At 37.2% G+C, this 72,089-nt stretch overlaps 2 protein-coding genes and 1 pseudogene across 3 annotated transcripts; all 3 read left to right on the forward strand.

The window, feature by feature from the left end:
* The first annotated feature begins 7,425 nt into the window (after positions 1–7,425).
* LOC148574286 (uncharacterized) lies at positions 7,426–11,303 on the forward strand (annotated as a pseudogene).
* Positions 11,304–11,503: 200 nt separating this feature from the next.
* On the forward strand, positions 11,504–15,271 carry LOC148574287 (uncharacterized). The gene is made up of 7 exons (XM_088505236.1): positions 11,504–11,978; positions 12,467–12,708; positions 12,801–13,013; positions 13,209–13,301; positions 13,831–13,932; positions 14,036–14,386; positions 15,191–15,271. The coding sequence occupies exons 1-7, from the start codon at positions 11,504–11,506 to the stop codon at positions 15,269–15,271; spliced, it is 1,557 nt and encodes a 518-aa protein (XP_088361362.1).
* A 16,857-nt stretch (positions 15,272–32,128) lies between these two features.
* On the forward strand, positions 32,129–44,187 carry LOC107625295 (uncharacterized). Of its 2 annotated transcripts, XM_021115819.2 has the most exons (10): positions 32,129–33,092; positions 34,826–34,953; positions 35,521–35,661; positions 36,538–36,624; positions 37,305–37,458; positions 40,499–40,558; positions 41,511–41,939; positions 42,609–42,904; positions 43,084–43,213; positions 43,547–44,187. In XM_021115819.2, exons 1-10 carry the CDS (start codon positions 32,205–32,207, stop codon positions 44,081–44,083), a joined length of 2,850 nt encoding a protein of 949 aa, XP_020971478.1. In that variant the 5' UTR covers positions 32,129–32,204; the 3' UTR covers positions 44,084–44,187. The 2 variants fall into 2 exon arrangements, with proteins under 2 accessions (XP_020971478.1, XP_020971479.1); XM_021115820.2 differs by lacking the exon at positions 40,499–40,558.
* Positions 44,188–72,089: the final 27,902 nt, after the last annotated feature.

Raw genomic sequence — 72,089 nt, forward strand, 5'->3', positions numbered from 1 at the left:
GACTCTCTGTTCGTTTTTATTTTCTCTTCTCTCCTTGCGATGCGGACGCGTCGCTGATGCGGTCGCGTCGCGTGCTCGCTTTTTTTTTTATCTGAAAAGAAAATGCAGAATGCAGTGTTAATATGAATGTGATGCAAAACTCCAGGTTCAATATAATAAAATAAAATTTCAAAAATAAATAAAAATAAAAAAGGATGATCATACCATGGTGGGTTGTCTCCCACCTAGCACTTTTAGTTATAATCCTTAAGTTGGACATTTGATGAGATTCCTGCTATGGTGGCTTTTGCTTGTACTGATCCAGGAATCCCCACCAATGTTTGTATTTTCAGTAGCCTCCGGGGTCCCAAACTAAGCATGTAAAGCCCTTAAGGAGCTTCAAACAGATTCTTAGGCTCCCGGGGTGACAAATGTCAGAGCAGATTCCAGGATCCCAAACTTTACTTTTACACCCGTTTTTGTCTCGATCTGCATTTTTCCAGCCGGCTGAAAGGTGATCTGAATTCTCACTGCAGCGACCAAACAGCTTCCTAGACCTATTCAGTTGAGTTTTATACCAACCTTTGCGTTTGAACTTAAAGCTTTCAACCATGATGAACCTTGCAGGACAATTTTTACCACTGGCCATCTTTCTCTTACTCTTAATGCCGCAAAGAGCTCTAAGTTGACCATCCGTCTCCAGTAGCCCATATTCAAGTGGAATTAGAAAGCTATGGGATATGAATTTTACCCACTGGAATGTTGTGAAGGATGATGGTAACTTAGGGGGAGGTATTTCTAATGAAATTGCAAGCTCCACTCCCTTGTGCTCTTCTCTGACAACTTCCACCTCCTTGTAAGTTTCTTCAATTTCAACCTCTTCCAAGTCTTCAACCAGGGTATGCCTTGGAGGTTGTACACCCTCCTCAACATCAAATGCAACCGTCTTGGAAGGAGGCTCTATGTCTTGACTTTCCCATGGAGGTTCAGCATCTCGCAAGTCTTCAACCACTTTTTCCTCTTTAATAATTACTGCTTTGTCCAGTAGTTTTAATATAAAATCGTACTCATCCTTGATGATTTGCTTTCCATGACAACTCCTTTCAATTGTTCTTTCATCTTCAAGGGTATTTACTACCTTCACCTTTAGGGCCTCCTCTAGCTCCTTATGAAGTATGGATTCGCGAAGATGATTCCTTCTTTCCTGTTCCATATCAATAGCATAATTGGGATCATCTTGCTCTTGGATTGATGGATGTGGGTGCTCTTCCATGGAGGGTGGTGATGGGATAAAAAGATCATTATGTGGTTGAAAAAGAAGTGCACTAGAGCTTGAGGGTTGATTGTTGAAGGTCTTTGGTGGTCTGATTTGGGCGACGAGAGCTTGTATAGTAGAGTTTAGATTGGCAAGTGCTTTCTCCATGGAGGTTTGGGGTGGATCTATGTATGGTTCATTTGGTTCATAAGGTGGTTGGTATGGTAGATGTGGGTTAGGGTCATATGGAGGTGAATGGTGGAAAGGGGCTTGTGAGTGTGGTGGTCGAAAGTTATGTTGAGGAAAGGGTTCATAGGCATATGGTGGTGGTTGTTGATAGTCCATTGGAGGTGGTTGTTGCCATGAGGGTTGATCAAATCCTTGTGGCTCCTCCCATCTTTGATTGTTCCAACCTTGATGCCTGTTCTCATTGTAATTTCTTCTTCCTGCAACATTATTGTAACCAGACTCATAGCGAAAGGGGTGAGAGTTCATAGTAGTAAATAGAAATAAAAAATTAAAAATAAAAATAAAAAAAATAAATTTAAATTAAAAGGTTATTTAAATTTTGAATTTGAAAATTAAATTTTTGAAATTTTAAATTTTAAATTTTGAAAATTTTTAAATTTGAATTTTGAAATTTGATTTTTGAAACAAGATAAGATAAGATACAAATTTTAAAAATAAAAATCTGAAATTTTTTTTTTCCGAAAAAAATTAATTAAAAAAATATTTTTAAAGAGAAAAACAATAAAATGACACCAAATTTCAAATTTTTAGATCAAAACGAAGAAAACAACTAAGAACAGCTTGAAGGTCAAGATGAACGCGAAGAACAACTCGAAGATCAAGATGAACACTAAGAACAAATTTTTGAAAAAATTTGTAATAAAAACCAATAACCTCTTAATTTATGAAAAAGAAAAAATAAAAATAAAAATAAAAACAAATAAACAAGCAAAAATAAAAAAAATATTTACAATAACCAATAATAAGGCATACGTTTGCAATTCCCCGGCAACGGCGCCATTTTGATGAGAAAACTTTTGCGTGGTCTAGAAATTTGCGGATAAATCCTCGTTGCAAGTATAGTTTCTAAACCTTCAAAAGTCCTTTCATACAAACGTTTTGGTTGTCACAAGTAACAAACCCCTTTTAAAATTGATAACCGAGTATTTAAACCTCGGGTCGTCTTCTCAAGGAATTGCAGGGAGGTATGTTCTTATTATTGGTTATGGAGATTGTAAATTTGGGGGTTTGAAAGTAAGGAAGCAGTATGTTGAATGACAAGAAAAATAAATAATAATAATAAAATAAACTCTTGGCAAGGTATTAGAAATTGGAATTCCAAATTAATTATCCTTATCAATAGTAATGAAAATTGAATCTTAATTTCACTTAGTTAACCCTTACTTAAAGCAGAGGAAGGTCAAGTGACTAATTAATTTGATCTTCAAATCCTAGTTAATTCCTAAGAAAAGATTGGGATTATTGAAGTTCGATTCTATTGGCAAGATAATAATTAACAATTATGCTATTAAGTTGGATAACTCCTGAGTTACTGATTTCTTAACCAAGACCAAAAGGAGAAGAAGTAAATCTACTGGAATAAAAATGCCTTCAGATGGGAAGCAATAATCATGTAAATAAAAGAAAGCAATATTAAACTGAAATACCTCAAATTGCATTAACAAAAGAACTTAAATCTGACATAGACATGCATGGAAAAATAAATAAAATAAAGAACCTGGGATTGAGAGTCACTCATAAAACTAAGAGAAGTCCTAAATCCTAATCCTAAGAGAGAGGAGAGAACCTCTCTCTCTAAAAACTACATCTACTCCTAAAATTGTGAATTGTGAGAGCCTCTTCATGAATGGATGCATTCCCCTACTTTATAGCCTCTAATCTGTATTTTCTGGGCCGCAAACTGGGTCAGAAATAGCCTACACTACAAAAAAAAAGGGTTAAAATGGCATTGATATTAAGGCGGTTTTAAAGAACCGCCATAATATCAAGACATTATGGCAATTGTTGCTACTGCCGTAATTGGCTTTATATATTTTGGCGGTTCTGGTGATTATGGCGGTTTGAACCGCCGTTTTCTCACACATATAAAATGAAAAAAATTGTAATCCTGGCTCATTCAACGCCATTCTTCGTTCTAGCTAGGGCTTCTCCTCTCTGGTTACGATCTGGTTACACCAACAAACAACGTAAAGGTAAGAAACAACGTTCATCATCTCCTCTCTGAACAACGCTCTGGTTACAATCTCATCTCTAAACAAACAACGTTCATCATCTCCTCCGTGTAAAGAAGCTCTCCAACAACGCCATTCTTCCTTCTAGGACTTCTCCTCTCTCCGCCGGTTACGATCTCTCCAGGTACCTCTCCCTCTCAAGTTAAATTGAAATGCTGTTTTATTTTGTTTTTTCTTTTGTGCTGTGGAGACGAAGATTCCGGCAAGAGGCAAGATTCTGGTGGCTACTGACCTCAGCATTTTGATTCCAGAAGGCACCGGTTTCTTTGTTTTTGTTTGGGTTAGGGTTTCAAAATTGCTTTTGGTGCTGATTTTTGGGGGTTTTTGTTTCTCTGCAGCTCTGTTAGGGATTTTTGGGTCTTCCTTGAAGCATTGGATTGACGTTGGTGCAGGGGTGATTGACGACGATCTCAGGTCTTCTTTCTTAACTTTACTCCCTCCTCTCTCTCTCTCTCTGAACTCAGATCTTCTATTGCTTACTTCTATTAAGGTGTTTCTCTAATCTCCGATCTCAGATCTTAGATCTCAGAAAAAACTGCTCCAATCTCAAACATGTAGTGCATCTCATTATTTGATTAACTTGTCCTTGCACTTAGATTTGATTAACATGCTGTAGTCCTTGTTTCATTTCATTCCTTCTGCTTCTTTTAGGCTGGCTGTCTTGGGCTTCCTTTTGTTTATATTTATTTTTGAACAATTTTAGTGGAATGGCTGTTGTTAGGTTATGGGGGTGTTGGTTTTGTTTCGGCCAAAAATCAATTACAGAGGATTGGGATGTGCGATTTTTACTTCCAACCCGTGACTCTTAATCATCTTTCATAAGTTTTTTTGTTGAAATTGATTGATAGTCTATTGAAATTTAAGGCTAAACTATTATTCAATGTTTTCTTTGTTGTATTCAATATATATGGTCCACACTACATTTTGTACAAGCATTTACCTTTTATGTGTATGATTATTCTTGTTTTGTAAATATCTTCATGGTTCTTGACTAGTAACTTATCATTTCATTTCGCTACTTACCGCAGGCACTATAACTTTGTGTTCCATTTCGTGAACAATTACTAGAGTATTATGGAAATAAAAAAAGCATTGGGGAGTTGGAAGAAAATCTTTTAACTTGCTTAGCTGACTTATTTTCACAGGTAATTAGCCTCTAGTTTGGTCGATTTTGGGCTTCACATGCATCATGCCCCAGCTTGTTTCATCTTTGATAAACTCAACCATGATATTTGTTCTTTGAATGCCTTTGAATTTGTAGCCTTTTTATTTTTTTTATTTAATAACAATATTACTAGACTTTATTTATTTATTTATATGCTGATTCATTTATTTATTTATTTTGGTAGAAGAAAATTCATCAGAGATAAGACATTATTTGTTGTGGCAAGTAAATGGAAGTGGAGATTCTGAGCATGTTTCAGTACCCAGTTTTAGTTTCACTTCTTGTTCATTGTTATTAGTGGAGAAACCTTGTTTCATTGTTCGCGTTGTTGCAGCTCGTTTATTAGGTAAGCTTCTCTGCATTAGTTTCAGTATTTATTTTTTCTTCTGATATTTAGTGCGATTCTCATTTGTTCTGATATTTTTCTCTGCATCGTGTACTAGTCATTCTTCCTGGTGATTTTTGCTGTGCTCAATAAGTTTGTTGATGATTAAGTTATGAAACCATAGTAGTTATTGTTATTAGCTTGTTCTTCTGAAATCAATAACTATAATTGTTGTGTTGAATTCTCTTTGGTCAATATCTTTAAAATAGCATCTTATGTGACTAAGCATCAAATTGCTTTCCATGTTTTAATTCTTCTAAACTAAGTTTTTTATCTCTGAAAATTGGTAAAATTGATTTTTTTTCATGCTAGAATGTTTGACTTTGATGAACTTGCAATAGATGCTTTTTCTTATGATATAACTACATGAATTTATATGATCCTATTGAATTACTTCAGCCTCAGTGGTTAATAATGCAAATTTGGTAACTAATGCCAAGTTGTGCCTTATGTATTTCACATCATTAGTTCACTAAAAGGAGGATGGGGTCTTTATTACTTCAATTGCTTTGCATCATATTCCTTGGGGTTCAAAGTTCAAACTAAAACTTCAATTGCTTTGCATCAAACACTCCCATTCCAAAATGCTAACATTCCCTACTAACTATGCATTTTCTATATTATTGTTTTATTTATACTTTTTCCCCTAATAATCATATCATTGATTTTTTTGGTTGAAACTGTGGCAATGGCCAGCTGGCTGGGCAGTGGATATACATATGCTATTAAGAAAAAAGTGAAACATAAAACATTTAATCTAGAATTCATATACTCTGCTTTTGTCTTTTCCTTCTTTTACTAATGCTAACCATTTGGAAAACTATTTTCTTAAAATAGTCAAAACAATTTTAAACGAAAATGTTTACTGTTGCTTATTATTAACTATTGTTTAGTTGTATTAAGGCCATTGTATTAAGAAGGACATTGTATCTCACAATCGCCACATATATCTTCTCATGTTATTAATTAATTAATTGTTAAGCATTACTTTTGGTTTTGGATACACATACTTAGTAAACTTTAAACTAAAGTGCTTTAGTTTGAGAATTTTATTTCTAATTTGGTATGTCCACAACTCGTGCCTCTCTCTAAGCTTACAAGTCAATGCTGTAAATTTAAAGAGTATAGGGGAAAGAGTGCATTCAAAGACACATGCACAAAGATATAGATGATGCTAGGAAAGGGGTCTCAAACTGAGGACAAAATAAAAAAATAGAAAGAAAAAATAGAAAAGAAAAGATAAACAAAAAATCAGTGGGAAGCATGTGCTTAGGCAGTGTAGTTTTACATTCCAAGGGAAAGCTAATTAGACTCTTTCTTTAATGTTAATGCCTTTTTCTTTCTTTTTTCTTTTTTTAATTCCTTCCTAGAATTTGATCATACTACCATTGCATCTTTTTCACCAATGAGCTTGCATTTACGATTTTACTTGGTTGCCAATTAAATTATCGCATTGTCATCATCGCTATTTTTGTGTAATTAACAAATACCGTCACACAATTTTGGATTCGAATCTTATAAATTAATAAGAATTATTAGAAAATGAATATATTTTCAATTCAAATACAATTACCTCATATAGTAAAAGATATATGTATCTAAAAGAAAAGAATTAAGAGATTAAAGTGGCATGCGCTGACATACATAAACCTCAAGGAATTGATGCAAAGCAATTGAAGCAATTTGTGAAGACTTACTGAATTATAGTTGTTTGATTATTGACCAAGAGATTGTGTTTGCTTATACAGGTTGGAAAGAGAAAAGCCTTGTGATTTGATTACTAGGAAGTTGTTGTGCATAGGTATGGATCTGCTGTATATGAGTTAGAATGACATGTAATTATGAAACAATTGACACAGTGTTTTGTGCATTACCGAAACTACAGTGACCACAGAATTTTGTACTACTTTTTTACAATAAATTGACTATAGACTTTCCTCTATAAGTAGAGAGGCTGTTTTGATATTTGAACTTGTGATCTAGCAAAAATTTTACCATTCCACCCAGGATTATAGGAAAGTATTAGGAATATATAAATCTTCAAGAAAAAAGAAAAAAAATTGCATTTAACTTGTTTAGTCCTTTGCAACTTTCATCTGCACTTCTAAAATTTCTTATTTACCTCATAGATGTCAGACCTGCAAGTAGTTTTTCCATTTCTATTGTAGGCTGCACACTATTTTGAGTTTATACATTTTTTATTATTTTGAGTTGAAAATTTTGGTTATATATATATATATATATATATATATATATATATATATATATATATATATATATATATATATATAAAGATTATATATCAATATGTCATTCTAGTTGACCACATGCATGCTGATTATTTGAAACAGGTTTTAGATCTTCTTCAACTTTTGCTGCTAGCTACTTTACTTTGAAAGCTTCAAGTTTTAATATTTGCTGGGAAAGAAAAAAGAAGGGAAATTATCATTTGAAAGAGGTAATTATAATTTTCTTATATTTTTTTTAAATACTATTTAAGTAAGTTTTTAATATCTAATTTGCATATAAAAGAATAAATTTCTCGCCTTTAGAATATATATAGAATTTTATTGAATAGATTTTTTAAAATCCCTATTTGTAGTCCCTCTTAGTCATGTCAATCGATAAGTCATGGATTGGAAAACCACGAACCACGCATGAGTATAAAGATGGTTTAAACAAGTTTTTGGATTTTGCTTTTGAGCATCGATCTCTCGCGGGTCGTCAGATTAAATGCCCTTGTCCGGTGTGTGGTTTTGGCAAGTGGCAAACAAGGGAGAAAGTTTTTGAACATTTAATAGTCAAGCCATTTCCAGAAAACTACAAAGTTTGGTATTGGCATGGTGAAGAAGTAGTTGGAGTTGGGTCACAAGTTCATCAAACTAGTCATATTGTACAAGATGATTCGACATCTCAGCATCCAATGGTAACAATGCTCAATGACGCGTTTGGAGCTGCTGGACCTGACTTGAATGAAGATGGAGATGGAGATGAAGACAACATAGAAGATGGAGGAGATGGAGACAATGCAGCAAATAAAGAGCACAATGGAGAAAATGTAGAATTTTACAAGTTGTTAGAAGATGGCAATGAACAATTGTATGAAGGGTGCACAAAGTATTCAAAACTGTCTTTCTTAATTAGTCTGTATCACATAAAGTGCTTATATAGAATAAGCGACAAAGCCATGACCGAAATCCTCAAGTTATTAAAAGATGCTTTTGGAAATGCAAAGATTTCAAATATATTCTATGAGGCCAAGAAAACCATAAATAAACTAGGGCTTAATTATACCAAGATACCTGCTTGCCCTAATGACTGCATGTTATATTGGGGGGAGGATGAAGATTTGCAAGAATGCAAAAGATGCAAGACATCTAAATGGAGCGATTCTAAAAAGAAGAAACCAGCAAAGATCTTGCGATACTTTCCACTAAAACCGAGACTTCAACGATTATTCATGTGTTCTAAGACTGCTCAATCAATGCAATGGCATGCTTCGGCAGAAAAGAAAGATTCGAAGATGAGGCATCCGCGGGATTCTGAAGCTTGGAAGACATTTGATTTACTTCATGATAGGTTTGCCGAGGATCCTCGAAATGTACGTCTTGGTCTTGCAGCTGATGGATTCAACCCTTTTGGAGCTATGCGTACAAACTATAGCGTTTGGCCAGTGGTGCTTATTCCATACAATCGGCCTCCATGGGAGTGCATGAAGCCAACATCACTTATCTTGTCAATGATTATTCCTGGAGAGAAAATGCCGGGGAACAACATAGACGTATACTTACAACCTCTTATTAAAGAGTTAAAAGAGTTGTGGTATGATGGTGTTCAAACATTAGATAGGTTCAAGAATGAAATGTTTACATTGCGAGCAGCATTAATGTGGACAATTAGTGATTTTCCAGGCCTTAGTAACTTATCTGGGTGGAATGTACACAGTAAATATGCTTGTCCTACATGTAACTTCAACACTGATTCATATAGATTAAAGCATGGTGGAAAATGGTGTTTTTTGGGGCATCGCCGTTTCTTAGAAAGGGGTCATAAGTTTAGGCTAAGTCGTGCAAAATTTAATGGAAAAGTTGAGTTGAGGGATCCCCCAGCAGTACTAACAGGGTCAGAAATATTAGAACAACTTGAAGGAATCAATGTTTCATTTGGGAAGGAACTACAAGAAAGTAAAGGTAAGAGGATTCGACGAAAAGTTGTTGAAGAAGATGATGAATCGGGGATGTGGAGGAAGAAAAGCATATTTTTTTATCTTCCTTATTGGGAGTCTAACTTATTGCGCCATAATCTAGATGTTATGCACATTGAAAAGAATGTTTGCGACAATGTGTTATACACTTTGCTCAATGAGACTGGAAGGTCAAAGGATAATCTCAAAGCTCGTAAGGATCTTAAAGAAATGGGTATAAGGAAAGATTTATGGCCAGATGAAAATGGGAGATATCATCCATCTTTGTTCACAATGTCAAATTCCATGAAAGATATATTCTTGCGTACTATAAAGAATATTAGAGTACCAGATGGTCTCTCGAGTAATATTTCACGGTGTGTTGACCTGAAGCAAAGAAAGCTTTCTGGATTGAAGAGCCATGATTGCCACGTTCTTATGCAGCAACTATTACCCATTGCCATACGTAATGTGCTACCAGATAAAGTTACTGCAGTGCTAATAGAGTTGTCTTCATTCTTTCAACAGTTGTGCTCTAAAAGCTTAAGTCTTACAGAACTTGAGAAGCTCCAACCTCGAATAATCCTTACCCTTTGTCATTTAGAAATGTTGTTCCCTCCTTCTTTCTTTACAATCATGGTTCATTTAACCTGTCATCTAGTTGATGAAGCAAAACTCGGAGGACCAGTACACTATAGGTGGATGTATCCTATTGAGAGGTAAATATCACTTTTCAATCATTATTCATTTAACTTATCACTTAGTTATATCTTGCTTAGGTATTTAACCTGTCACTTAATTATACAAACTAGGTATTTAGGTCATTTGAAGTCCTATGTACGAAACAAAGCTAAATCAGAAGGTTCTATAGCTGAGGGATACGTGGCTGAAGAAGCTCTTACATTTTGCTCTCGATACTTAGAAGGGATTGAGACAAGATTTAATAGGCCACCACGTGTTGATGATCGTCCGGATGATAATTGCAGTACACATGTGGATTCTCTTTTTCCACAAATGGGGAACTCAAAGGGAGCTTTCACAGTATTTGAGTTGTCACCTATGGAAAAAAAACAAGCACATCGATATGTGGTTTTAAATTGTCCATATGTCAAACCGTTCATTGAGTAAGTGCTTAAGGATTTTCGTACATGTTTTTTATTTACTTGAAAATAGTTGTTTAGTTAGAGTTAAACTTTCATATCTGACAGTGACTTCAAAGATTTTGTACGAAGACGATCTAAGGGTAGAAGGCCTTTAAATGTAGAGATAGAAAAAAAAGTCAATAAAGATTTTGTTACTTGACTTCCTGCGCAGGTAAATAGAGAAGTGATAATTTTTGGCTAATATTGAGCTAGTATTTGTGGATATAATAACTAATATCTCTATCATAATAGCTTATGAACTCAGATATTATGAATACTGTGCATGAGGATTTGAGATACTTAGCAAGGGGTCCATCACGATATGCCAAGAGGTTTTCTACATTTAGTATTAATGGGTTCTCCTTTCGAACTACCAATCGAGACAAAGGGTTAAAGACCCAGAATAGTGGAGTTTTTTTAATGTCTTCAACTCCTTGTGTTGCTAGCGCTAGTGATGCTGATGTTAGGAATGCTGATTTGTCATATTATGGCAAACTAGAAGATATTATAGAACTAAACTACAATGGCCGATTTCGGGTTACTTTATTCAAATGTAAATGGGCTGACACCACTAGAGAACGGGGCTGTAGAAAGGATAATTGGGGTTTTACTTCTGTTAATTTTTCACGAGTAATACACAGTGGTGACCGAGAGGAGGATGATCCATATATTGAAGCCTCACAAGCTCGAATGGTGTATTTTGTCAATGATGAAGTGAATAAAGATTGGAGTGTTGTCATGCATTTGAAGCCAAGAGATTCATATGATATGGGCGGAAATGAAGATGATGAAGCATGCGAGAATGAGCCATGGTTAGAGCAAAACTTAGATTCTTTATTTGAAAATGGTGATAATCTATCATTGTTAAGAGAAGAGGTAGATGATGAACTACTAGATAATGACATTGGAGAAGACGAACACATGTCAGAATAATAGGTGAGTTTTATTAATAAGTGGTTTATTATAGAAAAATAATTTTTGTCTACATTTCTTCTTTTTCAATTTAACTTTTGTTTGTAAATTTTACATAAATATGTTGTTTAGATTCATTAATTGATTTAATGGAACTATTAAACCTTGATGCACATTTTATTCTATATTTATTAATTATTTATTTGATCTATTATATAGATATGCCAAAGCAAAAGAAGTACAAGAATCTACTTAAAGCAGCAGCTGCAAATTCTTCACAAGACAAGTCAATAGCAGCTGCAAATTCATCCCGAGACAAGTCGGCAGCTTCAAATGCATCACAAGTCAAGTCCGTAGTAGCTGCAAATTCCTCCCGAGACAAGTCGGCAGCAGCTACAAATTCCTCCCGAGACAAGTCGGCAGAAGCTGCAAATTCCTCCCGGAACAAGTCAGCAGCAGCTGCAAATTCCTCCCGGGACAAGTCAGCAGCTTCAAATTCCTCCCGGGACAAGTCAGCAGCTTCAAATTTCTCCCGAGACAAGTCGACAGCAGTTGCAAGTTCCTCCCGAGACAAGTCGGCAGCTTCAAATTCTTCTGAGCCATCATCAGTTGCTCCAACTATATCTGAGCATCCATCCGAACCTAAACGTAAACGTGGGCGTGAATCTAGGCATTACTGGACTGTTGATGCCATAGGTATGTAATATTCTCAACTGTAATATTCTCCAGCCACCTATCACACCATTTCTTTCACTCCTCTTCCTTTCCAAATTTCACTATCTTCCAATTTACATGTCCTTGTTCAGATTTTTCCCCAAATTAAATCACTTAGTAGGTTAATAGGGGGAACAATTTATCCTTGTGTTACAGTAGCTCATAGGAAAAATATGAATACATGATTGTAATTACTCTAATGTATCCTTTACTGAAATTATGTTACGAGTATATATAGTACATTATTTTCTTGTTTAAATAATGATATTTATCTTGCAGTGGATATTACTAATATTAGCCTATTTTCACCTTGATTCGGAATTCTGATGTATAATATATAGTATTATATATGTAGCTGTTACATTATACCCTGCACAAGAATAATCTTTTATAATATATATCTATCATCATATGTTTTATTCTTTAGTTGCTCAATTACTCATTTATTTATATTTATTTATCTATTTTAGATGAATATGAAAATAGTACACGCCTTCATTTATTAGTGAAGGATGTGCATAATTTGCCAGAAGGTTTGCGCATAGTTGTCAATTTTGATAGACAACATGCAGCAATAGGAGAAGCAGCCGGACTCCTTGCAGGAGTTTGTGGGCAATTGGCCACTGATTGTGTAGCATTTCCAATCAGTTTTGATAAGTGGTCAGACATTCCAGAGAGCTTTTTTGAAAATCAATGGAATATTTTTTTCCAAGTAAGAAGATTACTTAAACTCTAAAGCTTATTTCTTTGTCATTATTTAGTTATATTTGTTAGTTAATATATATTCTTTGTTCCATATTAAAGGCTCGATTTTACTTCAAAGTGTGTGATAGCTTGGCCAAACGATTTCTGCTCCAATCGCTTGGCAAAAAATGGAGGGAACATAGGATAAAGCTTTGGAATGAGTTTTATGATCCGAGGTTGAGTAAAACCGAGATCATAAATAATACACCAGAAGATATTGCTCTTGATCAATGGGCTTTATTCGTAGAATATCGTTTGAAGCCTGAAACTCAGGTAAGTAATTAAGATTGTTAGTGAGTTCTATCACTGTTAGTGAGTAATTAAGACTGTTGGATTCACTGAGAGTTAATTATTTTGAAGCTGAACTTATTCAATGGTTTAAGTTGGCTGATAGGAAATTAAGTATTATATGGAATGTTGTGAATGCATGTTTAACTCTATTTAATTTTGTCCAAACTAATCTTGCAGAATCTTTGTAAGAGGAATCAAGAAATTCGGCAAAAACAAATAATTCCTCATACTTCAGGTGCTAAATCAATTGCAAGAAGAAGGGCTGAATTGGTAATCAAAAACATAAAATAATTATATATATATATATATATATATATATATATATATATTTGTTGATGTATTTGTGCTTCTATTTTTTTGGTGCTGAATAATTATTTGTTAGTTAGGTAGTATCTAGTAGGCATTCTGCATTCATTCATGCACATTTTCGTTCAACCTTGACAATAGTGCATCCAAAAGAATAGAAGCTGGCAGCATTTAGAAAAAGAAAGTAACAATAAATATTTAATCTTGCTTGCCACTTGGGTTAACTTAATGGCTTAAAACCTTCACTGAAAAACAGGGCTTTCAAACCAACTGAATCCATTCTTGAGAAAGGGATTGTAGAAGATTTTTCCCTATATAGTACATGAATCAAAAATATAAAATAATTTTTCCTAGCTTCCTTTTCTGCTTCTCTAAATTCCTTTTCTGCTTCTCAAATAGAACATATTGTTGCTGTTAGTTACTTAATTTTATGCATATCTTTTCTTGGATGATATATTTCTTGATTGAGTCTTTCTACTTTTCTTGAATTTAGACGGAAGAGACGGGAAAAGAAGTTAGTAGGGTTCAAATGTGGGATATCACTCACAAGAAAATAGATGGAAGTTATGTTAATGAAAAGGCTAAAGAAATAGCGGTAAGACTAAAGTGAAATAAGTAACTTGTTTGTATTTATTTTTCTTTCTTTTTTATAAGATAATATTATGTTTGATTCTTTCCCTTTCTTTTTATATATGTAGGAGAAGATTGAAGCATATAGTAGTCAACAAGCGGTGGAATCAACCGTTAATTCTCCTCTTGATGCTCTTGGAGTAGTTCTTGGGAAAGAGCACCCTGGTCGTGTTCGAGGTTTAGGCATGGGAGCTGTTCCAACAGTTGCTTTCAAGAACAACACTACAAGAATTAGTCAAATGAATTTAGGTTCTTCAAATGATGCTGGCACATCAACTACTTGTGGTCCAAATGTGCAAGAAGAGTTGGATACTGTTAAAGCGCAATTGCAAGCACTAGTATCCTATATTGCTTCTAAGGAAGGAGGAAAAATTCCAGTGGAATTGGCTAGAATGTTCCCTACTCAACAAATTTCACAGGTACAAAATACAATTTATGTTCTTAATACCTTATTCCATGTGTTATATTTGGACTCTTAAGGGAATCTGGGTCAATTTTAAAATTTGACTTTTGAAGCTAGCTTTAACTTTGTTAATTAAAAGCCCACCAACAATTGATTCCTATGAAAAGGTGCAAGCAAGAATGCTAAGAAACATTTTAAAGAAGCTAAGTTAATATTATAATAACCAAAATTAGATTGAAGTAGTAGCTAGCTAATGATGAATTAGATCCTTGTGGAGGCTCAAGCCCTAATCTTAGTTCAAGGTCTAATTCTGAAGATGATGAGGGACCTTGTTGACCAGAAATTTGATCCTCTTGCTGTTGAAGATGATGATGAGGAGGAGGTGATGATGATGATTCTGAAAAGAGTGGTAACTGCCTCATCATCACAATATTATTATTATTGGTTTCATCGTCCATAAGTGGTTGATGAGGCACATTCAAAAGCTCTTTATTATTATTATCATTGTTACTACCAAGATTCCCCTCCAATAAAAATTGTTGATGATGAGTAGTTTGATTTGAAGAAGAAGAAAATTGTTGCTGTTCTTTGATCTTTGCTTTGTCCTTCCTATGAAGGTTCATGTGACCTCCAAGTACTTGTGCATTAGAGAAGCCTCTCTTGCAGAAGTTGCTTTGTTGGATTATATATTAATAGTTTCAGATTCAATTTTATGTGATCTTTGATCTTTTCATTTTTGATTGAATAATTTTATATTAATAGTTTCAGATTCAGTTTTATATCCTTTTTTATTGTGCTCATAATTATATTTTTGTTGTAGGGATTAGATCAAGAGAGTGAGATTCCATCACCAAGAGAGTTAAGAAGTAGGTCTTCTGGAGCGAGCAACAAAGAAGCATGATCTTATATGATAAAGATTTCATGTATTAAGTATTATAGATATATGTTAAGACAAATTATTGAAAAATGTTATCTTAGATACTTTGTTTTTGGATTATGATTTTTTATTTTCGGAGACTGTGTATGAATTAAAAATCTTGTTATGATATTTGATTCAAGGTTATGCTTTTTAGTTATTGAGATTTTAAAATTTGAGTTCTAAAAATGTCACTTTAAATACATAGTTTCAATCTCATTTTAAAAAGTATAAAATTGCAATTAGGTAAAAATGACGGCTAAAAATGCCATTTTAAACAAAAATGGTGCCATTATATCCTGGTAAAAATGGCAGTTAAAAAATGCAATTTTAAACAAAAATGATGCCATTAAATACTGGTAAAAACGGCGGTTATAAATGTCATTTTTAATGAGAAGGATGCCATTAAACCCAGGTAAAAACGGCGGTTAGAAACGCCATTTTAAACGAGAAGATGCCATTAAACCCAGGTAAAAACGGCGGTTATAAACTGCCATTTTAAACGAGAATATGCCATTAAATTCAGGTAAAAACGGCGGTTACAAACCGTCATTTTAAATAACCACAAAACCGCCGTATTATCCACTGGTTATTACGGCGGTTTTCAGAAAACCGCCGTAATAACCAGAATGGCGCCCAGAATTCCGGCGTTTCTTGGGGACGCCATTTTCGGTAATAATGGCGGTTGTAACCGCCGTAATTACCTTAAAAAACCGACATTTTAACCCTTTTTTTTTGTAGTGCTAGAATTCGCTGGTTGCGAATTCAAATGCGCTGGTTTCCGTCACTTGCGACGCGGCCGCATGGATCACGCGGTCGCGTTGCCTAGCGTCAGGGAAACTATATCATATTATATATCAAATCGAAGCCCCGGACGTTAGCTTTCCAACGCAACTGGAACCGCGTCGTTTGGACCTCTATAGCTAAAGTTATAGCCGTTTGAGTGCAGAGAGGTCAGGCTGGACAACTTAGCAGTTTCTCCAACTTCTTGTATTCCTTCCATTTTTGCATGCTTCCTTTCCATCCTCCAAGCCATTCCTGCCATATAATATCTGAAAACACTTAACACACATATCAAGGCATCTAATGGTAATAAGAGAGGATTAATAATAAGCAAATATAAGATCAAAGAAGCATGTTTTCAATCAAAGCACATAATTAGGAAGGAAATATAAAACCATGCAAATAGTATGAATAAGTGGGTAAAGAGTAGATAAAAACCACTCAATTGAGCACAAGATAAACCATAAAATAGTGATTTATCACCCCAGAACATCTTTTTTTTAAGTTACAACACATCTTCGTGCTTCCGGGATGAACAGAAAATCCACTGTAGCGAGCCCCCGACAACAAGTCTTGTCTCAAACTTCCAAAATCCTGTGTGCAAACTCTCCCCTTATCTCTCCTCAAACTTTCACCCTCCTTAGCGAATTCTTCACGCCTCTTATCACCAACTGGTTGCAACAATTTCTGAAGCTTTAGCTCATCTTGCTGAGCCCTCTGAATCTCCGTCTTAATCGTGTTTGAAATCTGCAACTGGTTCAAACAAGATCTTCTGGCAACCTCACCAAGGTCCAGCTTGAAATCCACAAACTTATCCACTAGCTCCTCTTCCTTGATTCTCATCCAAGCAATTGTTAAAGACGTCCGACTCAAAGCGTCTGATACCACATTTACCTTTCCAGGGGGATAACTCAGTTCAAAATCGTTGTTCTTAAGCAACTTCATCCAACTTCTCTAACATGTACTAAGCTCTTTCTGATCAAAGACATACTTGAGACTCTCATGATCAGGAAAGACGCTAAACCCCACTCCGCACAGGTGGTGCCTCCAAATATCCGGTACAAACACAATCGCCGCTAATTCCAAATCATGAGTTGAATAGTTCACCTTATGCGGTCCCAGATGACGTGATGCGTAAGCCACCAACTCCGGTGTTGCATCAACACGCAACTTAAACCCTTCAGAGAAGCGTTATAGTATACTTAGAATGGTTCATGCGGTTTCAACAAGATTAAAACAGGTGTTGGAGTTAACTTCTGCTTCAAAGTCTGAAAACTCCCTACATACTCTAACATTCAAACAAAGGCACTTCCTTTCTCGTCAGCTTTGTCATCGGTCGTGCAATTCGAGAAAACCCTTCTTTGATCCCCCGGTAATATCCGGCTAAACCCAAGGAGCTTCCAACTTTCGCCATCGTTATAGATCCTTCCCATTCCATCACCGATTCTATCTTAGAAGGATCTACGGCTATTCCTCTCTTGCTCACTACATGACCTAAGAGCTTCACTTCTTCCTTCACGAACTCACACTTCGATAACTTAACGTACAACTTCCGCTGTGTCACTCTGATTATCGTCATTAGAATCCGAAAATCCTTTCTTTTAAACCAAAATACCAAATTTGTAATACTTTTCAAAACCTTTAAAACAAGTCCAATCTAAATGAGTCCATTGTTAAAACCTTATCAAAAGAGTCAAAATCATTCACTAGTAAGTCAAACACTTGAACTCACATTTTTCTTAAATGCAAACTTTTCAATTTGAAATCCCTTCGATAAGATAATTTGGAAACCAAATTCACAAATGAACATAATCGGAGAACTCACTTTTCTTTTTAAATAATATCTTCCAAACCAAGAATTTCGGACGTAGTTTCAAAACCAAGGACTGCTTTTGTAATATTTCGCAAAGCTGTGAAAACAAGTTCAATCTAGACCAGTTCATTATGAAAGATTTTTCAAAAGACTCCAAAGATTCATTTATTCTTAAATCAAAACCTTTCAATTTGAATCCCTTTTTATAAATAAAATTACAAACCCAAAATCACAAGTTAACAAGATCATACAACTCACTTTCCTTTTTAAAATCGTACCAATTGATCAAAAGTTCCAGTCCTAGTGTCAAAACCAAATCATTCAAACCAGCGTTCCTAAACCAAGTGTAAAAATCAATCTAAGCTTTAAAACTTTTTCAACGCGAACGACGATAATCTATACTGTGAAGATAAATCGAGATTTGGCCATCGGCTTCATAATTACCTCAACCCTGTTGTTGTGATCTATCCGCCCCACGTGCTCCTCGGTGTGGACAATCTCTAACCAAATGTCCCAGTGCGCCACACTTGTAACACAGTTTCTTACCCAACTGGCACGGCCTATTCGGATGGTAGCTCCCACACTCCTGACACTTCATATCAGAGGAGTAAGCTCTTGACTGCTTTCCTTTACCATATCTCTTGAAATTCTATCCCCTTGGCCCAAGGTAATCGTCGCGTTCTCTACTAGTGTCTCCTCCACGAGTGTCCCTTGACGAGGCTACCGTCTTTGTGCATTCCTAAACCACTCTTGCCTTGTTCACCAGATCGGAGAAAATCCGAATCTCCATAGGAGCCACAGCAGTCATGATGTCGCCCTTCAAACCACCTTGATACTTGACACACTTCCAACTTTCATAGTTCCTCAAACTTGCTTGTGTAGTCTGCCACAGATAGAGAACCTTGCTTCAGCTGCATCAGTTCCATCTCCTTCACTTCCCTTGCAGACTCAGAAAAGTACTTCTTGTAGAAGGCCATTCGGAATACATCCCAAGGAACGTCGGCATTTTGAAGTTAGAGCAAGCGGCATTCCGCCTGCCATCAATGTTGGGCCTCTTCCAGAAGGTGATAAGTAGCAAACTCCACGTATTGATTGTGTGGGACATGCTGTGCCTGCAGCGCGCATTTCATAGCTTGGAACCAGTTGTCCGCTTCTGTGGGATTTGTCGATCTTCTGAAAGTCGGTGGGTGAACTTTCAGGAACGTAGCTAGGGTCATCAAAACACTTCCCAAGTCATTGCCATTTCCATCTCCATTCCCAGCCGGTTGGCCTAATGATACGAAAGAAATCATTGTCGGCCTAGATTTTCTTCTTAAAGAAAGGAATTACTTCATTGTAAGCATAGCTCCAAACCAACAAACAACTCTCACATCAAATTAAAATATGGTTTTGTCACAAGTAAAAACCCCAATAAGAATTAACCGAAGTATTTAGACTCCGGGTCGTCTCACAAGGAATTGCAATGAAGTGCTCAATTATTGGCTATGAAAATGCAAGGGGGTTTGATTTTTATATTTTTGCAAGAAAGTAAATGACAAGGAAAGTAAAGAGAGCAAATAACTAAAGAAGGCAATTAATAAAGAGAAACATTCATGGCAAGGGTTTGAGATCATAGGCTTTCTATCCTAGTCATACAATGATTAATTCATCTTATTTAGTCAACTCCAACAAATAGAAGAAGGTATCATGTTATCTTCACATAGGGAGAATGTCAAACAAGACTAATCAATCATATCACAATAATAACAAGAATCTATCTCATTTCGTCATCCCCAACATTGGAAGAAGGTGTAAGTTATCTTCCATGAGAGAAAGTCAAACAAGACTAGTTAATCTCAAATCAAAAGTCCTAATCAACTCACTAATTGAATTAGAAAAAGATTGGCATCATTGAAAATCATATTAACTAACAACTCTAGATCACCAACATAAGTTGGGTTTTCATGACTCAAGATTGCCTAGTTACTCTTTCCAAGCCAAGAATGCTCAAAAATCTACTTTAAAGACCAACCAAGCATTTTGTCAAACACTTGGAAGGCATAAAAGGAAAGCATAGTAAAAATGCAAGAATAATAAAACTACCAACTACCAATTACAAGAAAAGTAAATTCACAACTCAAATCAACAATTAAAAGAACATCAAACATTAAATTTCATCAAATGTAGATAAGATCCAACATGAATATTCATAAACATAAAAGAGACATAAAAGTAAAATTGACAAGAGAACTAAGAAGAATAGAGTAGTAAAAACAACAAATTGTAAAGGAAACAAGATGAATTCAAGAAATCATGCCTAGATCTAGAAGAGATTAACCTAACCTAATTCTAGAGAGAAGAGAGAGCTTCTCTCTCTAGAAACTAACCTACATGATGCTAAACTACTAAAACAAATTGCTCCCCTCTTGTCTAAGCTTGAATTCTGCATGAAATAGCATCAGAAATGAGTTGGGTTGGGCCCAAAGTGCTTCAGAAATTGCTGGGGGCGATTTCACTTTAGTGGGTCACGAGCAGCATCGGTGTGCACGCGTACATGGCGCATGCGCTCCCTTATACGCGAACAAACATATAGCAAATTTTATATCATTTCAAAACCCCAGATGTTAGCTTTCCAACGCAACTAAAACCGCCTCATTTGGATCTCTGTAGCTCAAGTTATGGTCGATTGAGTGCGAAGAGGTCAGGCTTGACAGCTTTACGGTTCCTTCATTTCTTCATGAGTTCTCCCACTTCGCATGCTTTTCTCCTCACTTCTTCCATCCAATACTTGCCTTATGAACCTGAAATTACTTAACAAACATATCAAGGCATCGAATAGAATTAAAGTGAATTAAAATCACCAATTTTAGGGCCTAAAAAGCATGTTTTCGCATTTAAGCACAAATCAAGGGAGAATTGCAAAACCATGCTATTTCATTGAATAAATGTGAGAAAAGGTGGTAAAATCCCCCAAATTAAGCACAAGATCAACCACAAAATCGGGGTTTATCAAATCTCCCCACACTTAAACCAAGCATGTCCTCATGCTAAGAATAAAGAAGGACAAGAAAAGGGTATGAACATTTATTCAATGCGAATAAACTATATAAACCTATCTACATGCATGCAACTAAATGCAAAATGATTCTACCTACTTGGTCAAAAGCAAATCAATCTCCAAGAGCATGTATGAACAAGTGGGGTAAAGGTCATATAACGACTCACAAACTCTACCAATTCAAATATCAAAATGAAGTTCAAATAGACTTGCAAGAAGAAAGCTCATGAAAGCTGGGAACAAGGAATTGAGCATCAAACCCTCACCGGAAGTGTATCCGCTCTAGTCACTCAAGTTTATAGGGTCGATTCACTCAATTCTCTTCTAATCATGCTTTCCATGATTTGTTTTTCATCTAACAATCAACAATTATTCAATGCATGCATACATTCATCATGAGGACTTGTTTTTAGGTTGTAATGGGGCTAGGGTCAAGGTAGGGATGTATATGGTCAAGTGAGCTTGAAATTTGAATCTTTGATTAACCTAAACTTTTACCAAACACATATAACAACCTATATAATTCTAATACAATACCTAGCTACCCATGATTCCCACTTTTTCACATACTCGTGCATTCTATTTAATTAACATTCCATATGCATTAATTTTTATTGAACTTTACTTTGGGGCATTTTTTTCCCCTTTTTATTTCTTTTTCTCTTTTTTTCTTTTTCTATATTTTTTTTCTTTTATATATATATATATATATATATATATATATATATATATATATATATGTGTGTGTGTGTTCTTTTTCTTTTTCTTTATCATTTTTTTAAAGTATATACAAACGCATCAATGCATATGGTTTTACATATAGTGCATGAATATGTACCCAATTCCCAATATTTTTAACAAAAATAAAAATTACACTTTTACCTCAACCAATGTCCCAAGTTTTCCATATCCAAATGATACACACCCTCACCAACCTAAGTGAATCAAATATCCAAATTAAGGACATTTATTATTTTTCGCTTATGGGTAGTGATGTGCTACAATTAAGAACAAAAGGGATTAAATAGGCTCAAACAACCAATTTAATTCAATCCTATCCTATGGGTCAACTAGCCTAGGTTTCCAGAAATATTACATATTACATAAAGAAAATCGAAACCATACCTTGACTGATTCCTAAACGCTCCAAACACTAAAACGAAACCACCAAACTTGATCCAAAGCCTCAACCAACTCCAACAAACACCAAAACTCAAACTAACAACACATATATCACCAAAATCAAAATCTAAGATACATAAAATAACTAAACACAAGGGTTTAGTGAAACCTTACCTTATCCAACGTGAGTAGGGGTAAAATCCAACAATTACCCGCTACTAAAGGTCACCTAAACAACCAAAACCACAAAATCTACTCATAAACTATACATGAAAATGCGCAGAATTTAGGACTGAAAACTGGGACGTGAAGAGATCTTACCATATTTGCTTAGATAGAAACGTAGAGCTCAACGAGAGCTTCGCGTGGTTGTAAACGGCTCGTCAATCAGAGCTCCGGATCAAAAGTTATGGCTCCCGTAAGGTGGAGGTAAATAGTAACCAACCCTCACCTCTCCTCTCTTCTCAATCTGCGCCCCTCTCTCTTTGTGGGGAGGAAAATGAGTTCAAAGCTCATTAAATAAGCTTATATATGTTGGACCTTGCGCCCGGTTTGGGCCCGGTCCAATCTGTTAGCATTTTTGGTCCGTTTGGCCCACTTTGGGCCAAAACCTTTAAGATTAGTGTCCGGTTTTTGATTCTAAAATTATTTTTTGTCCTTTCAAAACAACAAATCAATTTTCTAAATATTATTTTTCAAAATACACGGTACTGAACAGTCTAGAGCCGGTACTGCCAGTTTAAGCGCCAGTACGCATTTTTACAAAAGTCTTTTCGAAAAGGTACATTTTCCAACTCAGAAAAATTCACTGAAATCAAATTTTGCATTTATATTTTCAAATTTAAACTTCTAAATTTTGAATCTATTCCGAGAACTAAAATTACTTTATAAAAAAGTTTTGCATAAAAGCGCGGATTCTTACAAAAAGAGTCAAAAACCGTTTAGCTGTAAATCAAACATTTCAAGGCATGATTTTCCTAAATTCATTGAATCTCATAAATCAAGACCTTTCCATTTGAATCCTTTTTGGATAAGTTAAATTTTGGAAACCAAAATCACAAGTTAACAAAATCTTAGAACTCGTTTTCCTTTTTAAATTGTATCATTTGATCAAAAGTTCCAATCCTAGTCTCAAAATCAAATCATTCAAAATAGTTTATTCTAGACCAAATTACTATTGAGTTTTGAAATGAGTCAAAATAGTTTACTCGAAAGTTGCCTACTTCAAATGATGGTTTTCTTACATTAAAACTTTTCAAATTGAATCCCTTTCGATCGGAGAAATTGGAAACCATTTTCACAATTGAACAAAATCAGAGAACCCACTGTTCTTTTAAACTATATCTCTTAAATCAAGAGTTCTGACAAATTCTCAAAATCGAATCATTTAAACCAAAGTTTCAAACCGGATTAGAAATCATTCTAAACCTTAAAACCGTAAAAATCATAGTTAAAAACCGCAAAGGCATTAGTCGATACTTCTGTTGCCACTAGCGCTGAACCGCACCCATCGCCTATACAAGGAACTGCCAATACTTCTAACCATACTTGGTGACCATTCCGGCACGTCCGCTCTGATCATTCGTCATTACCAGTTCGACGCCTTCGGCTACCACCAAAAGAATCTTTCTTTCTCACGGTTTACTCCCAACAAAATGTTAAGCCCTCGTAACCCTAACGACGACTTTGCAAAAGATAGGACCAAGCTATCCTCAGGTCCAGGCACTATAATACTTAAAGCATACTCTTACCTCTCGTCGAAGGATCCGACCCCGTCACCTCACGTGTCTCCAAAGCAAACACATGGCCTGACTATTGATTCTGGTTCTCATCTTGGTTCCTCCCATGGCGACAATACTTAGATATATACCCAGGTTTTCCACGACGTGATTGAAACTAGGTTATCAATTTTATCGTTACCTCAAGTTGGAGATCCTTAATCCCATTACTGGGACCAGTCTACACCTTGATCCTTTTTGTAAGGACAACGTCTAGAGATATGCCCTGACAATCCACAGCGGTAACATCCACCGAACCCCGCCATGCACGACTTTTCCAGATGGTATCTTCTACATCTCGGGTACTTTAACTCCTCTTGTCGATCCCATGCCTGCTTACCTACTCCTCTCACCCGGTGGTACTGGTCATGGTTGATACCTCCAATATGTCCCTGAACTTGGGATTACTGAGGGGAATGCCTACCCTTCTTGGAGTTTTGGCCTCTTGATGGAATATATTTCCCACGACCTCTGCTACTAATACCGCCATGTTCATCTCTCCCCAGAGCCACCTCCTTGGCATATTCTTCAACAATCGTTGCCTTGTCCACCAATTCAGAGAATCCCCTAATCTCCAATGGAGCCACAACACGCTTGATATCTTTCCTCAGTCCTACTTCGTATTTGACGCATTTCCATCCCTCATAAGACTCAGGAGTACCCTGACTTATCCTCGAGAACCTACAGAGTTCCTCGAACTTACTGGTGTATTCTGCTATAGTCATGGACCCTTACTTCAGTTGCAACAGTTCCAATTCTCTGGCCTCCTTTATTGACTCAAGAAGGTACTTCTTGTAGAAGGCTTCCTCGAATAAAGCCCAGGAAATGTTCACGTTCTGTTGGTGTAGTAGTCGGCATTCTCCTTGCCACCATTGCTGAGTTTTTCTCACAAGTTGATAAGCCGCATGTTCCACGAACTGGTTATATGGTACGTGTTGAGTTAGCGATGCACGCTCCATAGCTCGGAACCAGTTGTTTGCTTCAATATGGTTTGCCAAACCATTGAAAACCGGCGGGTCAGCTTTCTGAAAAGCAGCTAAAGTTCTCGGAACACCTCTCAAGCTGTCCTCAACACCTTCTCCGTAGTCGTTTCCACTTCTGGTCGGTTGGGCTAACCTCTGCACAACTTGCAGAGTTGCAGTAGTATTTGCTGCCATGGTGTTCGCCAAATTCACCATCACCTCCATGAACTCAGCATGGTTATCAGCCGCTTGCTCATTCCTGCTCTCTCGTGAACATGCTCGACCTTGTCCGCGAGTGACCATTGGGTTTCCTGTCTACACCAAACAATCGATATTGAGGTTATCAGTCCCAATATCAAAAGCCTAGTGTTTCAATTATCCTAAACAGCCACTCACAAACAAGCATGCTATAAAATATCAAGTAGATAACCTAATAGCATCAAAGAAAAGACACACAGAGTATGCAATGAAGCACAATCGGTCCATCCCTTAGGCTCACGAGGACGAACCGCTCTGATACCACTAAATGTAACACCCTAATTAGCCTAAGCCTTACCTCGTGTCGTAAAGCAAAGGCTAATTAGAGGTCACGACAGTTCTAAGCTCATACGTAGAATATATAAAAGAATAATGTAATATCTAGAAGTCCGATGAAAGATATAGCTCAAAGATTGGACTTGAAAAGCGCAAAACGTACTAACGAAGCTACTAACTCGAGACACAAGAAGCAAACAAGATATATCAAAATATAAGTACATAATATCATAGGAAACTAGCCACAACTCGCGGAGTTTATGCCGGCTAGCCATATACAAGTATACAGAACCATATGGAACCTGACAGTTTAAAAAAAATAGCTTATACAAGTTTTTTTCTCATAATACAAGCCTCTAGGCTAAACAATATACAAAAGAGAGATGTATAAACAGATAACCAAAACGACTCCAAAATAATCCAGGATCCTCTGCTTCTGTCACCATCCAACGCAACTCACCGACGTGGGTTGCGACCTGCATCTGAAAAACACAACAAAGATATGGTATGAGAACCGGAGGTTCTCAGTATGGTAACGGTGCCCAATGATGTAGGATATAAGACCCCGGGACGCCAAAGGCAATCCTAAGCTCCATATCCATCACAAGATTCAAGCTTAAGGCATTCTAAAAACAAATAAGCATAATATAAACCTTATCATAAAAAAACTGGGTAATCTATCTTAAGGGATTTCTATTCTAACCAAACATTGCTGTCCCACAACCTTCACCAACCTATCCTCCATGCGATCCCATCGCCATCGCCTTCCGAACCTCATCAATCCCAATAGAAAGCACAAGTAATATACAATGCAAGTAAAGCACAAGTAGAAGCATATAAGGCATTTAATTCAGATAGCAAGTAAGCATGTTATTCAATTAGGCAAGCTATTACAAGTAAACAAAGCATACAAGCAGATAGAAAATGCATATGATGAATGCCTATCCTACTGGCTGTGATATCACATTGTCGGTTCAACTGTCAACCTGACATATCTCCATGGAGACGTCACCCTTCAGATTTCTCATATGGGAACTCCCGAAATATAGTGCCCGGATCACTGTCTAGGTACCGGCGCTTGCACGCTCTATAGGTCCGAAGGGATACGAGCGGGATCTATTGCCACCGACCTCACATCTAAGCGCAAGCGGGACGAACCACCGCCCTTACGCCGCCGCCGCTACCTCGAACAGGCGAGATCCAACCTCAGCCCCTGTCCGGGCGCATAGCGTCTCATAATCTCAGAAAATCATTAGTTCAGTGGTTTTCAAAAAGCATTTTCAGTATACAGAGATCCATCACCTCAATCCAAGTCCCTGACTCATCTCAACCACTGTCCATTCATAACTTAGTTTCCAAGTATCAACAATTCATCATTCCCCATCTCATATATCATTCATCCTTCACCTAACGTCAAACCCTTTATCAGCATACTAGAAACCTAGGTCTCTGTTTTCTAATTTATCTTAAAATTAAGTACTTGAACCCTTAAGTTATATCCCATGTTATAATACTCAAAACTAGTCCCAAAAGTCTTAAAATGGTGTTTTAGGAGCTCATAACCTTGTTGGGAAGGTAGAATAGTTGAAAAACGAGCAAAATTTGAGAAACAGGACGTGTGCGGCCGCACAAGGGTGTGTGCGTGTGCACGTCCAAGAAGTTTTTAAGAGTGTGCGTAGGCACAAGGGTGTGCGTACGCACAGGTGTCAAAACTCAAATTGGTCTGTTCACTCGCACGACCTGTGCCAGCGCCCCTAACAAACTGACCTTCCCGACGTGTGCGTCCGCACAAGTTGAAGTTTTTCCTTGGATATGTGCGCGCACAAGCTGTGCTAGCGCTGCGAACAGAACGCATTTCTCTACCTGTGTGCGCGCACAGGTGTGTGCGTCTGCACAGGTTGAAATATTTGCAGGGTGTGCGTCCGCACGAGGGTGTGCACCCGCACATAACAGAAATCATGAAATTCTGCAACTTTGCAGAATTTCAGATTTTTAACACCAACTTTGAGTGATCATAACTTCCTCTATAAAATTTCAATATTTACAAACTTTATATCGATTTAAAGGGTTTTCAAATATCTTTAATTCTAAAAAAATTTCAATCAATTTCGAAAACCAAGGCAAAAGTTATGATCAAACAAAGTTTACCAAAAACCCAATTTTACCAAATTTTACAATTACCACCATATCTTACCATACCCATACCAAATCATACCAAACCATCCAAAACCCCATATTCATCAAATGTACCTGTCGTATCATAATACACCAACCTTGCCACATTCTCCTTCTCATTGCATTACTCTCAATTCTAACATCAACTATATAACACTTATGATCAAAATCACCATTTCATAAATTATAACACTACAATTATCATAAGAAACCAACTTCCAATCTATACAATCATTCAACATCATCTCATCATTATAATTCATCATAAATCAACCCAACATTCATCAATTCATCAACATTTAACACACCAACCATCATTTTAGTTCAACCTATCTTATTGGTCACTAGCCTATGTGTCCATGAATATTATATACTACATAGAAAAAACCGGAACCATACCTTGGCTGATTTTCAATATGCACCAAACCCTAAATTGAGCCCAAGATAAGCTTTCAAGCACAATCTAAGCCACCAAGAATCTCCAACAAGCATCAACAAGCTCCAAACATCACCATAAACAAGCTATATGTACATAAACCATCATAAATCAACCTACGGCTCATTAAAATTGAATTTCACAAGAGTTTCAATGTCTCTTACCTTGCCCAACAGTTTTAGAAGCCAAAACTAACATCAATCAAAGGCTAGAGTGTACCTAAACACCCAAAAATCACAAAACCTCACTTAGCCAAAACTCTAAAAACTCGAAACTTTGAAGAGAAGAACTGGGAAGATTTCGTGATTACCTCAAAAGTTTCTTGGATGAATTTTGTAGAGCTCTTCATAAGGAACGTGTAGCCGCAAACGGTGCGGCGATCGGAGCTCTGTAGCTCAAGACATGAGCTTGAGAAGCTCTACGTGAATAGTGTTAATGGAGTCTCACTTCTCCTTCTCTTCTCAGCTGGTGGTGTGTGTTAGTGAGTGTGTTGTGGATGATGGGTTCACTTAATGAACCCTTTTATATGTTGGACTTGGGTCCAACTTGGGCCCGGTCCAACTCGTTAGCGTTCTTAGCCCGTTTGGCCCAACTTCGGGCAAAACCTTTAAAATTAACGCCCGGTTTTCAACTTCTAATATTTTTCTAATGTCTTGGAATGTTTTCACTTTTTCTCGCGTAGCGCCAGGTAGACTTGAACCGGTTCAACCAGTTCAACTGTCGGTTCGTAATTTTTCACGGTTTTTCGCAGAAAACACATTTTCTGACTCAGAAAAACCTACTGAATCCAAAAATTATATTTAAATCCCCAAATTCTCATTCTAACTTTCTGGAATTTAATTTGGGCATTTAAATGATTTTATCCGTGAAAAATCCAGTTCTTACATAATTGCTCTTGATATGAGCGTGCCTCCTCTTCGTATTTTTACTCTAATGTTCCAATATATATCTCGGTGCTAATTTATCTACTCGCTCAAAGCTTAACGCACTCAAACAATCATGGCACAATATACCTCTTGACTCAAATAATAAGCACTGATATTTTACTTTACATGATATCAAGCCATATGTAACCACAAACTTATTGAATGTGGAGTTTGAAATCTGTTCTAAAACATCATATGCCGTAAAACCTAGAGCGGACTCCATCAATCTTGCGGTACAAACTTTCATCTAAATTGTATTTGAACTTTCTTGAACTTTTCATGAGTATAAATATGTTAAAATTGAGCTTTTATTAATAATTGTTGCACAAGGTATAACAATATGAAAATCTGCAGCATCAGATTCTCTCTTATTTTGCTCTCTACTTTCTTAGCAATTATCATATTATTTCACAAATTGAATCAATGAGCTATTGGCATAATAAACTTATTAGAAAAAACGTGTATGCTCTCACTCTTTATGTACTTCTCATCTCAGTCCAAAAATGGTGATCAAGATATACTAGATTCATAAATGACGATCTTAAAAAAGTTTAAAAATAGAGCATTGAAAAAGTAAATCAAAAACCACAATATCGAAAAGTATATTGTTTTGCACCATTATTAAAAAGCAAAAACACATAAATTTTTAAATACTAAAAATAACAAACATGAATTAATTCTAATAAAACCATGTTTATCTAAAAGCCACTTGTTATCTCCAAAATTATACTTCATAACAAAATTATTTTAATTTCTATCAAATGTATATTTTGTGAAAGAGTTCTAAACAACAATTTCTTCATGTCTCTTATAGCCATTTAATTTTTGTGGAATCTTATTCATAATATGCCAAATACATCACCTATGAATTGTTGTTGACATAAAAATCTCAATAGCCCTTTACATCGATGTACATTGTTCGGTAAAAATGTCTTTTGGAGCCTTTTTTCTCATGCAACGAAGCCAACATTCTAACTATTTGAATGATTGAATATCTTTATTTTTTATCAAAGCACATCCAAGAAGTGTAGACTGACCATGGTGATTCACACTAACAAAAGAACTAAAAACCAAATTATACTTAAAGTCAACAATACAACAAAATCAGATATGCACCGAAATATATTTCAAAAAGCGCAGAAATGATTTTCAACTGACAACGAAAATGTTTCACACCAGCACAACAAATTACTTATTTGTATGATAAATAGTATCAAATGAAACATCTCTAAAATACTTAAAAATAGCCCAACTTCTTGCATCAGCCTAAAAAGTATTTTTAATTGAGTAATCAGCCTCAAGTTCAACATCATAAAGAAGTTCTGATTCTTCTCTTTTATTCTCAATATGTATTTTCCAAAATTTTTGGCATCATCTTATTCAAAAACATTACGAACTTCTCTCGTAATGTAGTTTCTAACATCTTTTTTAATAAATCTTAATTCGTGATGACCCCCTACTACTGCAACAAATGATTGATATGTCTTACTTCAGTTCCTTGGCCTAATAATAACTTCATCATCAGTTTCAATTGTGTAACATATAAACATACTTAGCTGCCTATGTTGTTTAAGCATCTTTGCTTGATTTGGACAACATTGATGTAAATGATTCAAAACTACCTTGAGATGTCCTTCAATATATATAGATAAATTTTTGCAGGACAATTTAATTCAGATGAGGAATTTGTCTTCTGAGTAGGAGATTTGTTGGATTTCAATTTTCCTTCTCAATTGCATGTACTCAATTGATTCTTAACTTGATTTTTCTTTTTATTTGTGTTTTGTATTTTGATACAAAAACCTGCAAGTTTAGAATAATCTTTGTAGAATTTTTTAACTTTTTCAAGTGTGTTGAAAGTCATCCCAATCTTCGGCACAAACTATTTATCAACATCACACAAAAACTGTAAAAGCACAGAAAAGTAATAGGCACGATACCATTGTAAATTAATAACATCACCGAAGTTGTTCGTATTCATAATTAAAGAATTTCATAAGCTCATTGCTAAATATAAATTACATAAAAATAAAAAATACAATAACTAATTTCATTAAGTACCGAATGAACCAAAATATTCTACCTTTACCACAACAAAATAAACAACACCAACAATTATTTTACCTTACGCCAAATGATGTTTTAAACAATACCAAAACTACCATTAAACGTAATAAAAATAGATTGATCGAAAAAAGATTTTAAGACTCCTAGATTCCATTCAAATTCAAATTCTTAATCATGAACATTGATTTGCACAAAGAAAAATAAAATTATCCAACTCGTATATAAAACAACTACACGAGCATCAACTAAACTAGATTAATTAAAAGAATAAATCAAACCTCGTCGACTTTATTCGATTCAGAACAATAATTTAATTCTCCTGTGTTCAACTGATCTAAATTTGTATTATACATTATTTTTGAAAATGAAAAAGTTATACGATTCTGATTTTACTGCTTGAATGGAAAAGAAAATAAAACAACTAAAAGTTGAATGAAAAACGAATTCAAATCGAACAACATTGATTGTAAAAAAAAATTCATAGAAAAAAGGAAAAATTTATAGAGAACAAAGAGAAATCATGAAGATAATGAAACCATGACGAAAGAATAAGTTTATATTAAAAGGTGCAGAACGAAAAATAAATTATAATAATTTAGTTGAATTTAATTAAGTAATTTATTTGTTTGTAGAATATTATTGATTCTAAAATCTAAAGTTATGATTTGAACCTTAGTCATAAAGGAAAGAACACTTAGCTTGCCCACAAAGCTAAGTGGCTGCCTTTTCTAGTGGGTTATATATATTATATAAAATATAAATGTTTAATAACTAAAGAAAATTAGTTAAAATCATTTATAATTTTATTAGTTGTTGCGACAATTTTTTTGAGTTTTTAACTTATAGAAAATAGTAATATTAATGTCTAGTACAATTTTTAAAACCAGATTGCAGCTTTCTAAAAAACTATTTTGAAATTTATAGAAAAGTTAAAAAAAATTACTTCTCTTATAATACTATTATTTTTTATCATATTTCTATAAAATAAATATTTTTAAAGCTAAAAATTCAAATATAAAATAATTTATTTATAAATTATTTTTAATATAATAATTTATTATTTAAATTATTTTATAAAAAATAACTTAATTACACTGTTTAGGTAAAGTGAAGACAAATACTGACCGTTTTTTCTTTTGGTTCGTTTCTCTACTATTACCGTTTTCAATTAAATTATTTATATTTGCAAGTTAAGAAAAAGAAAAAAAATATCTCTTTAATCACAACATATTTTCCGCAGTTAAACTGAAGATACTTCACGGGGTTAGCAGAGAGATCGATCTCAATGCCATATACGATAATGGAAGCTTTCTCACTCTCCACCTCACACTTCGTTCCTCCTCCCTTCTCCTCCTCCACCCTTCTCGCCGGCAACTACCACCCTTCCTCCGCTATATCCTTCTCCGTCAAACCCCCGCCGGACTCAAACAATTCTGCTACTTCAATCTCCGGCAACTTCCGCCGCCCTTCCAAACCCCTTAAAACATCCAAACCTTCCTCAAACCATAAATCCCCATCAAATTCAAACCCTCTCAAGAACAAGAACCCCTTCAGTACCCCCTCCCGTTCCCTTACAGACAAGCTCTGGCTAACAAGCAAACTCTCTCCTCCTCCACCTCCTCCTCCGCCCCCTCCTCCGCCGCCCGACGATGAAGAACAAGTCGAGGACTCGGAAATGGAGGAGGATTGCAGAGAAAGTCATGACTCGCCTGCCACGGCGGGGACTCCGTTTCGGGAGCCGGGGAAAATTTTCATCGGGAACTTGCCCGGTTGGGTCAAGAAACAAGAAATTGCGGAGTTTTTTCGGCAATTCGGGGCGATAAAGAGCGTGATATTGATCAAGGGTCACAACGACACGGAGCGGAATGCGGGATTTGCGTTTGTGAATTATGAGGGCGTGGTAGAGAAGGCTGAGAATTCGGCGATGAAAGCAGTGGAATTCGATGGTGTGGAGTTCCACGGGAGGGTCTTGACGGTGAAATTGGATGATGGGAGGAGGATGAGGGACAAGACTCGAGAGAGGGCGAGATGGTTGGAAGGGAGTGATGATAAGGATTATCGGTCCGAGTGGCACGAAGACAGGGACGGCTCGAGGAAGGAGTTCAGGAAGGTTCTGGAGACCGAGCCGGAGAATTGGCAGGCGGTTGTTCGGGCTTTCGAGAGAATCAAGAAGGTAGAACATTTTGTTATGCATAGTGCTGTCCATTTGCTTCTGTTTGATCGAAATGGATAATTTCATGTGGAATCTCCTAAAGTTTGTCATTGATTAGTTACTCCTGCAGTCTTGGAGGTATAAATTAGGTCTCAAATTCTTCACATGACCATTTCCTCTCTGATTGATCCTTCTTTTACTTTTCTGTTGATAGTTGAGTTGAATTGCTACCAGCGCAATTGAGTCTCTCTCTCTCTTTCTTTTTTTTTTTTTTTTTTTTTTTTTTTTTTTTGGGTAGGAAGAGTTACTTGCTGTTTGTATGATGGAAAGTGTTAATTCGCAACCTTCAATGTGTTTGGGGTTTGAAAAGTTCATGGGAAATTTGGCTGGAGTGCAATTTGCACACACTCAGTGGCAGATTTTCTAACAAACAAGTTATATAGGATAGGCTTAGACGTTTGGGATCTATTTGGTGTGAAGCTCATGATTTTTTTAGAGGATGTTCCTTGTCAAACATGTGAAGAGATTGGATACTGATGCTTTATAGTTAATAGCTCTTCTTTTGACTGATTTTTGATCTTATACTCCTTCAGTTATATTCTTCTTTATAAAAGAGAAGAAGACAGGAAAATAAAGCAAGAAGGCATTGGAAACTATGCCAAACTAGACATAATGATGGGGATATACAGGGTCTTGGTAGTTTGAATTCGAGAAATATTTTCTCTTTACACATTTATCCAGTCCAAATTTTTTAGTGTTTGATATTCCATTCCACATATTAATTGAGATTTCCACTTTCTCTCTCTTTTTTTTTTCAAAACAGTATTTGAAATCTAAGCAACAGAGAGTCCTTGGAATTGATTGTCTTTTTGGGTCTTTTTATCGTCTAGCCCATTTGTCTCTTGGATAAAATTAGGTGTTTGGCCTCCTTTGGTGTAAAGGTTATGCTTCTTTTAAGAGTGTTTTTCTCTCAAATATGTTAAGGGAGTAGAAGGCCTTGCTTTATTGATTTTTCCCCTTTTTTGTTAATTCTTGTTCTTGTAAAGAGAACTTTTTGTTCTAATCATTGTATTCTTCCATTCACTATCTTAGTACAGTTCTTCTAATATGAATAAATTTGTATGTAAGAGAATAAGATATGTTTTGAATCAAAGTTGGTATTCTGGTATTGGATTTATATTAATCTGTATTCGACTTCTATTCTTTGTTCATTGTTATTTATAAAAGAATCATTTTCTGCCTTGAATTAAAAGTAGGAGATTTTAACTTCTTCTAACAGGTGAAGTTTCCTTTTATCTATATTTGGTGCACTGCTGTTCATTCCTCTGTTTTAGTAATGTATGTATTTGCTTATTCTCCCTTAAATATGACTAATGATGATGCATGTAGACATGTAGTTTATCTCAGCATCTAATGCTGACTAATGTGGTTGGTCAAGCATGGGCTTTTATAAGTAAAAGACTTCTATGTGTTAAATTTCTTGGTTTGGATATTTTATTAGCATTATCTGATGATATATTTGAATAAATTAGACTTTCTCACCCTCTCCCCATTCTATATTTTCTATTTGCTAATACCATCTCTAGGAAATAAAAAAGATCAAGATAGTATTATGTTGTTTGTCATATATATAGATAGTTGCAATTAAAAATATTTAATGTGTATCTACGAGTATCATTTTTATCTGTTAAATATCTTTTTTACGTGAAGAGCAATTGTTCTTGGTTTCATTTTATTGCCCTTAATTATTTCAGCCAGCTAGAAAAGAATATGGCTTGATGGTTAAATTTTATGCGAGGCGAGGGGACATGCATCATGCACGTCAAACATTTGAGAGTATGCGAGCCAGAGGAATTGAACCATCTTCTCATGTATATAGTAGGTAAATTCTTTTATATAAGATCTAGTGTACTAGGGCTCTTGTAATTTTATTCATCTACTTCTATTTTTGTTTTTGAACTTTAAGTTGATGCAAAATTTTGTTTATTGACGTGTTATCTTTTTGGGAATGAGCATGCTGATTCTAGGAAGAGTTAAACGTTTCAGAAATATTACCAGTTTTACTGTCGAGAGTCTGTTATATTAGCTGCAAAGCTTTTCAAATCTGCTGGGATCCCCCCCCCCCCTTTCTTCTTTTCCTTTTTCTCTGTTCCCCCTATGCAGATATGATGCTGTTTTACAACGTGATTATACTCTCTTCGGTATTCACCATATGGGTCCTTTTAGGGCATTTAGTTGTTATTCGTGCAAGATTTTTTCTTTTCTCATCCCACTTTTTTTGTGTGTAGTATAATTCATTTCCATGTTTTGTCAATTTGGTTGGTTTTAGGTGGATATCTTTGCCCTTGCGAAATCCCTGTTTCCTTTAAATAAAATTCCTTCTATGTTACAAATGAAAATTCACTCTGATTATTTTCCTTCTGACTTACAATGTGTTAAATCTTTGCAGTCTTATTCATGCATATGCAGTTGGAAGAGACATGGAAGAGGCTTTACTTTGTGTAAGAAAGATGAAGGAAGAGGGCATTGAAATGAGCTTAGTGACATACAGTATAATTGTGGGGGGATTTGCTAAAGTAGGCAATGCTGAGTAAGTAAACCAGATAACGCTTCCTTGTTACTCTATCTTTTATCAAAAAGTAACTCCTTTGTTGATGGTTGTTATTTATTTATTTGCCTAAGGACAGCTTTCTTAAAGTTTATGTTTTCGGGTGAAATAACATGTTTTCTTTTCCCCTCTAACACTCACCTTGTCCCTTATTCACAAATCTTTTATCTTGATGCATGGACACCTCACATGCCAAGGTTGTATTGTTTTGAAGTCTAATTTAATAACTTGGTCTGGCAAGTGTAGCTAAAATTAAGGTCACACTTTATTACTATTTCGCCAATACTTTTTAATTTGAAAACATAAATGAAAATTGAAAAGTGAGATCAAATTAATAAGTTTTGCCCTAGTAAAAAAGTGTGACATTATTTTAGCTACACTTTTTAAGTGTTGCCAAAGTTTCATAGCCACATTAGAATTTACCAATGCTACATCACGTATTAACATAATTTTTAATGTCAAATATAATATGAAGCGAAAGTAGTTGTTTTTCTGTTGAAGCAAGTCGTAGTTCACTAGCTATATGGACAAAAACACCCATTTTCCATCAGTTATTGGAGCTGGTATTCCCACTTGCCAACCCTACGTAGTATATTGCATTGGATGGTTTTGGTATGTTTCTACATTTATATAACTGGTTTAACTTAGGTGAGCTTGATTATTTGTTCTTTATGATTCATATTTAAATAGCTTTTCTGTTTTTTTGGCTTATTTTTTTTTGTCTCTTTCTTTGAGGTAGTGGTATAGTTTAGTTTCATTTGGGTCTGGGAAAATTTTACAGGCTTTTCTTACCTGAGTGAATAAAGAGCAATTGATTTTGTTTTGTACAAATAATACTATTTGATGTTGTTTTGGAAGTGCTGCAGATCACTGGTTTAAGGAGGCCAAAGAGAGGCTTTCATCTTTAAATGCCATCATTTATGGGAACATAATTTATGCACACTGGTGAGCATTTTGATTAATTTTATGGGCTGACTCTTATATGCATGGCTGTATAACATTCTCACATGTAGAGTGCTACATCAGCATAGAGAATTATACATCATAAGTAGATTTCGTCAATCTAACCATTGAATTACTTTATATTATCCTAATAATCATGAATAGAAAATTTTGTAAAATTTGGGCAGTAATAGGTATGTAATCTAATACTTGACATTCACTTACATTTTTTAAAGTATTGTATTTCAAAATAGTGGTATAATGAAATAGCAATTCACTTCCAAATGTTATGAATTATACATTTGATCTATATGTTGAAATGTTTTAACTCAATGGTTGGATTGACGAAATTCAAAATTTATAAGAAGTTATTCAATGGTGTAAGTGTAATGTGACTTGTACCTGTTGTCAATGGATCCCCATATATATAAAGTTTGCACCTCTTAAATACAAAATAAAATTTTAATTTAATTTTAATTTTGGCAAGATTGAAACATTTAAGTCAAGTGGTTAACTAAATCAGTATATGGTTAACCATACCAGTTATAAACTGATGAATTAATCTATTGTGCAGTTATTGCTATGTTTCGGTCTTGGTAATTATTGTTGCATAGATTTCATGTTTGAAAGTTTACTAATATACTTTATGGCTAATGATGGTCATTTTTATTTAATTTCTTCAGTCAAAGTGGCAATATGGATCGAGCTGAAGACTTCGTGAGGGAAATGGAAGAACAGGGCATTGATGCTCGCATCGACATATATCATACCATGATGGATGGGTATACAATGGTTGGCAATGAAAAAAAATGCTTGGTCGTGTTTGACAGACTAAAGGTATAGCTTATTATTGGCCATTGGTATCTTTATGATGATAGGATGTGAGACTTGGTACTTCACCTATGCTATGTGCCTTCAACATTGATACTTCTTGAAAAGACAATGTGCCACTCATGAATATCATATCCAAATGATATGATTGGTATAATTATCCGAGTAAATACCCATAGTCGTCCCTGAGATTCGCGCAAATACTCAATGTAATCCTCAAAATCCCGATTTCCCCATTTTAGTCCTTCAGATAGAACTCCGAGCACTCAAAGTGGTCCCTGGGCATATTTCTGGTGATGAATCATCACCGGAGCGCTGACGTGGCCTCTGTTTACCACGCTGGAGGGGTTCAATGGCTATCTGAGCTAGCTAATTTCCAATTTGTACCCATGTTGGTCCCTCCCTTTATATCTAACCCTAAATTCCCAAATTTTCGTAAACTTCATCTCTTCTTCTTGGTCATCGATCTCTTCATCGCATGCTCCAGCTTCTTGCTGATATCATATTCTTGCAAGATGTCAATAATCCCAAAATATAGAACAACATCGCTAGTCTCTCCATTGCGATAAGGGGTCAAATGGCGGATTCCGACGGTTGTGTATTAATCGAAATCACTCCGCCGGGCCATGCGCTCTGCTCTTGCAGGCATATTGGTACCCAACCTAATCAATGGTTTCCTGAAACAAGTGAAACAAAAATTGATACATCAAGTTGCAGGGTGAAAATTCTACAAAAGCAGAAAGAACATACATGAAGAGGTACTACAGAAATAATTATCTCGAGACAATCACCATTGAGATAGGGAAGCCAAGCTAAAGGTAAAATAATAATAACTCTTTAAGTTCTTTCTAAGAAAATCAGGACCACAACCTGTGCCCGCAACCTGCCACACTATCCCACCCACTTGCCTAAGATAATTCAAGCTACTCTCAATTATTACCATGGAAATCATCAATTCAACAATACCATAGGAAATAATAGGCTTCTAGAATGCCATTAAAAAGTCACAGCTCAAACATAGCATGCATAATTGCATATACAAGCCTATACAACATCTTAGGCTTTTTAAGAGATAGCAACAACCATGCACCCTTTCTTTGGTCTTTGTGGGAACTAAAAACTGGTTGAGGGAATTCATAGTGCCATCTACTTTGTATGGATGCAGGAGTTACGAATTAAAACAAGCCGCAAAATTTCTATCTAACTTTAGAAGCTCTTTAGCAGTATATGTGGTTAAATCCACATTCCAGTGGGCTCTGCAAGCATAAAGCAGAGTCCTCCATGCTACAACATCTGGCTCACAATTCATCTCCTGAATTAGCTTAACCATGTCATCAAGCTTCCCAGCTCTTCCAAGTAGATCAAGCATGCAACTATAGTGCTCTGTTTCAAGATCTATCTCATAAAGATTCTTCATAGACCGAAAGTAGTTTCAGCCTTCATTTACCAGCCCTGCATGACTACATGCAAATAGAACCCCAAGCATTGTTATATAGTTTGGTTTTGGACCCATAACTTTCATGGAGTCAAACAAATCGAGAGCTTCTAAGCAGATATCAAAGTCATCCATGAAACAACAGTTTGTTCGGGCATTTCGTCGAATAGCTTGTGTGCCTCTTCCATGAACAAATTTAACCTCCATAGTCTTTGTTTTTAACATCTATATACGAGTCTGGCAGCACCCAAAGAACACCAGGCAACCCTACAAGAGGAACAATCATAAATTAGACCAAGAAGATCCAAAAACGTTTTACCAAGTAACGACACAAGGCCACAAAGACAACTGCACGAATTGTAAAACATTACCCTTGAATTTCTCAGATGTTGCTTCGTTAACAGTGCACTGGAATCCTGTGTAGGTGGTGGTGCTAAAGGCATACATGTTCTTCTTTGCCTCTTCCATGCTGACGAAGTGACAATACACAAAGCAAAAGCATCAGAAGCAAAACACCAGAAGAACAAAGTTCCTCCCATATCACACACACAATACACCACTACCAATGTACCATAATCCACAAGGCACAAGTAGTGATTATGCACAGGTGAGCATGGTTGAGCCTGAGCCTGAAGATCTGGGCATTCTTCTAGTCGAAATCAAGCTTGTCCTTATTCTTGGGGCGCTTTCTGAGGTCGGGAGCAGGGCCTTTGGGGGCGCTAGGGTGGCGAATGGCAGCAAGAAGGCCGTTGGAGGTGGAGGGTTGGGCATCGGGGTGGATGTAGGTTTGGAGAGCGTAAAGGAAGAGAATTGGGAGCCTGAAGAATGCGATGAAGAACGCGAGGAAGAGGGAGAGCGAAGCGTGCAGGAGCGGGGCTTTGTACAATAACACCAACTGCGAGGGACCAATGTGGGTATAAATTAAAAATGAGCCAGCTCAGCTCCAGTCTGGCAAAACGACGCCACGTAAGCGTTCCGGTGATGACTCATCAGCAGAAATATGCTTAGGGACCACTATGAGTACTCGGAGCTCTATCTAGAGGACTACAATGGGGAAATCAAAATCTTGAGGATTATATTGAGTATTTGTGCAAATCTCAGGGACGACTATGGGTATTTACTCATAATTATCCTCAAGGGCATGAAGTTTCCGTAACTTTTTTTTCCCTTTTTTTTCTCTTTCTAGTTGAAACTCTTATTAAATTTATCTTACAACATCTCTTCCTATAATTCCTTTAGAACTATATTTGGACAATCTCATGAAATTTCCCATCCTCATATTATTTGATGTCCCATTATGATGGAAGATCTGTACACTGTTCATAACTTGATCATCCATGGATAATAATAGAACTAGGAAGAACAAATACTGAAGAGAATTTCTGGAATCAACCCCTGGAATTGCAAGCAGTACAACGGATATGGCACTTTGAGAGGCAATAACCCCAAAACCCTCCTGTTGTTGAGTATTTGAGAGACTCAACAGTATCCTAAGTCTGGGACATTTCTAATTCTGAGATATCCCTATCAATATCGTAATTTTAGCTTTTTTATGCGAATTCGACATGAAATATTGAATGAGACTGTAACTTCCTTTTTTTTTTGATGAAGGAATGTGGTTTCTCTCCCTCAGTTATCACCTTTGGCTGTCTCATAAATCTTTACACCAAGGTAAGACATATTTCATGGATTACAACATAATCTTCTGTTATAAATCTTGCTTACAAATACTACTGCTTGGTTTTCTTGCAAAGGTAGCTTTCTTGCAAACAGTTTATTGGAACTTCTTATCATGTGGGTAGTACCAATAAAAGACGGAATGTTAATTGAAGGTGTTAAATGTAACTTGTGTTGACTAGGTTTGTTGGGCTTGGTAGTAGAAAAGAGGCAAAAATTGTGGTACTGTGCAGTTTGCACCACTATTTGGAGTATTCTGTTAGAGCGTGATGCACACACCTAGAGTGATAGATATTCTGACAAGCATATTTTATGGGGTAGAATTAGATGCTTAGTATGTATTTGGTGTAAGGCTCATGATTTTTACTGGTAACTTTTCTTCTCCGACATGTTGAGAGAATGGAAAGCTATGCTCTATAGATAACCACTTTCCTTAAATACAACATCAAGCATCCCATAATACCCAAGTCCCTAACATCTTATTCCTCCTCTTAATGAAATTCCTCCTTTGTCATAATAATAATAATAATAATAATAATAATAATAATAATAATAATAATAATAATAATAACAAAAGACATGAAAAGAAAAATGTAACTTGTGTTTCAATCTGTTATGTGAGAGATTGCATGAACAAATCATGTGATTCACAAGAGTTCTTCCTTCAGTGTAATGGTGCCAGGCCTTATGTTTGTGCCACATGACATGCAGCTCTTTTTTCATCCTTTTGTTTTTCTTTCGTCTTTTTCTTTTTTAATATTTTTTGTTGCTGTTTAATAATAGACTTTGTGACTCCATAGTAGTGCTGTATATCTAGGCGTAACTGTGTGTACTATATAGGTTGAGTTAATTGGGCTGTTTTCGGCCAACAAATTTATATCCAAGTGATGTAATTTGGCTTTCTGTCTCACATAAAATCTCTTCATCCTTTTTTTTTCTTTTTCAGATAGGAAAAGTTTCTAAAGCATTGGAGATTAGCAAAATGATGAAAATGGCTGGCATAAAACATAACATGAAGACGTACTCTATGCTGATCAATGGATTCTTGAAGTTAAAAGATTGGGCTAATGCATTTGCTGTTTTCGAAGACCTTACTAAAGATGGTTTGAAACCTGATGTTGTTTTGTATAACAACATTGTAAAAGCCTTTTGTGGGATGGGTAATATGGATCGTGCCATTACTATCATTAAGCAAATGCAAAGGGAGAGGCATAGACCAACAACCCGCACATTTTTACCCATTATACATGGCTTTGCAAGAGCCGGGGAGATGAGGAGAGCCCTGGAGATTTTCGATATGATGAGGAGGAGTGGCTGCATCCCCACTGTACACACTTATAATGCTCTTATTCTTGGCCTTGTTGAGAAGCGTCAGGTAAGATGGTTGGCAAACAATTGTTGATAAAACACAAATGACATGACTTGGTTCTTACTACTTTTCCCTAGGTTCTTTTATTTGTTGATTGTTTTGAGTGTCAAGAAACAAAAAATGAATAACACCTGGTGTGTGTTTTTTTGTAAAATTATGATCTAAAAGCATATGTTATAGTACGATAACAAATAGGCATGTATATTTGCCATTGTACTGAAAAAAGCCTAAAAAACAGCAAACAGAAAAATCCTTTTCTACTCTGACAGAGTCAGCCGAAATTCGTCTGTTGACACAGCCACTTGTGCATTGACACATACTCATTTCTAACATTAATGAAAAGTTGCTGGCAATTATTTTTATTTACTATCTATGTCGATTAATTATTGCCTAGTTTACTTTAGTTGAGGAACAGTTGGTGCCAGTTGAACATTTTTCACTCTATGAACTAATTTTTCATTTTTTTTTCTTTTCCCTTCATTTTTATTTTTCCTTTTCAGTCTATTACATTTCCTCTTTCTTATTTGACTGATATGCATGCATTTTAAGAGTTGGAACCATAGTATTTCATCATAGAAGAAAACTGTCTCCATTTAGATATGTTATAATTTGTTACAGGTCTCATTTAGCATCTATATCCAACACTTTCTGCAATTTATGTCGTGTATCTTGTAGATGGAAAAGGCTATAGGGATATTGGATGAAATGAATTTGGCAGGCGTTAACCCAAATGAGCATACCTATACAACTCTTATGCATGGTTATGCTTCACTGGGTGATACTGAAAAGGCCTTTCAGTACTTCACAAAATTGAAGAATGAGGGCTTGGAGATTGATGTATATACTTATGAGGCATTGTTGAAGGCATGTTGTAAGTCAGGCCGAATGCAGAGTGCCCTAGCAGTCACAAAAGAAATGAGTGCAAAGAAGATTCCTAGAAATACTTTTGTCTATAACATACTAATTGATGGGTATGAATAATTTTCTTCTAGCACAAGTGTTAACTTTTATCCAATGCTTGTTATATATTTTCGTAATCAAGCTATATTTTTCTCAATAAACTTTCCATTTGCTTACTATTGGACTTACCAATAATATTGTCATTTGGCGGACCTGCTTTTTACGTTAGTAACCTAGTTTACTGTTTTAGATGGGCTCGGAGAGGCGATGTTTGGGAGGCAGCAGACCTGATACAACAAATGAGAGATGAAGGAGTGCAACCTGACATCCATACTTACACATCTTTTATAAATGCTTGCTGTAAAGCTGGTGATGTGCAGGTATGAGGTTTTCCGAGGATATACTTTTCGATTATTGAAAAAAAAAAAAAAAAACGAAAGTTGAGTGCTTTAGCAAAGAGAAAATGTTCTGAAAAGTGACGAGTGGTCTGAGGTGAGGCTGCTGTACATGTATCCTTCCTAGATCCCACTGCGTGGGAGTCTAAGTTGCCCCTGGCCTTCTTAATCTTTGCCTTGAGTGAGGTGAAAGTAAGGGCATAATTGTATCATGTCTTGCATCTTTGTCACAATCTAACAGATAGGAATGGGATTAAGATTCTTGTCTAAGGACTACTTGATTAATATCATCTAATCATATTTTTATTTTCCCTCCAGAAAGCCACACAGGTTGTTCAAGAAATGGAAACATCTGGCATAAAACCAAATCTCAAAACCTACACTACCCTAATACATGGATGGGCACGTGCCTCTTTCCCCGAAAAGGCTTTGAGATGCTTTGAAGAGATGAAGATGGCCGGATTGAAGCCAGACAAAGCAGTGTACCATTGTCTTATGACATCACTGCTATCGAGAGCCACCTTTGCTCAAGAATACATTTACAAGGGACTCTTGTCTATATGTAGAGAGATGATAGAGTCGGAGATAACCGTAGATATGGGAACTGCAGTCCACTGGTCGAGATGTTTACGAAAGATTGAGAGGACAGGAGGGGAATTAACAGAGGCCCTTGAAAAGACCTTCCCTCCAGATTGGACCTCCCATCATGTTCTTGATATCAATTGTGGAACAAAAACTGCTGAACCTGAAAGTTTTGATGATAGTCATGATGATGACAGTGGTGCTGATGACAATATATATTATGCCAATGAAGTTGATTCCGATGAGGACACGGATAATGATTATGATTGTTGAGAATTGCATGTAAATACGTGTGGTTGTTTTTGGTAATGCTATTGAAAATGGAGAAATCAGTTTACAACTTCCACTAATAGAAAATGATACAAGTTTATTAGCTTACATAAGATTTACTGAAACTAAAATATAGTAAAAGCAGTAGTACAAGTAACAAGAATAAGTGGTAACTAGATTTAAACCGGCACATTATTTGGAACTAAAATGAATTAATTTTTAAATATAAAAAATTATTTAATAAAAAATTTTAATAATTAATATCAAATTTAAATAAAACTATAGAGATATTATATATTTTAATATTCGAAAAATTCATCATTTAATACATATATTTAGGAAATTTAAATCCTAATGCAAAAATAAATGTAATGTAAATATAAATATAATATTTCAATGATTAACATCTATTTTCTTCATGAATAACATCTATTTTTTTCATGAATCATGATATCAAGTTTGGTGTTGCAAAAGCTTGTTTTTGACTTCTATCACTGCTAAGTATGGCACCAAAGACTTATGAAACCACAAGGAAGAGGAAGGGAAAGGCACTTGCTTTCACTTCCCTCACCTCATTTGTCACCTATACAATTCAGCTGGAATTGTCATAGAAGAGGACAAACCCATCACTAAAAGAAGGATGGAGCATGTTAGAGAGTCGGCACATGGACCACAGCAAGAGCATGTGGAGCCGTCTCAATAGAAATCCCTGAGATGTCTCAAGAGATGTATTGTTCTCCCCAAAATTTTTTTGAGATCAACTGAATACCTCTCTGGGAGAGTGGAGCTCAAACGTGGAGCAACTGAGGTTGGAACATCAAGAGCACTCCGCCATCCTCTATGAAATAGAGAAGATCAAAGCGCTATGAGGAAGAACAACAAAGACAAAGGAGAAACATTGAAGAGATCAAGTACTACATTGGATCCTCAAGGAGGAGTAATAACCACCATCACTAAGGTGGATTCATTCTCTTAATTCCCTTTTCTCATGTTACTTTTTTCTGTTTTCTATTATGTTTTATTGTTTGTTCTCTTCTTCTTGTTGCATGATCATCTATGTCTTAAGGCTATAAAATGTTCCATATATCCCTCACCTTGTTTAAAAGAAAATTTTAATCGAAAAGAATTGAGAGATACATGAATTTCAAGTTATATAATAAGAATAGTTCAATTATCTTGATGTGGTGGCATTGCTTTTATTTTCTGAATGTATGAATAAATAGTGCATATTTGAAGTTGAAATTAAGAATGTTGGTTCTTGAAAGAATGACGAAAAAGGAAAAGTATTATTGGTGATCTGAAAAATCTAAATAAATTGATTCTTGAAGCAAGAAAAAGCAGCAAAAAGAAAAAGAAAAAGTATGTTGCAAAAGAAAAAAAATAATATATACATGCATGCGAAAAAAAAATATGGCAAAAAAAATGAAAAATAAAAAGTAGAAAAAGTCAATAGTTCTTTAAACTAAAAGGTAATAGCAAAAAGCCAATAACCATTTAAACCCAAAGGCAAGGGTAAAAGGATCCAAAGATCCTAGGAGTGTGCTTAAGAACTCTGGACACCTCTATCTGGGAATTCTAGCAAAGCTGAATCACAATCCGAAAGGGTTCACCCAGTTAAAGTGTCTATGACATTTATGTATCCGGTGGTAATACTGGAAAACAAAGTGCTTAGGGTCACGGCCAAGACTCTGAAAGTTGTGTTCAAGAATAAAAAAAAACTGAACTAGGAGAGTTAATAATATCATCTGGATTCTAAGTTCCTAAAGAGACTAACACTTCTGAGTTTCAATGGATAGTGAGATGCCAAAACTATTCAGAAACAAAAAGCTAGTAAGTCCTGCTCATCTAATTGAAACTGAGCTTCATTGGAAACTCTAAGATTTATTGTATCTTACTCTTCTTTTTATCCTACTTTGTTTTTAGTTGCTTGGGAACAAGCAATAATTTAAGTTTGGTATTGTAATGAGCAGATATTTTATATGATTTTTGGTATTATTTTCATATAGTTTTTAGCATGTTGTGTTTAAGTTTTATCAAGTTTTTATAGGTTTTACTGCAAAATTCACATTTTTGGATTCTACTTCATGTTTGTGTATTTTTATGCAATTTCAGGTATTTTCTGGCTGAAATTGAGGAGTTGGAGCAAAAGTCTGATTCAGAGACAGAGAAAGCACTGCAGATGCTGTCTGGATCTGACCTCCTTGCATTCGAAAGATCTTTTCTGGAGCTACAGAAGTCCAAATAGAGCATTCTCAATGGATGTGGAAAGCTAACATCTAGAGCTTTCCAGCAATATATAATAGTCTATACTTTGCTTTAGAATTGAAGGTCCAAAACTGGCGTTTAACGCCAGCCTCCTGCCATATTCTGGCATCCAACGCCCAAGGAGAAGAGACCAGCGTTCAAACGCCCATAAGGACCCCCTAGCCAGCGTTCAACGCCCTAGAGGCCTCCTAGCACGTGGATCTCATCAAAACTCAGCCCAAACACTCACCAAGTGGGCCTCAGAAGTGGAGTTTAGCACTAAAAGACTGTTTCACCCTTTCTTATGTAATCCTTAGTCATTAGCTTAGTATTTAAAGAACTTTTACACGATCTTCAAGGGAGATCAGCCATATTTCGTTTTACACATTGTATTTTTCTATCAGTATGAGTCTCTAAACCTCCTAGGTTGAGGGGAGGAGCCCTGCTGAGTTTTATGGATTAATAAAAGTATTACTGGTTCTCTTCAATCCGTGTTTGATTCAATTTTAAGATGTATCTTCATTCTTCAACTTGATGAATGGGATGACCCGTGACAATCATCTTCGTTCTTCATTCTAAGACCACGTTCCTGACAACCACCCGTGTTCTTCTTGGGTTCATGTGAATACATAACTGGAAAGCATCGAACCACCAGCTTGATTATACATCTCTTAGACGGCTAATCCGCGACTTTGTTGGGGACATCTCGAGACACCAGTTCAGCTGAGGTATGGGGAGATTAGGGCCTCTGTGGTAGAGGCTAGAATCGAAAGGCACAAGATTCTCTGATCCGGACGATCCGACCTTGTCTATGGCGTTTTGAGTAGGATCATTAAGGAGAATGGACTACAGGAGCTTTACTCTCAATCAGAATGGAATCACACTAACCCTGGGGTTCAGATCTAGAGGAGCATTGGCGACCTCTTAACCGGCGACAATCACATACAGCCCGCCATAGAAGAAATCATTCAAAGTTGAAGAAGACAGTAAGACCGGAATTAATCCAGAAGAACAAAGCATCTCCAAGCCTTAACCATCTTTTTATCATTGATTATAATCAAACCTAGTAATTCCATCTTATTCCAATTTTATGCTTTTAACCAAATCCAACAATTTTTCCATCCGCCTGACTAAGATCTGCAAGATAACCATAGCTTGCTTCAAATCACAATCCTCGTGGGATCGACCCTAACTCACTCAGATATTACTTGGACGACGCAGTGCACTTGCTGGTTCAGTTGTACGGAAGTGTAGGATTCTGCGCACCACAATTCCATTCTCGCTTTCTAGTATTATTCCCGCTCCCCCTGAACTGGTATTTGACAAGCTGTCCACATGGAGTTTCCATGATACTGCGAGTTCACTTTCAGGGGTCATTTTAGATATGAAATCTGCCATGACCTAAGCATTGATCGTGTTCCTAGGTTCGAATCTGACTTTGTATTGTGATAGCTCGACTGACCAGGAGAGCATCCGTCTTGTCAAGTCTGGCTTCTGTAGCACTTGCCTTACTGCTTGGTCCATTTGTACCGTGATGTGGGTGGCTTTGGAAGTACTGCTGAAGGCATCAGGTTGCCGTGAGTAGCGCGTTGGCGAGCTTTTCAAGTTTGGAGTAGCGCGTCTTGGCGTTTTAGAGAACTTTGCTTATGAAGTACACAGGAGTTTGTGTCTTTTGTTCATCTCCCCAGATGAGCGCGGCTGCTAGTGCTTCCTCAATTACGGATAAGTAGAGGTACATTGTCTCTCCTATTCTAGGTTTTGGGAGTATGGGGGATATGCCAGTACTTTTTTGAAGTGTTAGAAGGATCCTTCGCATTTGGGTTTTCATTTAAAGTTTATACCCTTTTTCATGAGCTTGAAAAAGGGGATGGCTTTTTTGGGCCGAGGCTCTGAGGAAGCATGAGAGGTGGCAAGTCGCCCAGTCAACCTTTGGACATCTTTGAGGTTTGTAGGCCTACTTATCTCAAGGATGGTGATAAACCACTATTTTATGGTTTATATTGTGCTTAATTGTGCGGTTTTATCAAATCTTTACCCACTTATTCATATGATTAGCATGCATTTATAATTCCTTCCTAAAAATACCTCATGGTTGAAAACTTGCTTCCTAGAGACTTTTAATTTTGTATTTTAATTCTCCTTTATTCCATTCGATGCCGTGATCTGTGTGTTAAGTGTTTCAGGCTTTATAGGGCATAAATGACTTGGAGATTAGAAAGGAAGCTTGCAAAAATGGAAGGAACACAAGAAATTGAGGAGATGACCAGCGAGAAGTGACACGGACACATGGCTCACGCGATCGCGCGACATAGAGGAAATTGCAGTGATGCGGACGCATGGCTCACGCGACCGTGCGGATTGGAAACTGCACAAGTGACACGAAGGCGTGGATGACGCGCACGCGTGGCAAGGCAAAACGCTGGATGACGCGAACGCCTGGATGACGCGATCGCATGACGTGCGCGATCTGGAGAATCTGCAGAATTTGCTGGGGGCAATTTTGGGCCCTATTTTGACCCAATTTTTGGCCCAGAAAAGCAGATTAGAGCCAGGAAACATGCAGAGACTAACAACAACATTCATTCCGCATAATTTTAGTTTGGAGATCTGATTTTACTCCTCCTCTAGGTTTTCTCTCTACACATTCATAGTTCTTAGGAATTCGTTTTTATTGCTTCTTGGATTGGGATATTGAGAAGAGTTATTACCTCCGCCAAGACTTCATTATTCTAGTTTGTTTTCCTTACTTGTCTCTTATTCTTCCATGTCCTCAATTTATTCAGAATTACTATTGGATTATTTTTAGAATTTATTAATACAAGAACTATTTTTATTTTTAATTGATCTTTTGATTATTATTTATCACGTCTTTCTTTATTTCCCTTTCTTATGTTGTGAAGTTTACATTCATAATGAGCGAGTAGTTCCATAACTTGATTGGGAGTTGATTGAAAGGAGAACCTTGAGTTGGAACGCTCAAGAGAAAAATTGTAATTGGGTTTACTGTTGGATTGCCCTCTAGTCACTGACACTAATCCCTTCCAAGGGAGAGGCTTGGAACTTGTGAAGAGAAATGGCTTTCCAACTTGCTTGACTTTCCTCTACCTTGTAAGGGATAACTAAGCAGAATAACCTTCAATCATCAATTAATCTTGAGAGTACTCTAACAAGAATAGGGCTTCCAAGTAATCTACTCCCGGTCAAGGTTTTTATTTAAATTACATAAATTCTCTAATTTAATTTCTTGTTTTTCAACTCAACCATTTTTAGAAAACATCTGATTAATAAAATAGCACATCTCTCTGCAACTCGTTGGGAGACGACCTGGGATTCATACTCCCAGTATTTTAATTCTAATTTTGTGACAACCCTTCTAAATTGATAAACAGATCTTCGGTTGGTTAAGAACTGTACTTGCAACGTATCTCTTATATTAATTTCTTAACTTGCAAATTTCCGCCACGTCAGATGGCCTTGTACTTTTTCGGGTTTGCTTCCTCCTCTCGTTGCGTGATCATGAAGCCCAAGAATATTCTGGCCTCCATCCCGAAGGGGCACTTCATCAGATTGAGACGCATTCAGTGCTTCCTTAGGGTGTCTAGTATGAGCTTAAGGTCGTCAATAAGCTCCTCATATGTTTGTGTCTTGGCTAGCATGTCAACAATATAGAGCTCCAGCTTGGTCCCTGAGCGGTCCTTAAAAATCTTGGTGACAAGCCTTTGGTAGGTGACCTTGGCATTTTTTAGCACGAAGGGCATGACTTTGTAGTAGTACGTGCCTTTGGGAGTTACGAACAGTTTTCTCCTCGTCTTGTCAGTGTATGGGTATCTGGTTGTATCCAAAGTAGGAATCTATAAAGGTGAGGAACTGGTGTCCCGAAGCGATGTCTACCAGTCCGTCAATGTTTGGCAGGGGAAAGACATCCTTTGTTTAAGTCCATTTAATTGATGCACATTCGCTATTTCCCATTTGCCTTTTTGACCAACACAATGTTGGCCAGCCAGGTTGTGTAGGAGAATTCTCGGAAAAAGACTGTTTTGAGCAGGCTTTTGACTTGCTTCCGGACCTTGATTGCTCGGTCAGCGGACATTTTTATTCTCCTTCGTGCTACTAAATTTGCTTTGGGGTCCACGACTAATGGGTGGGAGATCGGATCGGGTCTATTGCTGGCATGTCAGCCGGAGTAAATGCGAATAGGTCTTGTTTTGTTGGAAGAGTTTCATGAGTTTGCTATTTAGGTTGAAGGACAAATTCTTATTAATGAATGTGAATTTCTCTTTAGTTTGCCCTATCTGGAGCTTTTCCATGTCTGCCTCTGGTTTTGGTTTGGGTTGATTGTCCTGACGTGCGTGATGCGAGCGGAAATCAACCAATTAAGAAATTATAGTAAGAACAGCGTTGCAAGTACAGTTCTTAACCAGCAAAAATCTGCTTATCAATTTAGAAAGAGTTGTCACAAATTTCAGAATAAAATACTAGGAGTATGAATCCCAGGTCGTCTCCCAACGAGTTGACAAAAGAGTGCTATTTTAGTGATTGGTGACACTTGAGTTGTCAAACTCAGCTGTCGATTGAAAATTGGAAATTGCTGATTGATTTGGATCCCTCTAAAGCTAGTCTTTCCATAGGAGTTGACTAGGACTTGAGGAATCAAATTGATTAGTCCACTTGACTTTCCTTTATTTAGTAAGGGTTAACTAAGTGGGAGCAATAACAATTCTCATCACACCTGATAAGGATAACTAGGATGGGATTTCCGGTTCTCGTACCTTGCCAAGAGTTTTTCTAGTTATTAATTTACTTCCTTGCCAATTTATTTTCTTGTTCCCTGATGAGCGGATAATTTATACACTTTTTGGCATTGTTTTTAGGTAGTTTTTAGTATAATTTAGTTAGTTTTTACTATGTTTTTATTAGTTTTTATGCAAAATTCACATTTCTAGACATTACTATAAGTTTGTGTGTTTTTCTGTGATTTCAGGTATTTTCTGGCTGAAATTGAGGGACCTGAGCAAAAATCTGATTTAGAGGCTGAAAAAGGACTGCATATGCTGTTGGATTCTGACCTCTCTGTACTCGAAATGGATTTTCTGGAGCTACAGAAACCCAATTGGTGCACTCTCAATTGCGTTAGAAAGTAGACATCCAGGAATTTCCAGCAATATATAATAGTCCATACTTTGCCCGAGTTTTAACGACGCAAACTGGCGTTCAAACGCCAGCTTCTTCCCTATTCTGAAGTTAAACGCCAGAAATAGGTTACAAACCAGAGTTAAATGCCACAAATAGGCTGCAACCTAGCATTTAACTCCAAGAGAAGCCTCTACACGTGTAAAGCTCAATGCTCAGCCCAAACACATACCAAGTGGGCCCCGGAGGTGGATTTCTGCACTATCTGCACTTAGTTACTTATTTTCTGTAACCCTAGCTAGTTTGGTATAAAAACTACTTTTAGAGATTTATTTGGTACCTCATGACATTTTTACACTTCACATTGTATTTCTGACGGCATGAGTCTCTAAATCCGATGGTTGGGGTGAGGAGCTCTGCTGTGTGTCGATGAATTAATGCAATTACTACCGTTTTTCATTCAATCACGCTTGTTTCTATTCTAAGATATTCACTCGCACTTCACCCTGATGAATGTGATGATCCGTGACACTCATCATCATTCTCACCTATGAACGCGTACCTGACAACCACCTCCGTTCTATCTGCACTAGCTTTAGTGTGTATCTCTTAGCCTCCTGGTTCATGATCAGAGTCTTCGTGGTATAGGCTAGAATTACTGGCGGCCATTCTTGAGATCCGAAAAGTCTAAACCTTGTCTGTAGTATTCCGAGTAGGATCTGGGAAGGGATGACTGTGACAAGCTTCAAACTCGCAAGTGTTAGGCGTAGTGACAGACGCAAAAGAATCAATGGATTCTATTCTAGCATGAGTGAGAACCGACAGATGATTAGTCGTACGGTGACAGCGCATTTGGACCATTTTCACTGAGAGGCTGGATGGTAGTCATTGACAACGGTGATCCACCAACATACAGCTTGCCATGGAAGGAGCCTTGCGTGCGTGAAGAAGAAGACAGTAGGAAAGCAGAGATTCGGAAGACACAGCATCTCCAAATCCTCAATCTGTTCTCCATTACTGCATAACAAGTATTATTTATTTTATGTTAATTACTTTTCATAAACCCAACCATTTTTAATATTAATTTCCTGTCTAAGAACTACAAAATAATCATAGCTTGCTTTAAGCCGACAATCTTCGTGGGATTGACCCTTACTCATGTAAGGTATTACTTGGACGACCCAGTGCACTTGCTGGTTAGTGGTATGAGTTGTGAAAAGTGTGATTTACAATTCGTGCACCAAGTTTTTGGCGCCGTTACCGGGGATTGTTCGAGTTTGGACAACTGACGGTTTATTTTGTTGCTTAGATTAGGAAAAAAAGTTATCTTTTTTGTTTAGAGTCACTAAAATTGCGTCTTCTATTATTGTTTTTGGTTGAAACTTTTTTTTAGAATCTTTATTTTCTTTTTCAATTTTTTCCGAAAATTTTTAAACTAATAATTGAGTTTTTTTGTTTGAGTTTAGTTTCATATTTTAAGTTTGGTGTCAATTGCATGATTTTATTTTTCTTTCAATTTTTTTTCGAATTATCAGTGCTCAAATATAAAAATTTTTAAGTTTGGTGTCCTTTGTGTTTCTGTTTTCTTAAAAATTTTTCAAAAGTTGTTCTTAGCGTTCATCGTGATATTCAAAGTTTTCCTATTTGTTTCCTTTGTTTTGATCTAAAAATTTAAGTTTGGTGTCATTTTTACTGTTTTTCTCTTTCTTCATTAAATTCAAAAATATCTTTTCTCTTTATTTTAATCAATTTTCGAATTTTCCTTTAAAAATTCAGATTTTTATTTTAAAAACTTTCTATTCTATCTTATCTTAGTTTTGAAATTTCAAAATTCAAAATCTTTTTCAAAAATCATATCCAAAGTTTTTCAAATCTTCTTAATTAAGTAATTATTTTAGTTTTCAAATTTATTTTTCTCTTAGTTTTTGAAATTTACATTTTAATTTCTAATTATTTTATTTTATCTTATTATTTTTATTTAATTATAATTATTCGGTTTGTTTTTAATTAAATAAGATAAAAATAAAGATATATTTTAATTTGTAATTCGCATCAATTCCCTTTTCTTCATCCTGGATCAAAGCGGAAATGAACAGTCCAGAAGGACTCTGGGGTCATATGCTAACCCCATGACTGCTGCATATGGGAGTAGCATCTGTATACCTCCCATCAAAGCAAGCAGTTTTGAGCTAAATCCTTAGCTCGTTGTCATGGTGCAACAAAATTGCCAGTATTCCGGTCTTCCACAGGAAAACCTACTGAGTTTCTGGCGCAGTTCTTGCAAATTGCTGACACAGTGCGTGACAAGGAGGTAGATCAGGATGTATACAGACTGTTACTATTTCTGTTTGCTGTAAAAGATCAAGCTAAAAGGTGGTTAAATAACCAACCCACATCAAGCATAAGAACATGAAAACAGTTATCAGACAAATTTCTGAATAAATATTTCCCTCCTAAATAGATGACACAGCTAAGGTTGGACATCTAAGGCTTTAAACAAGAGGATGATGAATCCCTTTATAATGCCTGGGAGAGGTACAGAGGGATGCTAAGGAAATGCCCCTCTAAAATGTTTTCAGAGTTGGTGCAATTATACATCTTCTACTATGGGCTTACAAAAAGAGCTCAGATATCTCTAGACCACTCAACTCGTGGATCTATACACCTGAGAAAGACTATTGAAGAAGCTCAAGAGCTTATTGATATAGTTGCTAGGAATCAGCATCTGTACATAAGTAATGAGTCCTCCATGAAAGAAGAAGCTAAGGCAGTATCAACTGACTTTAGTCCTCAGGAACAAGTTGCTGAACTTAATCAGCAACTATCTTCTATAACAAGGCAGTTAGCAGAATTTAAGGAGATGCTACAAGAGATCAGAATTGCTAACAAGGATATGGAATCACAATTGAATCAAACTAAACAGCAGTTATCAAAACAGATAACAGAGTAATGCCAAGCAGTTCAACTAAGAAGTGGAAAGACGCTAAACGCTTCAACTCAAAGTAGCAGAAAGCCAAGAAAAGAACAGCTGACAGAGGAGGAGCAACCTGCTATCCAAAATCCCTCTGAGGACAGTAAGAGCCCAGAGAAGAATATGTCTGGTGATCAAACGCCAGAAATAGGTGAAAAATTGGCATTAAATTCCAATTCCACGTCCAGTTCTGGCGTTCAAACACCAGAAAAGGGTAGGAATCTGGCGTTAAACGCCCAATCCATGTCCTGTTCTGGCGTCCAGACGCCAGTGAGGGATCAGACACCTGCAAGTGATGATACTAACTCCCTCAAGAAGGCTTCTCAACCTGCCTCTGTAGGAAATCAACCTGCAGCAACTAAGGTTGAAGAATATAAAGTGAAAATACCTTATCCTCAGAAACTCCGCCAAGCGAAACAGGATAAACAATTTGCTCGCTTTGCAGACTATCTCAAGACTCTTGAAATAAAGATTCCGTTTGCAGAGACACTTGAGCAAATACCCTCTTATGCTAAGTTTATGAAAGAGATCTTAAGTCATAAGAAGGATTGGAGAGAAACAGAAAAAGTTTTTCTCACTGAAGAGTGCAGTGCAGTCATCCTAACAAGCTTACCAGAGAAGCTTAAGGATCCCGGAAGCTTTATGATACCATGCACATTAGAGGGTACTTGTACCAAGACAGCCCTATGCGACCTTGGGGCAAGTATCAATCTAATCCCTACATCTACTATCAGGAAGCTCAGCTTGGCTGAAGAGGTCAAACCAACCCGGATATGTCTTCAACTTACTGATAGCACCATTAAATATCCATCAGGCATAATTGAGGACATGATTGTCAAGGTTGGGCCATTTGCCTTTCCCGCTGACTTTGTAATGCTGGAAATGGAGGAGCACAAAAGTGCAACTCTCATTCTAGGAAGACCCTTCCTAGCAACTGGACGAACCTTCATTGATGTCCAAAAAGGGGAGGTGACCTTAAGAGTCAATGAGGACGAGTTCAAGCTGAATGCTGTTGAGGCAATGAAGCATCCAGACACATCAAAAGACTGCATGCGTGTTGATATTATTGACTCCCTGGTAGAGGAGATCAACATGGCTAAGAGTCTTGAATCAGAGGAAATAAAAGAGCCTGTGAAGTTTCCTCAGGAAGAGGAGAAACCTCCTAAACCTGAGATCAAACCACTACCATCATCCTTGAAATACACATTTCTGGGAGAAGGTGACACTTTTTCGGTGATCATAAGCTCTGCTTTAAATCCACAGGAAGAGAAAGCACTACTTCAAGTGCTAAGAACACACAAGGCAGCCCTTGGGTGGTCCATAAGTGATCTTAAGGGCATCAGCCCAGCAAAATGCATGCACAAGATCCTATTGGAGGACGATGCTAAGCCAGTGGTTCAACCACAGAGGCAGCTAAATCCAGCCATGAAGGAGGTGGTGCAGAAAGAGGTCACCAAGTTACTGAAGGCTGGGATTATTTATCCCATTTCTGATAGCCCCTGGGTGAGCCCTGTCCAAGTTGTCCCCAAGAAGGGAGGCATGACAGTGGTTCATAATGAAAAAAATGAACTGGTTCCTACAAGAACAATTACAGGGTGGCATATGTGTATTGATTACAGAAGGCTCAATACAGCCACCAAGAAGGATCACTTTCCTTTACCATTCATAGACCAGATGCTAGAAAGACTAGCAGGTCATGAATAGTACTGCTTTTTGGATGGCTATTCAGGTTATAACTAAATTGCAGTAGATCCTCAGAACCAAGAGAAAATATCATTTACATGCCCTTCTAGAGTGTTTACTTACAGAAGGATGCCTTTTGGTCTGTGCAATGCACCTGCAACCTTTCAGAGGTGCATGCTCTCTATCTTCTCTGATATGGTAGAAAAATTTTTGGAAGTCTTCATGGATGACTTTTCAGTATTTGGAGACTCATTCAGCTCCTGCCTTAACCATCTAGCACTTGTTCTGAAAGGATGCCAAGAGACCAACCTAGTTTTAAACTGGAAAAAAATGTCACTTTATGGTGACTGAAAGAATTGTCCTTGGGCATAAAATTTCAAACAAGGGAATAGAGGTGGATCAAGCTAAAGTGGAAGTAATTGAAAAATTACCACCATCTGCCAATGTTAAGGCAATTAGAAGCTTTCTGGGGCATGCAGGATTCTATAGGAGGTTTATAAAGGATTTTTCAAAAATTGTAAAATCTCTGAGTAATCTGCTAGCTGCTGACATGCCATTTGTGTTTGACACATAGTGTCTGCAGGCGTTTGAAACCTTGAAAGCTAAGCTGGTCACAGCACCAGTTATTTCTGCACTAGACTGGACATTACCATTCGAACTAATGTGTGATGCCAGTGACCATGCCATTGGTGCAGTACTGGGACAGAGGCATAACAAGCTTCTGCATGTCATTTATTATGCTAGCCGTGTTTAAATGATGCCTAGAAAAATTACACAACCACAGAAAAAGAATTGCTTGCAGTGGTTTATGCCATTGACAAGTTTAGATCATACTTAGTAGGATCCAAAGTTATTGTGTACACTGACCATGCTGCTCTTAAATATCTACTCACGAAGCAGGATTCAAAACCCAGGCTTATCATATGGGTGTTGTTTCTAAAAGAGTTTGATATAGAAATAAGAGACAGAAAAGGGACAGAGAACCAAGTGGCTGATCATCTGTCCCGGATATAACTAGTAGAAGGGGCGTCCTTTCCCTCTATTGAGATCTCTGAAACCTTTCCGGATGAGCAATTGTTTGCCATTCAGGAAACACCATGGTTTGTAGACATTACAAACTATAAAGCTGCAAGATTCATACCCAAGGAGTACAGCAGGCAACAAAAGAAAAAATTAATTACTGATGCAAAGTACTACCTGTGGGATGAACCATATCTCTTTAAGAGATGTGTAGACGGAATAATCCGTAGGTGTGTGCCTAGAGAAGAAGCACAGAAGATCCTATGGCATTGTCATGGATCACAATATGGAGGACATTTCGGAGGTGAGCGAACAACTACAAAATTCCTCCAATATGGCTTTTACTGGCCCACTCTCTATAAAGACTCCCGAGAGTTTGTGCGTAACTGTGATAGCTGCCAGAGAGCTGGTAATTTGCCTCATAGTTACGCCTTGCCTCAGCAAGGGATCTTAGAGATTGAGTTGTTTGATGTATGGGGTATTGACTTCATGGGGCCTTTCCCACCATCATACTCAAACACTTATATTCTGGTGGCAGTCGACTATGTATCCAAATGGGTAGAGGCCATTGCAACACCCACTAATGATACTAAGACAGTGCTGAAGTTCCTCCAGAAATATATCTTCAGCAGGTTTGGTGTCCCTAGAGCACTAATCAGTGATGGGGGCACTCACTTCTGCAACAAACAGCTTTACTCTGCTATGGTCCGATATGGAATTAGCCACAAGGTGGTAACTCCATATCATCCACAGACAAATGGGCAAGCTGAAGTCTCTAATAGAGAACTAAAAAGAATCCTGGAATGGACTGTAAGTACCCGTAGAAAGGATTAGGCAAGAAGCTTGGATGATGCTCCGTGGGCATACAGAATAGTATTCAAGACTCCTATAGGGACCTCTCCATACCAGCTTGTGTATGGTAAGGCCTGTCATCTGCCTGTGGAACTGGAGCATAAGGCCTACTGGGCAACCAGGTTCCTAAACTTTGATGCCAAATTAGCTGGAGAAAAAAGATTGCTCCAGCTGAATGAGCTAGAGGAATTTAGACTCACTGCTTTGGAAAATGCCAAGCTTTACAAAGAGAAAGCAAAAAGGTGGCATGACAGAAAGCTATTATCTAGAGTCTTTGAACCAGGACAAAAGGTTCTGCTGTTTAACTCTAGGCTCAGATTTTTCCCCGGGAAACTAAAATCCCGGTGGAGGGGACCATATGTGATTACAAGTGTGTCACCATATGGCTATATGGAGCTTCAAGACATTGATTCTAATAAGAAGTTCATTGTTAATGGACAGAGAGTCAAGCATTATCTTGAAGGCAATGTTGAACAAGAATGCTTAAAGCTGAGACTAGATTAAAAGCTCAGCAAGGTCCAGCTAAAGACAATAAAGAAGCGCTTATTGGGAGGCAACCCAATTTTTACTTATCTATGTTAATTTTCTGTTTTCCATTTTTATTTTATGTTTTTTTTAGGATGATGATCATGTGGAGTCACAAAAATCAAAGCAAAATCAAAAATAGCATTAAAAACAGCTCACCCTGGAGGAAGAGCTTACTGGCGTTTAAACGCTAGTAAGAAGCATCAGACTGGCGTTTAACGCCAGAAAGAAGCATCAAGCTGGCATTAAACACTAGAAACAAGCTACAGTCTGGCGTTTAATGGCAGAAACAAGCACCAACTTGGCGTTAAACGCCAATAAAGGGAGAAAAGCTGGCGTTTAACGCCAGAAACAAGTAGCAGTCTGGCGTTAAACGCCAGGTTTGCACTCTAAGGGCATTTACATGCCTAAATGGAGCAGGGATGCTAAGTCCTTGACCCCTCAGGATCTATGGACCCCACAGGATCCCCACCTACCCCACCCTCTTTTTCATACTATCTTCACCACTCACATCCATCCATCATAAACCCCTCATACACACTATCACCCTCCCTTGTTCGAACCCACCACACATTTCCATCTCCTCCTTTCTTTCTTCTTTTGCTCGAGGACGAGCAAACATTTTAAGTTTGATGTGGAAAAAGCCTCGCTTTTTAATTTTCCATAATCATATGGAACCTTCCATGAGATTAGAGAAGATCAAAGAGCTATGAGGGAGGAGCAACAAAGGCAAGGAAGAGACATAGAGGAGCTCAAGAGCACCATTGATTCTTCAAGAGAAAGAAGACGCCACCCTTACTAAGGTGGACCCGTTCCTTAATCTCCTTGTCTATTTATTTTTTCTGTTTTTGTTCTCTATGCTTTATGTTTATTTATGTTTGTGTCTTTCTTACATGATCATTATTGTCTAGTGTCTATGCCTTAAAGCTATGAATGTCTAATGAATCCATCACCTTTCTTAAATGAAAAATGTTTTTAATCACAAAAGAACAAGAAGTACATGATTTCGAATTCATCCTTGAAATTAGTTTAATTATTTTGATGTGGTGACAATACTTTTTGTTTCTCTGAATGAATGCTTGAACAGTGCATATGTTTTTTGAATTTGTTGTTTATGAATGTCAAGTGGACAAATTAATTTGATCCTCAGGTCCTAGTCAACTCCTATGGAGAGACTAGAGTTATTGGAGTGCAAATTAACCAGATAAGAATTCCAATTTCAATCAATAGCTGAGTTGATAACTCAAGTGTTATAAATTACTTAACCAAGGCCAAAAGGGAAAAATAAATCTAATTTGAATTGAAATCATTCATAAATAAATTAAAATCAAATCAAATCTGAAATACCTCAAAATATATTAATTAAGAAAATCATAACATGAATGGTTCATAAGCCAAATCTGGAAGATAAATACCAATTAAAGTAATGAAGTAAATAAAACTAGAAAGTAAATTAAAGGAACATTGAACCTGTGATTTGAAGAGATCATAGCTTAAACATAATAGAAATCCTAAATCCTAATCCTAAGAGAGAGGAGAGAACATCTCTCTCTAAAAACTACATCTAATCCTAAAATGTGTGAGTTACTAAGTTATTCTTCGTCTCTCCTTTGATTTCTCTATTCTCTGGCTTATATTCTGTGTTTCTGGCTCGGATTTGGGCCGAAAAAGGGTCCAGAAATCGCTGGGGGCGTTTTCTGCAGATTCCTGTACGTGGCGTCTGTCACGCGTTTGCGTGGGTCACGCGTTCGCGTCATCTGGTATTTTTCCTTGTCACGCGTATGCGTCGGTCACGCGTACGCATCATTTGCGTTCTGCTCAAGGCGTGTGTTCGCGTCAACTACGCGTTCGGGTCACTGCATTTTCGCGCTAGGCACGCGTTCGCGTCGTCCATGCGTTTGCGTCGCTGCCCTTTTCTTTAAAACTCCATTTTGTGTTTTCCTTCCATTTTTGTATATTTCCTTTTTGTCCTTTAAGCCATTCCTGCCCTATGAGATCTGAAAATACTTAACACACAAATCATGGCATCGAATGATAGTAAAGGGTAATTAAAATTAATATTTTTAAAGCATAGGAAACATGTTTTTCACATATATCATAAAATAAGGAAGGGAAAGTAAAACCATGCAATTTACATGAATAAGTGGGTGAAGAATTGATAGAAACACTCATTTTGAGCACAAATTATATCATAAAATATGGGTTTATCAACCTCCCCACACTTAAACAATAGCATGTCCTCATGGTAAATCCAAGAGAAAGGGTAAAGTTAGAATGGTGGAATCTCATGCAATGCAATCTATTCTAAATGCAAACTACCTACATGTATCATGCAATTTTAATTATCATCTACCTATATATATAGAGTTTACATGTGGTTAATTTGTTTCATATTTTCAAGGAATCATATATGCATAGCCAAACCTAGATCATGGTAAAGCACTTTCACAATTGAGTTGGGTAAAGATATTTCACAAACTTGCAAGACAATTAACAATTAAGCAGAGATATATGGTGATGAGCTATCGAACCCTCAATGGATTTGTGTTTACTCTCTATTCACTCAGTGTTTAGGGTTAATCACTCTATTCTTTTCTATTCCTTCTTTCTAAAACTTTTTTCTTCATCTAACCAATCAACAAATATTGAATACAGACATACAAAAATTATGAGGTCTTTTAAAGGTTGTAATGGGGCAAGGTAAAGGTAGGGGTATATATATAAGGCTAAGTGAGCTATAAGTTGAATCCTTAATTAGTCTAAGGTCTCACATAACATATACATATTCTATAATTTATAACTTTCTTGGGGTTCCCAATTTTTTTTTTCACTTTCTTAATACATACTCATATACCAATTTTAATTTTGATTCTTATCTCATGTGCATTGATTTCTTCACTAAACTTATTATTGGGGTAATTTTGTCCCTTTATTTATCTATTTAACTAAAAGGATTTTTTTTTTGAAACATAAGCATATATCAATGCACATGGTATTTTGGTTTAATTTGATTTTACATGAGCATGCTCCCAAAATCCTTATTATCTTATTGAATTAATCCTTTCCTATCAACCCACATTCCCATGTTTTCCCACACTTAGTGGATACACAATCTCTATCTTAAGCTAACCAAGGATTCAACTTGGGATTTTTAATTTGTTTTTTTGCTTAAGGCTAGTGATGTGGTTATAGAACAAGGGGGGAATTAAAAGGCTCAAGGGGGCTAACAAGGGTGATGTAAAAGGTAGAGTAATTTGGGATAAGTGAGGAAAAATTTAAATAATGGCCTCAATCATCTCTTGGTATGTATCTATATTCTATATTGGACATATAGACTGAAACAAAGTAAAGATCACCAGAAAAAAAAGAAGGGTGAACACACAAGAATGGAATAATTATGGTTAAATAATGTAACCATACAAATAAGCTAAAAAACTCACAGGTTGTGTGTTCTTTGGCTCAAAAACCATATATCAGTTATGTATGCAATGCAAGTAGAAATCAAGGGTTTCCATTATTCTCAATGTGAATCTTAGGGTGGCTCTTAAAATCTTAGTGTTCTTCCTTGAAAAATATTGTTTAAATTAACCAATCATTCATTGCTATATATATATACAGTGTGTGGATTGTTGTGAATTTGTTATACTAAAGTGTTTAGTTTACTCTTATTATTTTCAATTAATCCAATTTATCGTATGCTAAAAGGGTAAACTAAACCAATTAATCTATATATTCTATATCACAACTTAATAACTAAAATTGCAACTAGACTAAACTGAATATCTAGGATATATATAAACTAAAGTACAAAATGTAGAAATAAAGTAAAAATACAGTAAAAGAGAAATGTGCAAGTACTGAAAGATAACAAATAAAATAAAAATACAGAAAAATAAGCAAAATAGGATAAAGAGAGTCTGAAAAGTGGTTCACCAAAATAAATTACGCTAGAGATGGCGACCTCCCCACACTTAAATAATAACATCGTCCTCGATGTTCAGTCAAGCTGGGTGTGAGAAGTGTCATCTCCGGAAGGATGGGCTGCTAGTGTCTCTGCGGTAGGCTGAGGATCTGCAGTCTGGATAAGTGTCGGAGGAGCGGCCTGATGAAGTGGAGGCTCTGTCTGTAGAGGGATCTCTAGATCTGTGGCCTGGATTTGGTGAGGCTCCTCATGGTATGGTGCAGCCTGCTCAGGTCCTTCCTGCTCAGCCTGGGCATGTGCCTCCTCCTCATGATCATCTGCCTCCGCATCAGATGGCTCAAAAGCAGTGTCAGGCTCGGAGGGGATGTCACTGCCGAATCGGATTATCAACTTTAGGTGCTCATAGTGTCGCTTGTGGCAATGCTCCATACGATCCAGGCGTGCGAAGTGGCGGTGCACCAGATGATAAATGGGCTCAGGAGCAGGTGGAGGTGCAGTAGATGGGGCTGGTGCAGCAGTGGATGCAGAAGGGGCAGCTGAAGATATGGCTCCTCACTCGAGGCAGTGAGAAATGGAGGTCTGTACCCTAATACCAGAAACTTCCTGCTGTGAGGAATGATCTTCTTGCAGTCTGTAGCAGTTGGCTTTTTATCAGCTAGCTCCCAAGGCACGTCAGCTCGGCGGCCTAGCTGGGTGATCAGATAAGGGAAAGGGAGAGTGCCTATGACATGGACCCTGGCCATATAATACCTGATGAAACATGGAAGATACAGGTCCTTACCTTCCATCACACACCAGATGAGGGTGATCATAGCAGCGGGCACCTCTGTCTCATGAGTGCTCGGCATCACGTAATTACTCAGGATCTGCTGCCAAAGACGAGCCTCATCATTCAAATATATCAGCTTGATTCCCTTAGTCATCACTGTATTCTTTCCCATGACCCATGGTGCAGTAGGATCAAGGGCTATTCTCTGCTTGACTGCATCCCAGTCAAATCTTATGTATCTCATATCCTCTTCAGCCTTTTGGTAACCGTCAGGCTGATCTGATTTAGGCTGAAGCCGGAGGATATCCTCAATAGCTTCCTCAGTGACTAAAATTTGTTTCCCTCTGAGGTGCACTGCATCCAGGGAGGTCTTGAAATAGTTACAGTAAAATTCTCTGACCCAGGATGCATTGACCTCTGTCAAGTTCCTTTCCATGAAGAACCAGCCCCTTTGTTTTATCTGTTCAGAAGTGTACTGGGTGAGTTCTTTTGGAATTTTAAGAGTTCTCTCCAGGTAGAGGTTCCTGGCTGTGGCAAACACTGGATATTTGAGCTCACAGTATCTGTTTGCAAATTTGACTTGATCTGTGGCAGTGAGGAGCTGGTCGGCCTTTTCCTATGGGGTAAAGTTCTTTTCCTGCCAGGAATCATCATGAAGGAGATCCAGGATAGAGGTAGAAGATTCTCCTCTTTTCCGTTTACCTGTAGTTGCTTTACCTTTTTCTTTACTTTTGGGATCAGACATCCTGAAAAGCAGAAGTAGCAGGATATAATTGAAGAACTAAAGCAAGAAAATAAGTAGGCAAGTAGGATTTTGTCAATATAAACATAAAGGAAAAAGAGCAATAGAAACATGAAATGAGGTGAGTATATGTATAATTTGGATTGTATTCGAGTTAAAAGTCTGAGAGTAGAAATCACAATCCAAAATATAATAGAAGTGGAATTCAAGTTATTTAGGAAAAACAGTAATCATGCCTTGAGTTAGGAAATTAAAGTAGTGAGGTAAAAACTAAAAAGAGAAGTTAGAAAGCTACATTGGTTAGGAGTTAAAAGGAAGTTAAAGTGAGTGGCATGAGAATGGTTTTCCTAGTTACCAAGGGATTCACAAACTTGAGGAATAATCAACACATATTCAAGCAAGGATTGCAGTTTATTGATGATAATTCCTATAGATAAAGTAAGTGTAAAATGAGAATAAAATCATCAATAAGAAATTTATTACTCAGGGAAAAAAAGGAATAAGAATGCTAGCCCGTGCATTCAGGAATTAGTTTGGTTGTAGCCAAGTAATACAAAATAATGAGTTTTTAAACCAATACATGAATGGGGGTAGATTAAACCATAAATTTGCAGAAAATTGGACAGCATTTCGACTAAAATTGGCTGTTCCCGGGTAGTAAACAGTAGGAAAAATGAGTTCATATGAGATTAAATAGTGCTGAAAAGATTAACAAATAACAAGAACATTAAAGAACAGTTTAACAGCAACATCAAATATGAAGAACAACATATGAACAGCACATCATCACAGCAAATTCAGAATTGCGAATCAGATAAAAACAGGTAGCACGAACGGTGCAATTATCAGGCCTAAATCCACTAACCACATCTTAGCTACCCAACCACCTAAAATCCACTACAATCATGCATATCTAACTATCCTATTTCGAACAAAAACTATAAAATATGCAACTAACTGACTAATTGGAAAACGAAATCGGTGTACGGTGGAACCTAGTGTGTAGAAACAGAAAGTAGGCTCAGAGAGATGGTGGCAGTATGGTGGTAACGCAGCGGCGATGGGTGGCGGCACGGCGGCAGTTCGAGGTGGAGGCAGGGGCGGTTTGGTGGTTGTGGGTGGTTAAGGTTGGGGGGAGGGGAAGAGAGAAGGGGGTGAGGGTTGTGTTGTGGTGTTTGGTGGTGGCGGCTCGGTGATGGGGCGGCGGCAGTGGGGTTTGGTGGTTGTGGAGGGAGGAAGAAATGGAGAAGAGGAAGGGAAGAAGGGGAGGGAGGAGAAAAAAGGAAAGAAGAAGAAGAGGGGGCGTCGGCGGTGTGGTGCGGCGCGACAGTCGGGGCTGGGCGGCCAGGAGTGGTGGTGGTTGGGGAATGGGGGAAGAGAGGTTGCAGAGGGGGGTGGGGGGGGGTTGGGTGACGCGGAATGGTAGGGTTTCGCGTGGGTTGGGGTTAGTATTTTTGAATTCACTCGAACGCGTGGAGCACGCGATCGCGTGATTGGGGCAAAAAAAAGGGTGTGACGCGGTCGCGTCATTGACACGATCGCGTGAATTAAGTAAAAGGTGAAGGATGCGTACGCATGAAGCATGCGAACGTGTCGCTGAAAATTGCGCTAAACACACAGTTCCAGCGTCATTTTGGCGCAACTCTCTGGTTCCAAAATGGTTCATAAAATCCACACGATGCGTACGTGTCGCTCACGCTTTCGCGTGTGATATGTGTGGTGCAGTGACGCGTTTGCGTCAGGGGCGCAAACGCGTGGGCCGATTTGTGCTAAACGCATACCAGCCGCACGATTCCAGCCTAACTTTCTAGGCGTTGGATCTTTACGCCGATTTCCAGTCGACGCCCACGCGTGGCCTGTGCGCTCGCGTGGGGTGATTTTTTTTATGCAGTTCTGCAGTACGCAATATGCAATGCTAATGTAGATGCTATGAATAATTCCAGGTTCAATGAAAATAAAATAAAATAAAAATAAACAAAACAAAACAAAATTGAAAAAGGAACGATCATACCATGGTGGGTTGTCTCCCACCTAGCACTTTTAGATAAAGTCCTTAAGTTGGACATTTGATAAGCTTCCTGCTATGGTGGCTTGTGCTTGAATTCATCCAAAAATCTCCACCACTGTTTGGAATACCAACAGCCTCCGGGGTCCCAAACTAAGCATGTAAAGCCTTTGAGTAAATTCAAACAGGTTCTCAGGTTCCCGGGTGTTGAATGTCAGAATAGATTCCAGGATCCCAAACCTTGCTCTTATATCCTCCTTTGTCTTGATTTATATTTTTCCAGCCGGGCGGTTTGGAAGTTGCATTCTCACTAAGATGACCAAACATTCTCCGAGACCCATTCAATCTAACTCGAAACCGATCCTTACACTTTAGATTGAAGCGTGGAACCTTATTGAATCTTGCATACCAGCCTAGAGCACGAACCATTTCCCTTTTACTCTTAAAGCCGCAAAGAGCTCTAAGCTAACCATCTGTTTCAAGAAAACCATATTCAAGTGGAAAAGTAAAGATAAAAGCTAAGGATTTTACCTACTTGAAGTTTGTATTGGGCGGTAATGGCCTTGGGATAGGTGTTTTCAGTGGTTTTGCAAGCTCTACTCCCTTGTATTCTTCTGTGAATTCTTCCACTTCTTTGCAATTTTCTTCAGCTGTAACCATGTCTTGATCAAAGTCTTCGATATCTTCCTCATCACTCAAATCATAAGTTGAAGGTTGCGAAAATTCTACCTCCGCATCTTCTTCGTATTCACTTGGGGAAGATTCTTCCATCTCAAAGAATTCACTTGCGTATGCAAGTTCATTAGTAGAAGAATTGGAGTCGTGGTCATTATTATTATCAAGGAAACTTGCTTGTTGAGTTATTCCGTCCAGTTCTTCATAAGATTCCTGCTTTGGAGGTTGTGTACTATCCTCCTTAGCATCAATTGTAAATTTCTTGACGGAATTCTCCACAATTCTGGATTCCCATGGAGGTTCAGCGTCTCCTAAGTCTTCAACTAATTCTTCTTCTTCTATAATTTCAGCTTCCTTCACTTGTTCCAGTACAAAATCACGCTCTGTACTATCCAGTGGGGTTTCTAGTATCTCCTTCATGCTGCGTTCTTCATTAGTTTCCTTGAGTGTACGAACATTGGGAAGGTAGTCTATTTATCGCTTGATTTAATTGGTGAAGTGTGGCATGAAATTTTTCAAATGTTTCCTTGAGTTGCTCCCTTGATTCTTGGAGTGATGGATATCGACATGGTGCATAGGAAAGTGGTGGTTCTCGGGAGTAATTAGGATGGAATTGGGGTGGATACGGGTTAGGGTCATATGGAGGTGAATGGTGGTAGTTGGCTTGTGAGTGTGGTGGTTTAAAGCTGTGTTGAGGAGGTGGTTCATAAGCGTATGATGGGGCTTGTCGGTAATTACAAGGGGGTCCACCATAACTATTGTTCTGACATGCATTATTGAATGGTCGTCGTCCATGATAGTTTGGAAGGTGTTGTTGCCTAAAGGGTTGATCAGATCCTCGTGGCTCCGTCCATCTCTGATTATTTTGACCTTGATGCATGTTCCTGTTATAGCTTCCATTCCTTTCAACATTATTAGAACCAAACTCAAAGCGATATGGGTGAGAATTCATAGTAAATAATAAAAATTAAAAGCGAAAATAAAAATAAATAAACAAGCAAAAGAAAATATTTACAATAACCAATAATAAGGCACACAGTTACAACTCCCCGGCAACGACGCCATTTTTTGAAGAACGAAACTCTCGCGCGATCTAGAATTTTCACAAATAAATTCGCGTTGTAAGTATAGCTTCTAGACCGACAAGAATTCCTTTCTTACAAAAGTTTGGTTGTCACAAGTAACAAATCCCAATAAAAGTAAATAACCAAAGTATTTAAACCTCGGGTCGTCTCTCAAGGAGTTGCAGGGCAGTATGATCTATTATTGGTTATGGAAAAAGTATATTTTTGGGTTTTTTAATGTATAAGATAAAAAGCAAGAATAGTAAATGACAAGAAAGTAAATTGTAAGGAATTAATTTAAATAAACAATAAAACTCTTGGCAAGGTGTAAGAAATTAAAGTCCTATCCTAGTTATCTTTATCAGGTGTGATGAAAATTGGATTTTGCTCCCACTTTTAATTAACCCTTACTAAATAAAGGAAAGTCCAGTGGATAAATTAATTTGATCCTCAGGTCCTAGTCAACTATGGAGAGACTAGAGTTATTGGAGTGTAAATTAACTAGCTAAGAATTCCAATTTCAATCAACAGCTGAGTTGATAACTCAAGTGTTATAAATTACTTAACCAAGGCCAAAAGGGGAAAATAAATCTAATTTGAATTGAAATCATTTATAAATAAATTAAAGCAAAATTAAATCTGAAATACCTCAAAATATATTAATTAAGAAAATCATAACATGAATGGTTCATAAGCCAAATCTGGAAGATAAATACCAATTAAAGTAATGAAGCAAATAAAACTAGAAAGTAAATTAAAGGAATATTGAACCTCTGATTTGAAGAGATCATAGCTTAAACATAATAGAAATCCTAAATCCTAATCCTAAGAGAGAGGAGAGAACCTCTCTCTCTAAAAACTACATCTAATCCTAAAATGTGTGAGTTACTAAGTTATTCTCCGTCTCTCCTTTGATTCCTCTATTCTCTGGCTTATATTCTGTGTTTTTGGCTTGGATTTGGGCCGAAAAAGGGTCCAGAAATCGCTTGGGGCATTTTCTACAGATTCCTGTACGTGGCGGCTGTCACGCGTTCGCGTGGGTCACACGTTCGCGTCATTTGGGAGTTTTGCGCGCATCCGCGTCAACTACGCATTCGCGTCGCTGCATTTTCGTGCTAGGAACGCGTTCGCATCGTCCATGCGTTCGCGTCACTGCCCTTTTCTTCAAAACTCCATTTTTCTGTTTTCCTTCCATTTTTGTATGTTTCCTTTTTGTCCTTTAAGCCATTCCTACCCTATGAGATCTGAAAATACTTAACACACAAATCACGGCATCGAATGATAGTAAAGGGTAATTAAAATTAATATTTTTAAAGCATAGGAAACATGTTTTTCACATATATCATAAAATAAGGAAGGGAAAGTAAAACCATGCAATTTACATGAATAAGTGGGTGAAGAATTGATAGAAACACTCATTTTGAGCAAAAATTATATCATAAAATATGGGTTTATCAGACCCTAACCCTTATCCACCCCAATTCTAATCCAATTACTCCCTTGAACCACCACTTCCATATGCACCATCTTCATATCCATCGACCTCAGAATCACAGGCTCGCCTCAAGGAAACAGTAGATCAATTTCATGCAACCCTTCATCAACTGGAGCAAGCAATAAATCAATTAGCTTCCCGATATTCGGACACTCAAGGAACCCCATGGCTTCATGTGGAGAATCTAATGAAGAATGTAGCATGAAGGAGACACTAGAAACTCCGGTGGACAGTAAGGAGCATGACTTTGTACTGGAACAAGTGGAGGAAGCCGGAATTATTGAAGAGGAAGAAGTGGTCGAAGATTTAGGAGATGCAGAACGTCCATGGGAAAGCCCAGTCATAGAGCCCCCTTCTAAGGAGTTTGAATTTGATGTTGAGGAGGGTGTACAACCTCCAAGGCATATCATGGTTGAAGACTTTGAAGGGGATGATCAAGAGATGGATTCAATCATTGATGAATTCTTGTCTACATTTGAATCCTCTCCCATTGGACTTGACATGGAGATTAAAGAAGAAGAAGCACAACCTCCCATGCCCTTGGTAAACAATGAAGAAGAGATCGAATTGGAAGAAAGCTACCAAGAGGAAGAGGTTGAAATTGAAGAAGCTTGCAAATAGGTGGAAGTTGTCAAGGAAGAGCTCAGGGGAATGGAGCTGGAAATCACCTTGCCAAAGTTGTTGGAGACCTCTCCCCCAAAGGCATCACCATCCATTCCTTCATTCAAGTGGGTAAATCTTTCATCTCTAAGCTTAATTAGCCCACTTGAATATGCTTTGCTTGAGACGGATGGGCAACTTAGAGCTCTTTGTGGCTATAAGAGCAAGCGGGAGATGGTTAGTAATAGGAATTGTCATGCAAGGTTCAATATGGTTGTATGCTCCAAATTAAAGTACAAAGGTTGGTATAAAGCTCAACTGAATGGGTCTAGGAAGTTGTTTGGCTGCTTTAGTGAGAATTCAGATTGCTTGCCACCCGGATGGAACAATAATGATCAACAAGAAGACGGGTGCAAAAGCAAGGTTTGGGATCCCAGAATTCATTCTACCAATCAATACTCCTGGGGCCTTGTCACTTGCTTTAACTTGCTTGAAGGATTTATATGCCTAGTTTAGGATCCCGGAGGATATTGGAATTGTAAACATTGGTGGAGATTCCTGGATGAGTTCAAGCACAAGCCACCATAACAGGGAGCTCACCAAACGTCCAAATTAAGGACTTAAACCAAAAGTGCTAGGTGGGAGACAACCCACCATGGTATATTATTTCCTTTTTGTTCTTAGTTTTATTTTATTTTTATTCGTGTTCATTCATAATTTCTGCATAGTCATCTGCATTCTGCATTCTTCATTAAAAAAAGGGAGAAAAGCGCGTTCCACGCGTGGGCGTGAACGATGCGCACGCGTCACATGCGACGCTAAACCTTACAGAAAATTACGCGGGAGTTGTGCAAGAAGGGTGCCTTGCGCACGATCCAAACCACACGTACGCGTGGGCGACGCGTGCGCGTCCCCCGTATTTTACTCACCCCACGCGTAAGCGTCAGCGACGCGTACGCGCGGATCGCCAGATCGGCATCAATGGGTGATTTGGCCGAGAGTTGTGCTACCTTGGTGCTGGTATTGTGCGTTTAGCACAACCAGTGGTCATGTGTACGCGTGACCGACGCTTATGCGTCACCAGGATTCTTGCTCACCCACGCGTAAGCGTGGGCGACGCTTACGCGTCGCCTCTTCTTTTGCACACCGTACGCGTGGGCGACGCTTACGCGTCGCTTCGCATATTCCATTCTTCTCCTTTTCTTCTCTCCTTTCTCCTTCTTTCTTCTTCATTTCTTACTTTCTTCTTCTTCATCTCTTTAACTTCTCATCCTTCTTCACTTTCATTCTATTTTACTTAATTTATTTGCATACTTTCATTCATTACAATTTAATTTTGTGCATATTTTTATTTTCTTTTCTAAATTTATTATTTTTCCATTGGTGTTAAATTTTCTTTTTCAATTGTTGTATCTTTTTTGGTATTATTTTGGTGCTTAGTGACTTGTTTTATACTGTTGGATGATATTATTTATCTGTCACTGCCAATCTTTTATGTTACCTGTATCCCTTTTGCATTGACTTGAATTTATATTTTCTTGCATTACCCACACTCTCTCCCCCGTTGTTGCAATTTTTTTGCACTATTGATATGCCATTTGCTTCTACTGTTTTCTCACTTGCATGTTGTAGCTATCATATAATTGAGACCCTCGTTAGGTGGCATTAACCCACCCATACTTTATTTATTTTCTTATCTTTATTTCTGGGTTAATTTTCTTCCCTTTTTCTTTCAGGATGGCCACCAGGAAGGGAACCAGAAGACGTTTACATGGGGAGACAGACAAGTCCACCTACACAATCTTTGGAGAGAAAAGCATCAGTTGTAGCAACCCGCCCACTTGTACTTCTTTGCTTGCCCCGAGGACAGTGCAATCTTTAAGTATGGGGAGGTCGGTACCGATCTCCGTGGGTTAGTACCTTCCTGTCTCAACACCAATGTTTAAATTTTCTTTGTAGTTAGTTGTTGCATTTGCATGCTTGATCGCATATTTGTTACATTTTGTGCATATTTTACCAACTACTTGGTTGAAGTAATATTTACTTTTTTCAAGAAACTTTTTAGAGTATTTCACTAATTTGAATAAATTTTTTTGTTAAACTTGTTTGAAGAAATTTTATTTTGGAACATGGTTTAGAGCTCGAACACACAAAACCAATGAGATTTTGAGCCTACTTGATTGGTTGCATCTTATCAACCAATATTTTATTTTTTTTGGTGTGTGTTGTTCTCTCTAAAAATTGTGATCTTTGTCTTGCTTGATTTTATATTTCCATTGTTTAATGTATGCATACACTTATGTGATTGAGGC

This window comes from Arachis ipaensis, chromosome B2 (genome assembly GCF_059453495.1).
Source record: "Arachis ipaensis isolate K30076 ecotype BB chromosome B2, ASM5945349v1, whole genome shotgun sequence".
Lineage (NCBI taxonomy): Eukaryota > Viridiplantae > Streptophyta > Magnoliopsida > Fabales > Fabaceae > Arachis > Arachis ipaensis.

What these genes read in the sequence shown, in the direction of transcription:
- LOC148574287 (XM_088505236.1), top strand. Translation starts at nt 11,504, where the DNA reads ATGCCAAAGCAAAAGAAGTACAAGAATCTACTTAAAGCAGCAGCTGCA. An exon ending in CTGGACTGTTGATGCCATAG is followed by an intron (nt 11,979 to 12,466) that starts GTATGTAATATT and finishes TATCTATTTTAG; the next exon opens with ATGAATATGAAAATAGTACA. An exon ending in AATGGAATATTTTTTTCCAA is followed by an intron (nt 12,709 to 12,800) that starts GTAAGAAGATTA and finishes TCCATATTAAAG; the next exon opens with GCTCGATTTTACTTCAAAGT.
- LOC107625295 (XM_021115819.2), top strand. Translation starts at nt 32,205, where the DNA reads ATGCCATATACGATAATGGAAGCTTTCTCACTCTCCACCTCACACTTC. An exon ending in TCTTCTCATGTATATAGTAG is followed by an intron (nt 34,954 to 35,520) that starts GTAAATTCTTTT and finishes AAATCTTTGCAG; the next exon opens with TCTTATTCATGCATATGCAG. An exon ending in TATAACATACTAATTGATGG is followed by an intron (nt 42,905 to 43,083) that starts GTATGAATAATT and finishes TTACTGTTTTAG; the next exon opens with ATGGGCTCGGAGAGGCGATG.